The 72,089-nt window shown below is 43.5% G+C and overlaps 2 protein-coding genes across 2 annotated transcripts in view; both read right to left on the bottom strand.

Moving 5' to 3' along the window:
- Positions 1-14,386, bottom strand: part of ALDH9A1 (aldehyde dehydrogenase 9 family member A1) — a 22,967-nt gene extending 8,581 nt beyond the window's left edge. Inside the window, exons 1-8 of the mRNA XM_045081187.1 lie at positions 14,144-14,386; positions 12,052-12,197; positions 8,577-8,706; positions 7,672-7,806; positions 6,158-6,354; positions 5,272-5,412; positions 3,017-3,205; positions 2,540-2,627 (exon numbers count right to left, since the gene is read on the bottom strand). Coding sequence (XP_044937122.1) covers positions 2,540-2,627; positions 3,017-3,205; positions 5,272-5,412; positions 6,158-6,354; positions 7,672-7,806; positions 8,577-8,706; positions 12,052-12,197; positions 14,144-14,324 — 1,207 coding nt within the window. The 5' untranslated portion in view covers positions 14,325-14,386. The remainder of the gene's footprint in view (positions 1-2,539; positions 2,628-3,016; positions 3,206-5,271; positions 5,413-6,157; positions 6,355-7,671; positions 7,807-8,576; positions 8,707-12,051; positions 12,198-14,143) is intronic.
- Positions 14,387-28,328: 13,942 nt separating this feature from the next.
- TMCO1 (transmembrane and coiled-coil domains 1) lies at positions 28,329-71,630 on the bottom strand. The gene is made up of 7 exons (XM_004751442.3): positions 71,378-71,630; positions 70,905-70,982; positions 65,795-65,854; positions 55,303-55,349; positions 53,741-53,808; positions 46,696-46,840; positions 28,329-28,909 (listed from the first exon to the last, which is right to left on the bottom strand). Exons 1-7 carry the CDS (start codon positions 71,445-71,447, stop codon positions 28,811-28,813), a joined length of 567 nt encoding a protein of 188 aa, XP_004751499.1. The 5' UTR covers positions 71,448-71,630; the 3' UTR covers positions 28,329-28,810.
- Between the last annotated feature and the right edge of the window lie 459 nt (positions 71,631-72,089).

The raw sequence follows: 72,089 nt of genomic DNA, 5'->3' as shown, positions 1-72,089 counted from the left end.
CATCATTGCAAATGGCAAGATTTCATTTTTGATGGCTGCATAGTATTCCATTGTATGTATATACATCTTCTTTATCCATTCATTCGTCAATGGACATCTCAGCTCTTTCTGTAGTTTGGCTGTTGTGGACATTGCTGCTATGAACATCGGGGTACAGGGCCTTCAGATCACTACATTTGTATCTTTGGGGTAGATACCTACTAGTGCAGTTACTGGGTCATAGGGTAGCTCTATTTTCAACTTTTTGAGGAACCACCATACTGTTTTCCAGAGGTGCTGCACCAGCTTGCATTCCCACCAACAGCATAAGGGGGTTCCCCTTTCTCTGCATCCTCACCAACAGCTGTTGTTAATTTTAGCCATACTGGGGGCACCTGAGTGGCTCAGTCATTAAGTGTCTGCCTTCAGCTCAGGTCAGGATCCCAGGGTCCTGCAATCAAGCCCCAGATCAGGCCCCCTGCTCTGCAGGAAGCCTGCTTCTCCCTCTCCCACTTCCCTGCTTGTGTACTCACTCTCACTGCATCTCTCTGTCAAATAAATAAATAAAATCTTTTTAAAAAGTTTTTTTTAAATCCATTCTGACTGCTTTGAGGTGATCTCTCACTGTGGTTTTGATTTGTATTTCCCTGATTCCAAGTGATGTGAACATTTTTTCCACCTTGTCTGTTGGCCATTTGGATGCCTTCTTTGAAGAAATGCCTATTCTGCCCATTTCTTGATTATTTGTTCTTTGGGTGCTGAGTCTGGTAAGTTCTTTATAGATTTTGGATATTAGCCCTTTATCTAATATGTTGTTTGCAAATATCTTCTCCCATTCTGTCAGTTGTCTTTTGATTTGTTGACCATTTCCTTTGCTGTCCAAAAGCTTTTTATCTTGATGAAGTCCCAGTAGTTCATTTCGGCCTTTGTTTTCCTTGCCTTTGAAGATGTGTCTAGCAAGAAGTTGCTGCGGCTGAAGTCAGAGGTTGCTGCCTGTGTTCTCCCCTAGGATTCTGATGGATTCCTGTCTCACACTGAGGTCTTTCATCCATTTTGAGTCTATTTTTCATGTGGTGTAAGGAAATGGTCCAGTTTCATTCTTCTGCATGTGGCTGACCAATTTCCCCAACACCATTTATTGAAGAGACTGTCTTTTGTCCAATGGACATTCTTTTCTGTTTTGTCAAAGATTAGTTGACCATCGAGCTGAGGGTCTATTTCTGGGTTCTCATTCTACTTCACTGATCTATGTGTCTGTTTTTGTGCCAGTACCATACCGTCTTAACAATTACAACTTTGTAATAGAGCCTGAACTTTGAGATGGTGATGCCACCAGTTTTCCTTTTCTTTTTCAACATTCCTTTGGCTATTCGGGGTCTTTTCTGGTTCCATACAAATGTTAGGATTATTTGTTCCATTTCTGTGGGAAAAAGTTGATGGTATTTGATAGGGATTTCCCAGAATGTGTAGATTGCTCCAGGTATCATAGACATTTTAACAATGTTTTTTCTTCCAATCCATGAGCATGGAACATATTTTCATCTCTTTGTGTCTTCCTCAAATTCTTTCCTGAGTGTTGTATAGTTTTCTGAGTACAGACTCTTTGCCTCTTTGGGTAGGTTGATTCCTAGGTATCTTTTGGGTTTTGGTGCAACCATAAATGCAATCGACCCTGTAATTTCTCTTTCTTCTGTCTCATTGTTAGTGTATAGAAATGCAATTAATTTCTGTCCACTGGTTTTATATTCTGCCATTTTGCTGTATGAGTTCTAGCAATTCTGGGGTGGAATCTTTTGGGTTTCCACATAGAATACCACACCATCTGCCAAGAGTGAGAGTTTGACTCCTTCTTTGACGATATGGATGCCTGTCATTTGTGTTGTCTGATTGCTGAGGCTAGGACCTCTAGTACCACATTGAACAGCCATGAAACTACTTGATATTTTTATAGGGGCATTAAGATATATTGCATATAGGGATATAAGATATATTGTAACATAACAGAGGAAAGCACAACAACATGACCTAGAGCAGTGGGCACCTCTGAGGTAGGGGGAGAAGTAAAAGGGTTGAGGACAGCAGGACGACCACACACTTGTCTGTCCAAACCAGGAGATGTTTAAGATTGAAAGGACGTGCTAAAAATTATTAAATTACAAAATTTTTAAAATATTGCCAGACTGTCTGACAAACTGGTTTTATTATACTGATGACATATTGTTCAAAGAAAAACATATTCTTTAGCAACTTTCCTCAGAAACGAAATTCATTATTTTATCAAACATGACATTCCTTTTTTTTTTTTAGCTCCTTGCTTCCAGAACAACAGGTGTCGACCCAGTTAAGTCTCAGGTAAACTAATGCACGGTGCCGTCCAAGAGGAAGGAAACTAATCCACACTCCCATCCACATGGGAGGTAAGGAAGAACTTCTACTCCTTAAATCTGAGTAATGAGGTTGTGGTTTACCAACACTTGCTGTATACCGTATACATATTTTATAAATATCCTTTTCTGATACTTAATTCAAACATTTAAAAGCAAACAGGAAGGGGACGTACTCAGTACACAAGGTCTCATGTAATATCCGTCCTTCAGTTTGGGATCTTCGGGCACGTGTACGTCTCCACCACATAGCACTTTAGCACCCTGCCCGAAAAGAAAAGAAGAATGCTTATTTTCTCCTTAATGTACAACCCTGGAGCACCTGGGTGGCTCAGCTGGTTAAAACATCTGCCTTCAACTCAGGACATGATCTCCGGGTCCTGGGTTCAAGCCCCAAATTGGGCTCCCTGCTCAGCAGGAAGTCTGCTTCTCCCTATCCCTCTGCCCCTCCCCACCTGCAATGCTGTACAACCCTGAAATGCATCCCTGAAACGTTCAGTGTGTCCTGGGCAAGCGCTTCGTCACTCCACTGCAGGGACAAAACAGAACAGAGCCGAGGACACTGTGACATCGCAAGCCAAGCGGGTATTAGCACAGGGAAGTGGAAAGGCTCCCCTCTGCCTCGCCCCAGCCCATCTCCACCCGTTTCGCACCTGCTCCTTTGCCAGCTTAACAAACCCGAGGACTCGCTGCAGGTGCGGGCGGTTGATGAGGGGACCCATCCTCGTATCTTCCAGAAGGGGATCTCCGATTTTGATCTTCTCGGTCCGTTTCACCACTTCCCTTGTAAATTCATCAAGAATCTCCTTTTGCACAAATACTCTTGTGCCATTACAACAAACCTGAAGGACAGACACAAATTTGTACGTGTGCAGGGAAGGAAAGGAGAAAGAGGGAAGAATCCAACAGCTTTACTCTTAAAAGAGACAGTATGCCTTTTTGAAAGGTTAGTTCCAGCTCTAAAAATTATCCCCGTCCTGGGCAGAATTACCCATGGAATTGTGGACATACCACCCTCTCAGCAAAGAAACCGCCTGCTGTTCCTGAGGAAAGTTCTAGCTTTTTGTTTGTTTACATTTCCTCAAGGCCGTTCATAGACCCCCACGAGTTCTCCTACTGCCTCCTGTCAGAGGCTCGCTGGGGCTGTGTATTTTAAGAGGAGGAGGAGACAGGAGAGGAAGAACAGACCAAAAACGAAGGGCTTGAACCTAGTGAAAACCTGAGGCATTTCACAGCTAACTTCTCTGTCTCTAAAATCACAAATCATTTATGACCATTTAGATCCTCCCATAGAACATGAGCACAAATACTGTTCAAATGTTATCAGAACTGCAGATACAAAGTCCAAAAACAGAGCCAAGTACCCATGTTCACAAAACAAGGAAGACATATCAAAAGGTCACAGGAGATGCCATGAGTCGAATCTGCAGTTATCTGAGGGTCAAAATAAATGATGGCAGTAAATGGACTGTAATCCATAGAATGAAGGAAGAATCCATAGTCCGTAATAGTAAAAATAAATGAGTGGAAAAAATATGGGAGAAGGGAAAGTTCCTTCTCACAGAGGAGACTGAACTAATAAATGCAGAAAAACAGAACTAGGAAATTACCATTTGGGAACCCCCATAAAATAAAGTGTTTCCAGCAAAAATCATCCAAGGGAGTTATGACTAGTGGGGGGAGAGCCCAGGGAGGCACAGAATCCTCTCGCACGGTCTGCTCTGTGACCTGTCTTCCCACAGAGGGAGACACAGTGACTTCCCAGAGAAGATGCGCCTCAGCAGAGTCAGCCAAACCACTAAGAGGGACACAACATGACTTCTGAGGTGCTTTTTGTCTCAAACCCATAACCCAAATCTTAGCAAAAGGAAACACCAGACAAACCCCAAATGAGGGACATTCTACAAAATAAATAGCTTCTATTCTTCAAAAATGTCAAGGTCCAGGACGCCTGGGTGGCTCAGTTGGTCAAGCGGCTGCCTTCGGCTCAGGTCATGATCCCAGCATCCTGGGATCGAGTCCCACATCAGGCTCCTTGCTCTGTGGGCAGCCTGCTTCTCCCTCTGCCTCTGCTGCCACTCTGCCTGCCTGTGCGCTCTCACTCTCTTTCTCTCTCTCTGGCAAATAAATAAATAAAATCTTAAAAAAAAAAAAAAAAGTCAAGGTCCTAAAAATAAAAACAATTGAACAGCTGACTGTTCCAGGATAAAAGAGGCTGTGGGGACACAACTAAATGCAACATTCCTTCCCAGATTCGATCCTGGACTAGAAAAAAGAAACTGTGATTTTGTTTTGTTTGTTTCTCCTAAAAGGACTAGTATCAAGCAAATGGCATTATGTGAGGATGCCTGGGTGGCTCAGTTGGTTAAGCATCTGCCTTCAGTTCAGGTCATGATCTCAGGATCCTGGGATCGAGTCCTGCATTGGGCTCCCTGCTCAGCAGGAAGCCTGCTTCTCCCTCTACCCCTCCCCCTGCTCGTGTTCCCTAATACATACATAAAATCTTTTGTAAAAAATGACAATATGTAGATGGGGCTGCAGAGTGAGATACTCTACCTGAGGTCATTGATTGTACTAAGTGCACCTTGCTTCAGTAAGAGAATGCACTTGTTTCCAGAAAATACACACAGGAATGTAAAAGTTACAGATCTTAAGTCTGCAACTTTCAAACACTTCAGAATAAGAATAAATGCATACATAGGTATAGAAAGAGAAACAGAATGACAAAGAAAACGTGATAAAATGTTAACATCTGAGAAAGGCGGCTCAAGGGTACAGGGCGTTCTTCGCCCTCTCTGTGCAACACTTCTGTGAGTCTGAAATTATTTCCGAACAAAAAGCTTTAAAACATGCTGTTCGACAAAGGGGTGAGATTCCTCTGACCCCTCTGCCCGGGACAGGTGCATACCTCGCCCTGCGTGAGGAAGTTGGCCATCAGCGCCCCCTTCACAGCGTTCTCCATGTCACAATCCGAGAAGATGATCAGGGGCGATTTGCCTCCCAGTTCCAAGGTAACGGATTTGATTCCCTTAGCTGCCGTCTCCATGATCTGACAGAAGAACACGCACACTCAGGAGGGTCACGCGTACAACCAGTACACGGCGTCAGCCAGACCCTCAGCCTCCAGGCCCCTCGGACTGCGCACCACCTGCAGCCTTGCTCCTGTCAGGGTCTCGGCCCTTGGCCTACTCATCCTCTTCCAGAACGGAGGAGAGTCCGCAGGACTGCACCAGACATTCTGGAGAGGGAACGCATTTTCAAAATGCCATGTCACAGGCGGAAACTCTCACTACTATTACTGCGCTCGAGGCTGAGAGCTAAGGTCAAAACGGTACATCAGAAATAAACCGCTTTGGTGAGGGCTGTGACGTGTGGAAGCCTGATGATTCACAGACCCGTACCCCTGGGGCAAATAATACATTATATGTTAGTAAAAATTATTTTTAAAAAAGAAATAAGAAATAAGCTGAGCGAGTGCCCTTCCTTCTGCGGTGGTTGCTACAGAGGCCCTAAGACACCAGGGACTCAAGTGGCAGCCCAGACCCCGCGCTCTGAGGCACGGGCAGGAGCTGATGACTTCCATCCGCTCGGGGACCGGCCGCCAGCCTCCCGCTCTCCTCACCCCGCCGCAGCCCTGCCGGCGCCCCACGCGGACAGCCCTCTCTCCGCTCTCCGCCCCGATCCCCACGGGCTCCCTCCCAGGACCGGGTGAGATCGGAAGCGAGGCCTCCCACGCGGACTCCGGCAGGCCCGACGCCGCCGTCTGTGGGACCCGATGCCGGTGTGATCCTCACCTTCGAGCCGGTGGGCACACTCCCAGTGAAGGAGACCTTGGCCACGTCGGGATGCTGACACAGAAACTGGCCCGTGGCTGCCCCTCCCTGCACCACGTTGAAGAGCCCCGGGGGCACGCCGGCCTCCGTGTAGATCTCGGCCAGCAGCAGCACGGACACCGGCGTGAAGGGAGACGGCTTGAAGACCATGGCGTTACCTGCGCGAGCCCAAGATGCGAGAACATAAGGCTTCTTGAGGCCGGTGATCCTCTGAGCACAGGACAGGACAGGACAGGAGAACAAGCCAAAGACAACTCCAAGTGTTTCCTGCCCCCCCAGCCCCCATCAACTCCTAGACCCGCACCGGTACGAGTAAGTAAACCCAGCTTGTTCCTCCCACATTGGCTCCTTGCCATGGGCTGATCCCAGGCCAGCACTGGTCCAGGCTCAACCAGGAACACTTGACACTCGCATTTCCAGGCCTTTCCACATCTATTATCTCATTTAACGCAGGCCATAGCAGGAGGAAGTGCTGTGCTCACTCCCATTTTACAAAAGTTGAAATGGAAGACCCGAAAGGTGAATTCTGATGAGTCTCCAAAGCTAAGTGACTCAGCTCTATTCCTCCTGTCCCAGCTGCCTCAGCCTCGCACGGGAACTTGCAGAAAGCAGAAGGGCACAAAGCACGACACGAGGAAAGCTGCATTTCCACCTAGCGTCCCGGCTCCAGTGCTTTCCTTAACGTCAGGGTTTTTTTTCCTGAGATACAATAAATCATCTTTTCCCACTGATTCCTCTTTAAATAGTATGAGAAAACTTTTTCGGTCAGCCAGCTGAAGTTTCTCTAACGGAAGCCTTGTTTATCATTTGTCTTATGAAGGAGGAAGTTCACCTTCTGCTTCTTAAGTGAAGCCAAACCCCCGAATGTGACTCCCTCCACAGAAATTCATCCCACAATTCTTGTGCAGAAAGGAAGAGAACTTAAAAGGAGCATCAATCTACATCAATTTGACAGTAAAATATAAGACCTCCCAGACCAAAATTTATGGTCTTCTTTTCCGTAACAAAAATAAATTCGATAAAGAAAGTGGGAATAGGGTGCCTCGGCAGCTTAATCAGTGAAGCCTCTGCCTTCGGCTCAGGTCATGATCCCAAGGTCCTGGGATCGAGGCCCACATCCAGCTCCCTGCTCGGCCGGGAACCTGTTTCTTCCTCTCTCCCTGCTTGCACTCTCTCTCTCAAATAAATAAATAAAATCTTAAAAAGAAATAAAGTAAGAGCAGGAATAATATAGACGCAATCCGTGTGCATAAGCCACGCTGCCGGGTCCCAGAGCAACAGGGCAGGAAGAGACACACGTCCTCTGAGGCCTCAGGTGCCCCAAGGCAGGCAGCCCTTCTGACGTGCAGTGTGAGTGTGTGAAGGAGTGTGTGTACGCATGTGTATGTGCACACGGGCACGCGTGCACGAAGAGGTGCGAGGTAGAATAAAGGGCCAGAAGGATGGCTCCCACGTGAAGAATCCTTCCTTCTTACCACAGGCTAAGGCGGGCGCAGACTTCCAGCAGGCGATCTGGAAGGGGTAGTTCCAGGCACCGATTCCCACACAGACGCCAAGCGGTTCTCTTCTGGTATAACCGAAGGAGCCGCCTGGGAGCTGGATATGTTCGCCTAAGAGGGAAGCAGGAGTCACAGGGAACACAGGACTGCTTTTCCAGACACGCCGCCAACACTGGGTGCCACCCTCGGCAGCCTCCCGCTGTCCCCGGCCTCCCACTGTCCCCGGCCTCCTGCTGTCCGTGGCCTCCCGCTGTCCCCAGCCTCCCGCTGTCCCCGGCCTCCTGCTGTCCGCGGCACACCGGCGCTCCCCGACTCCACTCTAAGGCTCACTCTGGACTTGTGTGCGCACCTCCGCACATTCTCTCCAAGAAAGACTCCCACACGTCCCTCAAAGCCACGTTTACTCGACTTAATGTAAGTCTCTAAAACCTTAGAGGATCGAGCAGGTAAACCTGAAGGCAACGAGATGGGGACTGGCAGACCCGCACCCCAGACTCTGGCTCCCACAGCCCTGCGGGGTGCCGGCGACCATCCAACACCAGCTACAGCAAACCTCACAGAGTCAAAAACAAAACGAAACGAAACCTTTTCTGCTCATTAGGCAGAACTAGTAAACATGGTAATGTTTTTTTTAACCACTTGGCTCAGGAGCCGTGCAGAGTGCGTTACGTGTATTTTCTCACTGAACCCTCATGACCACCCATGAAGACAATTTCAACAAGGAAAGATAAAGTCATTCTCAGGGTCACCCACGTGGAGAGTGACAAGCCCAGGACTGTTATCCCAGGGCTGTCTTCATCCCCACGTCTGTCTCCCGGGCCACTGGGGTCTGCTTCTCCCACCCGCCCGCCCGTGGTCCCCGGGGCCAGGCGAGGGCTCACCGGCCATGGAGCCCGCCAAGCCGGCGTAGTACTCCAGGCACTGCCACGAAGTGTCGATGTCCCAGCGGGCCTCGAAGATGGACTTGCCATTGTTGATGGTTTCCACGGTGGCGATCTCATCCTTCCGTTCCTTTGGGTAAAACCGAAGATTAGATTTAAAACATATATAGGGACGCCCACGTGGCTCAGTGGGGGAAAAGACTCTGTCTTCCGCTCAGGTCATGATCCCGGGATTCTAGGATCGAGCCCCGCATCGGGCTCTCTGCTCAGCGGGGAGTCTGCCCCCCCCCCCCATCTCTCTGCCTGCCTCTCTGCCTACTTGTGATTTCTGTCTGTCAAATAAATAAATAAAATCTTTAAAAAAGAAAAAAAGAAAAGACATCTATATTACCGGACATCTCCCCATAGTCAACAGTCAGAATACACTGCACAATTTTTAAAAATGGGAACAGCTTGCATTTTAAATGAAAGGAGCAGCGCTGTTACATTTGGAAGAGAGAAAAAGCTCAAACACAAACTAAAACACAAACTAAAATAATAAATCATCTGCTTGAGTTACCACTTTCCGTCTATTAAGGCTGCGAACAGCAGCCCTATCCTCCCCTCAAGTTAATCATCGCAAATTTGAGACCCATAATGGAACGGTTTGATGGGGCGTCTGGGTAGCTCAGTTGGTGAAGCCTCTGCCTTCGGCTCTGGTTGTGATCCCGGGGTCCCGGCATGGAGCCCCGCGTCGGGCTCCCTGCTCAGCCGGGAGTCTGCTTCCCCCTCGCCCCCTGCCCCTCCCCCCTGCTCGTGTGCTCCTCACTCACTCTTTCTTTCAAATAAATAAAATCTTAAGGAAAAAAAAATGCTAAAGAAATTCCTTCAATCAGAAAAAATATGACACCAGATGGAAATCAAGGCCTACACAAAGGAATTGGGAGCACGAGAGGGAGAATCGGGACTCGATCCCAGGACCCCAGGATCATGCCCTGAGCCAAAGGCAGACGCTTCATCGACTGAGCCACCCAGAGGCCCAAAGGGCCAATTCTTAAGAGGACAAAATCCTAAATGCTTATGCACTAGGAAAACTAAAACACAAACTAAAATAATAAATTATCTGCTTGAGTTACCACTTTCGGTCTATTAAAAATAATTTTTTAACGACAGAAGAAATTTTTTAACGACACTTCGTTGAGAGGAAATTCTCCATGAACCCTGTCACATCTCCATGTGACCCAGGCTTTCTGAGCAGAGGACGCTGGAAAGCGGAGACACAAAGGCCTTGGAAGGTAGACACAGTGTCTTCCTAAGGACAGACGTGCCCAGAAGGAAGTGCAGAGGCAAAGCTCACTGCTTCCCATTTCTGGAGACACCTGCTTACTTCCCAGGGCAGTAAAGCTGGTAACACCTTCCCCCTGAACCCCGGAGGAGACGTGCTTAGTGAGTCACTGCTCTCACTCCAGGCGAGGGAAGGCACAGGTGTGAGAGCAGCTCCTGTCTAACCTGAGTCTCAGAACTTGAGGGTTCCCCTCCTGGGGTGCAACTCTGCAAGCAACAGGGTAACCTGTGGTTCTCACTGCTTCTCCCCTCGAGGCCTGGAGCTCAGAAAACTAGCGCTAATGTACCACTCTCACTGCTGCATTTTGCTGTGAGTGACAAACTGTATCCTTCTCAGGGCATGGGGGTGGCTCAGTCGGTGAGGCGTCTGCCTCCAGCTCAGGTCATGGTCTCAGGGTTCTGGGATCCAGCCCCATGTTGGACTCCTGGCTCAGTGAGGAGCCTCCTTCTCCCTTGGCCCCTCCCCTCTGCTTATGCACTCTCTCACTCTCAAATAAATTAATTAAATCCTAAAAAAAAAAAAATTATCTAATCCAGCAACTCATGTCTCCTGTCACTATATACATGTATATATTTATGTGTGTGTGTATATACACACACATATATATATATTTGCAATTATGGTAATTATCAGATATGTCAGAGTTTCTGACTTAACACACTTATGAGAACAAAAACTCACCAGAGTTCTACCACTCAGAGGTAGCCACGATTCATAGAGGTAGCCACAATTCATATTTTGCTGTACATGCTTCCGAGACTTCTAATTGTTTGTAATGAGCATCTCTAGTCCTTCTGCTTTTTAAGACTGTAAAAAGGTGGGGCACCTGGATGGTTCAGTGGTTAAGCTTCTGCCTTCAGTTCAGGTCATGGTCTCAGGGTCCTGGGATCGAGTCCCACATCTCTCCCTCCCCCTCTCCCTCCGCTGCTCCCCCTGCTTGTGCTCTGTCTCCTTATCTCACTCTCTGTCAAATCAATAAATTCTTTTTAAAAAAAAGACTAAAAAGTTTAGGGGCTCAATTGGTGGAGCATGCAATTCTTGATCTCAGGGTCATGAGTTCAAACCCCATGTTGGGTGTAGCGATTACTCAAAATAAATAAATAAAAATTTTGTAAAAAGACTGTAGGAAGTTTTAACTTTGTCTTTATTCATTTTTTAAAAAGATTTTATTTGTTAGAAAGATATCACAAGTAGGCAGAGAGGCAGGCAGAGAGAGAGGAGGAAGTAGGCTCCCCGCTGAGCAGAGAGCCTGATGCAGGGCTCGATCCCAGGACCCTGAGATCATGACATGAGCTGAAGGCAGAGGCTTTAACCCACTGAGCCACCCAGGCACCCCAACTCTGTCACTATTTTAGAGAGAGAGAGAGCATGTGAGCAGGAGGGAGGACAGAGGTGCGGCAGAGGGCAAGAGAGGCGCTCAAGCAGATCCCCCCTGAGCACGGAGCCTGACACAGAGCTCCATCCACAATCCCCAGAACACAACCTGAGCTGAAATCGAGAGTCAGCTGCTTAACTGACTAAGCCACCCAGGTTCACCCTAACTTTGTTTTTTAAGAAGGAAACATCTATAAATTTACAAAATCTTCCCAGGCAATTACAGTAGAATATGTACCTGAAAATAGAGTGGTAGAGTCATCAGAGGAAAAAGGAAACTGGAAACAAATACAGAGTTAAAAAGGAGACAAGCTGCAATGGACACGTTAGAACAAAGATAGAGAAAACAACCTGCCAAAGGAGAGGTCAGAGAGAGAGCCAAGATCCAGACAGCAATTACTTAAAGAAATCATGTCCCATATACCCAGGTGAGCACACAGAAATGTTCTGCAGTTCTGCAAAAAAGGCATCACCTAGGGGCGCCTGAGTGGCTCAGCGGGTTAAAGCCTCTGCCTTCAGCTCAGGTCATGATCCCAGGGTCCTGGGATGGAGCCCTGCATCAGGCTCTCTGCTCAGCGGGGAGCCTGCTTCCTCCTCTCTCTCTCCCTGCCTCTCTGCCTACTTGTGATCTCTGTCAAATAAATAAATAAAATCTTTAAAAAAAAAAAAAAAAGCATCACCTAACAGAGCATCAAAGTCTAATGGCAGATCAGCACAGAGAACCCTCAGAGCAACTCCAAGGGGACATTTCTGAAAGAGAAAGAAAGTGAAACATACCCTTATTATCCTGGCAGCCTCCAAAAGAATTCGACAGCGCTCCATGCCGGATTTCTGCCTCCATATTTTAAAGGCAGCTTTTGCATCTGCGACAGCCAAATTTACTTCCTTCTCTCCGGAGCAAGTGAAAGTGGCTATCACTCGGCCTGTAACAGGAAATACAGTGTTATCTCAAGTTTATCTCAAGTTTAAAGTTATCTCAAGTTATCTCAAGTTTAAAGGAAGTACTATGTATCCACATTGCCTTGTAGTGACCCCCTTCCTGTTTTTTAACTATGGCCTGACTTCATGACCACCCCGATGCCTGCGGTTCTTCACTCTGTTCTGAGGCAACGGAACCCTTTAAGAATCTAATAAAAGCTGCAGACTTCTCTCTAGAAAAACATATGTCAGCACATCAGAGAATTACAGAGAGCGTGTCCCTTGCCCCTAAGCACAGCATGAACTTCAGGTTAAGAACCCTATCCTACGTCCTCCCCTATCTCACAGCTGAGCTGGGTTTTGCAACCCTCCTTAACAATGTTTGAGAATCTCAGGGGTCTTGCGAAATTGAAGTTCAAAGTCCTCAGTCTCCTGGGCTCTGAACTCTGATTTTATTTTTTTTTAAGATTTTATTTATTTATTTGACAGAGAGAGATCACAAGTAGGCAGAGAGGGAGGCAGAGAGAGAGAGGGAAGCAGGATCCCCGCTGAGCAGAGAGCCCCGAGGCGGGGCTGGATGCCAGAACCCTGAGATCATGACCTGAGCTACCAGGCGCCCCTAAACTCTGATTTTATATTCCGCTCTGTATTCTACATAAATCATATCATAGTGCTGACACTTCATGAATATGGTTAATAAACAACATCAGGAAAGCTTATCCCTAAACACAAGAAAAAATTTTTCTCAAATGGAAAAAAATCCGGTTTCTCCTTTTCTTACTCCAACCTTACTCCCTATATCCCGGTGCAAAATATGAACCTCACATATCAAGGCTTGTGACTGACTCCACCAACAAGAATTCTTTAAGTACCCCAAATCGGCAGTTCCTTTTCCCTCCACCAAGAACTTCTGCGTTTTCCAGAAAGATTTCACAAGCCTGCAATTTCTGCTACAAATTTGAATTACCAGTCGGTAAGGGCAGTGGCTAAGGATGGTAATTAAAATAAAGAGCAATTTTTCTCTCTCCTATAGGCCTATGGGGATGGGGGTGGAGGGGCTGTTTCCTCCAGCAAAGTCCGGGCGGATCCCTGGGGCTCCTTCCTGCTCTAAGGTTACTAGTGCTGTGTGGTTCAGTGGGATTGATCAATCCTAAATTCTGCAGTTCTTTGCAACCCAGTTTTGTCCGTCTGGCTACAGGCCATTCTGGTTTGCACAAAACATTTACATTTTTCTCCCCACAAATATTCCATAAAGCTCAGCAAAACAAACACAATCCAAAACTAAAACCTCTTCCTCATTGGCTGTGTGATCTTCAGAATTCTCAGAGCAAACCCAGGGCCCAGCAGTGTTTGGCAACTTCCAGCACTGGATAAAAGCTGGCCTTTTTACCCCTTCCCCAATTCTGATTCATGCACAGAAATAGTTTAAGACTAGGAGATGGCAACACAGTCCTCATTCATGCTCATGAGAGTCATCTGCGCACGCCTCTCCATTCTCCACACTAATGTTTCCACCTGCGTCCTTCTGGAAATCCTAATTCTCTTCTGTGCGCAAAGGTGAATACACTTTAATAGCGAACAGGGGCACAACCCATGCACCCTGGCTTTGTAGACTCTTCTCAAGCCGCTGTAGCATTACCCACGACCCCTCCGCCCCCAGACGCAACTCACCAGCTGTCCCAGTTTCCTAGACTCCCCTCCCGTCCCCGTCCAGATGCATTCGTGTTTGCACGGAGTCCTCAGCTGCCTGCACACCTAACTCTGTTCTCCACTCACGTATGCCCAGCAAACGTTTGCCCAACGCACTAAATGAAGGTTCAGGGCAGAATACTTCCAAGAGTGGGGCGGGGAAGCGCCAACCCGCGCCCAGGCCCCGCCGCCGCCCCCCTGCACGGCCGCAGCCCCCGCCGCCCGCCGCGCAGGCCCCGCCGCCCGCTCTCCGTCCCGTTACCGGTTGCGGGCTCGAACGCCTTCTCGGTGCCCGAGGCGTCCGCCGGCTCCACGCGGGCCCCGCCGCGGTAATTGAGCGGCTGCGACACAACGAAAGTGCCGGTGCTCATGGCCGCAACAGGAACAGGCCGAAGGGTGCGGAGAAGCGGAGCGAGAGCCGCCGAGCGGGCTCGGAGTAACATGGGGGACGCGCGCGGCAGACGAGCAGAGGTTTGGGGCCGCGGGCAGGGGCGGGGCCTGCGGGAGAAGAGAGGCGGGCCGGGAGTGGCTGGGCTGGCAGCGAGGGGCGGGGCCGCGGAGAGACCCGGCGAGGGGCGGGGCCCTGGGGGCGGTGGGAAGGGGCGGGGCTCGGGAAGGGGCGGGGCCGCGGAGAGACTGGCGGGCAGGGGGCGTGGCCATCGGGGCGGGGCCGCGGGGAGGGGCCGCGGGGCGGCTAGGCAGGGAGAATGGATGCGGGTCACCCCGGGGCTACTCCAGCTTAAGGGCCTCCAGGTGATCAGGTAGGATTTGGGAGACTTGGTGGCAGTCTAGGCTCCTAGATGGTCCGGGTCAGTCCCTCGCTTAGACAGAAGGATGGGGCTACCCACCAGGGTCATGCACACACACACACACACACACACACAGAAAACGAGAACCACGTGAGGAGATGCACAGGTGAATAAGCTTGATGGTGGTGATTATTTCACAGTGTATACCTCTATCAAAACACCAGGTTGTACACCCTAAATACATACAGTTTTTTGTCAATTATACCTCAATAAAGATAAGAAGTGGGAAAAACGTTCTGAGAGAACCCAGACAATGTTAAGTCCTTGACTGTAGCACTGTTTGTATCTGCTCTCCTCATCGGAAGTGGGTGCTGGCGCTTCTGTTTCCAATGATGATGGAGTAACAGGGACCAGATTTATCTTCTTGTCTCAAACAACGAGAAAACTGGGCTAAACATAGGAAACAATAATTTACAGATACAGGACAACAGGTAACATCGGATAGCGGTCCTCAGTGAGCCCTTCAACTTGCCCAGCTGTCTGCCGAGAAAGAGCGTCCAGGTCACAGGGCAGGGAGAAGGAACCCAAGTAGAGCCCAGCTGTCTTCCCAAACAAGGAGACAGAATTTCCAGTCTGAGAATGTGAAGGGGGATAAAAAGAAGGAGCTATACAAAAAGCTTTGGAGATCAGCAGACTGCCCTAGGTTTGAGGGCTGAGTACTGATCTGTAGTACTGGGGAGGAGACAACTCAAGGCCAAGGGGAACACCCGCCAGAAAGGAATAAACAGGAATATCCCTTGAGCTCATATGGGACTGGGAACTGTGTTCCCACCAGCCAGAATAGAAAGACCTTACAATAGAGGGCATTGTGTAGGGTCCTCAGAAGGATATTTTCTCAACAGTGGGATTACATTAGCCCTAGGGTAGTGGCTGCTTTGGGTCTGCTGTAACAATGCTTATCCACCAGGCTCAGAAGGATCTAATCAATTCCAAGTAACTCATCTGTGCCCCAGAACAAAAGCCCCAAATATTTAAAGAATACGACAATGTCTAGCACCTAAAAAAAGTGTAATCCAGAATGTCCAGAGCCAACCAAAAATTATCATCCATGCAAACAACCAGGAGAGAAATCAATCAAAAGAAAGACTCACACAGATGACAGAGTTAACACACAAGGATGTCGAAAGTTATTATAAAAGCACTCTGGGTGTCTGTGTGGCTCAGTGGGTTGAGCCGCTGCCTTCGGCTCAGGTCATGATCTCAGGGTCCTGGGATCGAGTCCCGCATCGGGCTCTCTGCTCGGCGGGGAGCCTGCTTCCCTCTCTCTCTCTCTCTCTCTCTCTGCCTGCCACTCTGCCTGCTTGTGATCCCTGTATGTCAAATAAATAAATAAAATCTTTAAAAAAAAAAAAAGCACTCAATATGGTTACGAAGGTAGAGGGGAAAAAATAAACATCATGAAGAAGGAAAGATATATAGAAGACCCGCATCAAACTTCTGGAGAGGAAAAACATAATATCTGAAATTTAAAAGCATACCAAATGGGATTATGCAGAGGAAAAGAGTAATGGGTTTGAAGACATAGCAGTAGACATTCTCCAAAGTGAAACACAAGGAGAAAAAAAGACTGGAAAACACAATAAACAGAGCATTTCTGGGCTGTGGGGCACTATCTAGGGACCTAACATTCATGTAACTGGAATTTCAGAAGGGGGGGCCTGGGGAGGTGAAAAGAAAAATGTTCGAAGAAATAATGGTCAACATTTTTCCAATTTTCATGAAAACTATAAGGTTAGCAATCCAAGAAGTCTGATGTACTTCAAGCAGAAGAAACATTAGCTACAGCCAAGCACGTCCTGTTTGAAATACTAGAAACCTGTGGTGAATAGAAATCCTCAAACAGAGACAAAGGAGTGTGCCTTCTGGAGAACTATGTGACTTTCACAGCCTGATGTCTGCAAGTCTGGGAGCACAAGATTTGTTTTATTTTAACAAACACTTTTTTTTTTTTTTTTTCCAGCCAGGCTCCCTGTGGTTTCTTCGGGAACGCTTTCCAAAAACATACAAGGCATTTACTTTGTGTGCTTCTATCTAGTCTGTGTGTCGGGAGCCTTTTCCAGACAGAGTCTGTAAGCTGCTTCATGACTGGCTTCCTTGCCCCTAAGCTCCTCTTCCTCAGTTTATCAGCACCTGCCGTGGAACTGCCCGAAACAACTGGCCAAGACTGGGATGAGATCTTTGTTGGTCTGAGATGTCTTCGTGAGAGGCCCCGGAGACAAGGCAGACAAGCCTTGTCTCTTGCTATTTATGCTCTTGAAGCAGTTGGCTCTTCAGTATCTCCAGGGTCCCCAATTCTGGACTCTTCGTTCCCTTCTTCTGCTTCAAAACCAGCAGCCTGACCTGAGCTCCTTTCCTGCTAGTAATACCTAGCTAAAAACAGCAGAAGGCAGCCACCTCATACCTTCTGGCTCATTCCAAACACCTACTCTAGATGTACCACCCACAGTAGGAACTGGATTTGCCTATCAAGTCCCCACAAAAACGGTTCTACCAACGTTTTACCTAAGCAACCGCGGATACTCCAGCTTTTCAGCTGGTGATATCACTTCCTAACCTTCTGCTAGGCATCTACTAAACCAATGCCTGTGTTTTCCGTGTGTATCTTATTTTTTAAAGATTTATTTATTTTAGGGGAACCTGGGTGGCTCAGTAGATTAAGCGTCTGCCTTCAGCTCAGGTCGTGATCCCAGAGTCCTGGGATCGAGTCCCACATTGGGATCCTTGCTCAGCAGAGAGTCTGCTTCTCCGTCTGCCTGCCGCTCCCTCTGCTTATACTCCTCTCTCTGATAAATAAATAAGTAAATCTTTTAAAGTTAATTTCTTATTTTAGAGAGAGAGAGAGAGCATGAGATCCTGGGCAGATGGAAAGGAAAAAGGGAGAGGGAGAATCCTTGAGCAGACTCCCCGCTGAGCACCCCAAAGCAGGGCTTGATCCCAGTGATGTGGGAAACAAAGACAGATGAAAAATTACTAAATTTCCTTACTACCTATAGCCCATTGACAAGTCCTTGAAACAGGCAATGTGACATTCCTCTAGGGACTCAAATGCCTTGATGTTGACACTTTGCTAAGGGCGAAAGGCCGTCTTAGCTTTGATCACCCCTCACCCCAGGATCCCGGTAATCTACTTTAACACACAAAAATTCCTTTGGAAATTTCCTTTATCGCTACCCCCCCAAGACAAGTGTTGGCAATCATCCCCCAAGCATGTAGTCCACCGATATGCATCTGAAGGGTCTCGTGATGAAGGTTTTATTAGACGGTAATAAATGACCTTTTCCCAACAACAGCTAGCCTCCTCGAGGCCTTGGAAACCTTGCTTCCAAAATTCTTTAGAGACTTACCTTATCCCTACCCCCTTCCCAACTTGAAAGTATATAATGAGCCACTTCTCATGACCCCACTGCTGCTCTTTCTGCCCACGGGTCCTGTCCCCATGCTTTATTAAAGTCACCTCTTTGTACCAAAGATGTCTCAAGAGTTCTTTCTTGCCGTCCACTTCAAACCTTGACATTCTTTCCTACATCACCAGGACCCTGAAATCATGACCTGCGCTGAAACCAAGAGCTGACTGCTTAAACAACTGAGCCATCCAGGCACACTTTAGATTTTTTTTTTTTTTAAGATTTTATTTATTTATTTGAGAGAGAGAGAGAGCTGAGAGAGAGAGATCACAAGCAGGAGGTAGGGGTAGAGGAAGAAGCAGACTTCCCACCAAGCAGAGAGCCCAGTGTGATGCGAGGCTCGATCCCAGGACCCTGGGATCACGACCTGAGCTGAAGGCAGATGCTCAATTGACTGAGCCCCCCAGGCACCCTAGGTGTTTTTTATAAATAGCATTCCACTTCAAGGTACCAATTTCTGTATTAGGGTATGTTAAACTAGTTTATTAAACAAATCCAAAATGCAATAACTTGCAAACAGTAGAAATTTATTTACAACCTGCCTAACAGTCCAGGGACATCTAGGTTAGAATGTTCAAGATCTGTGTGGCCAGGATGGGGAGGAGGGAGCTCTGCTGCCCAGAATTACTGAAGGACCCAGGATGCCATCACCAACACATGGCTTCCAAGGATGTTCCCTGTGTCACCCTGGCAGTCATCTGGAAAAGAAAAAGAGCAAGAAGCTGGAGTGGGTCGGGCATCAGAGTGTCTCATATCACTTCTCTTCCCATCCAAGTGGGGAGAAGTTAGTTGCATGGCCATACCCAAGTGCAACTCATAGTTCGTTAACTAGTTAGTTAGCAGAGTATGCATTTGGGGAGACAGCTGGCCGTCTCCACCACAGAGGTTCTGTTAGGTGGGGTTTCCCGGAGAAACAGAACCAATAGGATACATTATAGAGACAGAGTGAGAGGGAGAGATGGAGAGAGAGGTTAAGGAATTGGCTTACATGGTTCCGGGGACTGGCAAGTCTCAAGTCCGTAAGTAAGTAAGAATTGACGTGCAGTCCTGCGTCCAAATTCTGCAGGGCAGCAAGCTGGAAACTCAGACAGAGTTTCGACGTTGTGCTCTTGAGGAAAATTCCTCCTGATTTGGGAAACTTCAGTCCACTTTTAAAGCCTTCACCTGCTTGGATGAGGTTCCATTCCCATATTAGGGAAGATCTTTGGCTTTACTCAAAGTCTACTGATCATAAACGTTTATCACATCTAAAAAGTACCTGCACGGCAACTTCTAGAATGGTGTTTGGCCCAACACCTGGGCATTGCAGCCTAGCCAAGGTGACACATGATTTACCCCATCGCAGGGCACCTGGGTGACTCAGTCATTTAAGCATCTGCCTTCGGCTCAGGTCGTGATCCCAGAGTCCTGGGATGGAGTCCGGCGTCGGGCTCCCTGCTTGGTCAGGAGTCTGCTTCTCCCTCCACCCCTCCCCACTTCTTGCAATCTTTCTCTCCCTCTCTCTCTGAAATAAATAAATAAATAAATAAATAAAATCTTAAAAAAAATACACCATCACAGATACCCACGTGTGAGCAGTGGTTATTTTGGAACATGTATTATCAGACATATTTATGTAATTATATTATGCAATTGTGTAATTTATATTTCTGTCATGAAGAAGTCAGGCATTTAGTTAAAGTGGCATTCTGTGGTAAAACTGAGGATGTAGCAAGGTCTCAAGGAAGAACAGGGGTGGCCGAGGACCCGGCAGAGAGAATTGCGCAGGAGAGGGAAGGTGACAGGGAGGAGGAAGGGCGGGGCTGGACGGAGACATGCAACAAGGGGAAAGATGCCGAGGCGACCAGCAAGGTGAGGGGGACCCTCCTGGGTCCACTGCTCTCTTTTTCTCCTATTTTTCTTTAAAGATTTCTTTATTTGAGAGAAAGAGAAAGAGCGAGGGCGTGCATGCAGGCACAAGTGGGGGAGGGGGAGAGAGAGCGGGAGAAGGGGAGAGAGCATCTCAAGCAGACTCCCCACTGAGTGCAGAGCCCGATTTTGGGGGGTGGGGGGCTCTACCCTGGGCTGGACATTGAGATCAGGACCTGAGCCTAAATCAAAAGTTGGATGTTTAACTGACTGAGCCACCCAGGTGCCCCTTTCTCTCCTATTTTTAAGGTTGGTTGCCATGTTGAGGGAGGAACAAACCTTTTTTTATTCTTTTCATTGTGTTTTGTTTTGTTTTGTTTTGTTTTTCGTGGAAATGTCTTAGAAGCAGGAGTGACAGGAGGAGGGTCTAGGAATGGAAAATGTTAACACACCTGCCATGCATCTATGAGGTCTGTATCTTAGGACCAACCATAGGGACCCTCCCATTGGCCCCATCACACGCCTGCTAGAATCCTCTCGGGGTGTGTGGTCCATTCTCCCCGCCGGCCTTGCCAAGCACAGGGGACAGGTGGCTCCGGGAACAAAGCCCGTCGCGCGCCACCGAGCAGGCAGAGCCAGTTACGGTCACTAGGTGGCGCACGCACACAAGCGGCAGGTCGAGCGGCCCCGCGGGAAAGTTAGAAAACTCTTAGCAAACCCACACGACAAAGAAGGAATTCAAGAATGTGGATCACAGAGTCAAGCAGCTATGGCATCTTTGAAATGTGACCACCAATGTGCTTTATCCCGTACCCCCAAAACTTGAGGCTGGGTGGATATTGGGCGTGATAGAAATCTCCCTGCAGCAGGTGGCAGCGGAGAGCAAGAATCAGAATAAGGGAGGCGGCCGGGGGGCAGGGACCGACCTGGAGGGGCCTCTCTGAACCGTCGTGCCGCCTAGTATTAGTAACCTGGCCAAAGCCGGTTCTCCCTTTTCCCAGGCTAGCAGAGCTCTGACTTTATTGCAGTGTCTAACTCCCTTCCTAAAACTTGGACAAATCATGAGTAGACTGAGCCCACCAGGGTTCTTACTGCCCTTGGCCTTGATGGGTTTGCGGATGGACCCAGCCAGTGAGCACTGGAGAGGCCGGGCATCTCCCAGGGCAGAAACAGAGGGACAGGGACAAGCACACTCCACGCTGAGCGCAGAGCCCGATGTGGGGCTTGATCCCATCACCCTCAGACCATACAATAATAATAATAATAATAATAATAATAATAATAATGTCTGTTCTTTAAGCCACTCAGTTTGTGATACTTTGTTACAGCAGCTGAAGCAAACTAATCCAGGGAGCCAATGGGGAGTTTTGAGCGGAAGAGTTAACACACTCTGGCTTACTTTTTACAGGAATCACATATTGGGGCGCCTGGGTGGCTCAGTGGGTTAAGCCTCTGCCTTCCGCTCAGGTCATGATCTCAGGGTCCTGGGATCGAGCCCCGTATGGGGCTCTCTGCTCAGCAGGGAGCCTGCTTACCCCCCTCTCTGCCTGCCTCTCTGCCTACTTATGATTTCTCTTCCTGTCAAATAAATAAAATCTTTAAAAATAAATAAATCAAGGAATCACACATTGTTGTTACCTCACAAAAAGAGTGGAAGCAAAGGGGCCAGTCAGGTCGCTAATGCAATAAGCCAGCTGGCAGGGGACTGTAGACCACCTTGGGGGGAATGAGAAAGGCAGGATACCTGATGGGTGGGGTGTGGGGAGTGTGTGTGGGAAGAACCAAGGCTGCCCACAGCTTAACCTTATTCGTTGTCAGCTGGAGGAGCCTCCCTTTCTCCTGGGTATTCTTGTTATTTTGTGTTGACATCTCTGCTTTCCCTTTAAATGATAATGCCCCCAGGATTCGGTCTTCTTCCTCCGCGATCTCTATATTCTCTCACAGAATCGCAGCCAAACCCGTGACTTCAACGTCCACTGGTGTGAACATAACTAATACGTAACTCCGTCTCTGATGTCCCTTCTGAGTGCTAGACGCTGGAAACACGTATGCGGACTCCGTGAGGCATTCCCGCCTCCTTACCCTACAAGCTTCTTTCATTCATTTTTGTCTAAATGGACTCATAATGGGGCGCCGTCACTGAAGCGTCTGCCTTCAGCTCTGGTCATCACCCCGGGGTCCGGGGATCGATCCCTGTGTCCGGCTCCCTGTTCAGCCGGGAGTCTGCTTCTCCCTCTTCCTCTGCCCCTTCTCCCTTCCCCGTTCATGCTCTCTTTCTCTTTCAAATAATTTTTTTAAATCTTTAAAATAAAACAATAAATGGACTCATCATGTACCCCAGAGCGTGTCCCTCCTCCTCTATTCCCTTCAGTGTACCCGACAAGTTCAAATGTGGCTTCAGCTTTCGGCAGTTAGATCTAGAGGCTCAAATAATGTTGTCAATGTCCCCTCCGCCCCGACCACACACACACCTCTGCTCTAGTACTTCATGTTTATGGGATTCCTTCTCTGGTTCTCTACCTTCATCAGAAAGAAAGCTGAATGGTTCAAACCTATGTACTTACAGCTTGTGATCCAAAGGATGAGAGGACTTCTCTTTCCTTTGAGCCACACATTTATTATTATGATGATGATGATGATGATGATGATGTTAGGATTTTATTTATGTGTCGCAGAGAGAGAGCACAAGTAGGGGAGGCAGCAGCCAAAGGGAGAAGCAGGGTCCCCAATGAGCAGGAAGCCTGACACAGGATTCGAACCCAGGACCCTAGGATCATGACCTGAGCTAAAGGCAGACGTTTAACCGTCTGAGCCCCCCACCCCAGCGTCCTCTCTTCGACCCGCCTATCAAACATTAGAGTAGTTCTCAATTCCTTTCGTTTGGCCCGTACGTCCAGTCTGGAGCCGGGTCACTGGGGCCAGGAGGGTAGAGTGCTCTAACTGGTTAGCCTTGGTTCTGTGCCCATCTTCAAGGGACAGTAAGGACAGTGTGACTGACACGGCATACCACATGGAGTAGGGAGGCACGGCTCCCTAGAGGAAACCATGATCAGAAGAAGGAACACCAGACAGTCCCTCATATACTCCAGTCACACTGTTATACTCAAGTGATTTGCGGGGATTTTTAAAATACTTAATTTTTGTGACTGTATGTCCACTTGTCTGACAATTTGACATCCACTTCCCTCACCAGACTGGAACTCGTTGTAACTCTATTTTTGGTGACCACAGGATCCCGGGCACACAGTAGTGCTTAGTAAGTATGTGACGAATGGTTGGCTTCCTAGCCGGCCCGAAGCTTGCCTTCTCTCATCTGTGTCCACCCTGCCATCAGAGTAACCTTAAAATGTGCATCTGATTATGCCGGTTCTCTGCTTGTGAAGACGGGCTTCTTGGACGTTTCAAATTTGTATCCCTTACCTGATTATGGAGAGGCCACATGGCTTGTCATTTCTCCCTAATGATCCAGTCATCCTCAACGACCTCCTGTTTCCTGCCTGCTTCCTTTTTTGAACATTATTCCATGTTATTCTTGCTGTCTCCAATGCTTTTCTTGCAGCTTTTTCTCTGCCAACTTCAGAATTCCATGCTTGGACCCCCAGGAAGCCATTCTTGGATCCGTTAGACATCCTCCTCTCTGCTCCTAGAGCACAGGGTTCCGCTCTACTCAAACTCTGTTCATTTCCTCAAATGCTGCCCCATCTATACTCTATGCTCCTTGAAGGCAAGGGTTTTTGCTAATTTTTGCTGACCAGTACCCAAAATCCTCGACAGAGACAATCAATGGTTCCTTTCTCTCTGTGCAGCTACTTCCATCGCGATATGCATTACAATCATGAGTGCTGCTCATCCTTCTAGAGGATTCTCTGCGTTGTGAATCCCTGCATGTGACCGGGTGCTGCTGAGCTGCTCTGACCTAAAAGGTCAATTACAGAGTAGAATCACATGCACAAAAATCTTTCATATACTTTAGACACGTAACTTAAAACATACAAATATATACCCTATCACTTTTGATGTAGGGCCAAGGCCTTCTCCTTGAGTATGGGCCTATTGTTTGGAGTCCCACTAGTTTAGTTTGGGTTTTTTTTGTGGGGTTTTGGTTTTGTTTTGATAATGCATGACTGGCTCATTTACTCCAAAGAATTATCTTTATTTTGAAAAAAAAAAAATTATCTTTATTTTGTTTTCCATGCATACTTTTTAGCAGTAATACAAAAGAACCAAACATTGGCAACTCAGGGTTTTTAAAAATCTTGAGAATTCAAACAAAACTTGAAATGACAAAAATCCAACGTTTTATGGTGGATGCTTTCCAAAGATAAAATGTTTTTAAACCAAACGTAGTGCCTCTGATGTCCAGTTTTGGTTTCCTTAATGTGGGATATGAACTGAAACCCTAAGAAATGATAGAAGGGCGGAATCTTCCTAAATTGTTATTACTTTTTCAGTCTCTGTTATTTCACCCACAAATAAGTCAGAGCAATTATGTTTAGCAACTTGCTTTTATTGAGTCATTCCAAACCATTTTCATAGATGCAATTCTTTTTGCATTCCTGTTTTATGAACTTGCAGATCTCATCAATTTGTGTGACTAAAATTAACAAAACAAATAACATTCCACAGTTCCCAGGTGGGGGCTCAAGTGCATAAGCATGGCTAAGAGCATCTGATGTGCTGTGTGCACCAGCCAGCATTCGCAGAACAGAGAGGATGCGGGGAAGACTTGCATTAAGAGGAGGTTGGATAAGGGAGCTTGACTAGAGTATAGTAGCCCCATTTTCCAGATGAGGCAGTTGAGGCTTAGAAAGTTAAGACACTTGCCCATTTTTAATAAGTGATTCATATATGAAAAACACAGAGATACAGAGAGGGGAAAGAACCGGCCATCTAACAGTCAAAGCAAACTTATGAGAGGATGCTTGAGCAGAGTCTAGAAGGGACTAGGAGAACATTCTAGGCAGAGAAAACAAGGGTAATGATGTCCAAAAAGACTGTGAAAATATATTCTCAAGATAAATTCTGCTTGACTGGAGCCTAGGTTTATCGGGGTGAGAGCAGGAACCAGAGATCCAGACTGGAATGGACTAGAGATCCGGACCGGGATGGACTAGAGATCCGGACCGGTGCCAAACAGCTTACTCAGACGCTCCTGGGAGCCACTGGATCACTTTCCTTGGCGAAGCAACAGAGCTGGACGGACAGCTGAGAAAGAATTTTCATGACAGGACGGGCGACGGGCCAGAGTAAGGGAGACAGCCTGGGAGGCTGCTGCAGGGGAACTCAGGGGACAGTGACAAGGACCGGAGGCCCAGTGACGTCCACACACGGCGTTCTCTCTCCATCGACGAGTGCAGGCAAGAATAAACAGGATACGATCGGCAAAACCCAAACTGACGGAAACTCTACAGGGTAAACAGCTCAATAAATAAATTGCAAGGGGGAAAAGGAGAGTCAGTGGGGAGCTAAAATGTGAGCGGGCTCCGAACCGACAGCGTTAGCATCACCTTGCACTCCTCAGAAGTGACAGTGGGGAGCTAAAATGTGAGCGGCTCCGTACCCAACAGCATTAGCATCACCTTGCACTCCTCGGAAGTGCAAATTACTAAGCTTTACTAAGCTCTACCCCAGACTTAGAATCAGAAACTCTGTAGCGGATTCTGACACGCTCTAGTTTGAAAACTGGTACAGAGGACTGAAGACATTTATGATGCTTATCGGCCTATTGTAATATAGTTATCTTATTTGGGTCTTCACTCAAAAAAGATTGCAACGAATTTTGACATCTTTAGACAATTATCCATTTTTTAGGTATATAAGTAAGGTTAGATTACACACACATATTTAAAACCACTGTAATATTTATGCATAAAAGATGCGATGCCTAGGATTTGCTTCAAAATATTATAGGAAGCAGGCAGGGGCAGACATGAGATTGGTCATGAGTTAATAATTGTTGATTAATGGGTATCTCATTGTTCTTTGTACTTTTTAAGACTTTTTGAGATTTTTTTCCATTCTAAAAAGTTTAAAACCTCAAGGGCAAAAGTAAATTAGGAGACTGTAACTTAAGCAGAATTAATGCAAAAAAAGAAAGTATACTGGGAAAAAAACCTACTACATAATAGTATGTGGCAAAATGATTTTGATTTGGATGTAGAGGAATTCTGTATGCTCGCCAACCTGCTGGTGTCGCTTAAGTTCCGGACCCCCCGAGGATGACTTAACGTGGGAGACGAGGGACCCCAGTCTGCTCAGGCGTATGGGTACTTGCAGCCATTTGCTTTCCAATTTCCAAACTGACTTGGATTTTGGAATGCGGTCTGTGCATAAATCCATGCTTACCCGCATTTTTTGGGAAAGTTTTCTGCTTTAGCGTATTACGAATGCAACCTGAATAGGCTAATACATGGCATTGAAAATGCTTGATTTTGTTTTCCTTAAACTAGGAAAGGGACAATTATCCTCTGCATTGGCCCAGTAGCCATTTCATACCTTCTGAGAGACGTTCAGAGGCTCTTCTGGCCTGAAAGGTCACCTCCAATGATTCCGTGATGGTCTGGATCTAGTCATCCAAATGACTAGTCTTGAAAAGTTTTCAGGGCAAGTAATTAAAAAAACTAATTATGAGGTTTCATAGCCCTTAACATATCCTTTGATTTACATTCTTATGATCTGGTAGCTTTATTCCTTTGTAATACATCTATTTGTGTTCTTTTAGAAATAGGGTGAAGAGAGGTTACTCTCCTTCCTTTTTACTCTCCGTCTATGGAAATACGCTTTATGAAAACCTGGTCCATAAGAAATTCAATTAGAAAGCCCTCTAATCAAAACCTAAGGAGGTAAGTGGTAGGATGGACCAGACAGTCTCACTTTACAAAGGCAATGGCAGAATTTTCAGTGTGGTTCCTTCCCTTTTTATGCTTTACAGAGATTCCATCATTTTTGTCATCATTGTTACCATGACCATCATTCTGCCTGGCACAGTCAGTGATGTGGGGAAAACACCATTAGAAACCGCCATCCGTTATCACACATCCTTTCTGACCAAACTGACCTAGAAATGAAGATTTCTGTTCCATTTCATCTGCTTTTGTCGAGCCTTTGCTGTGTTCCCACTGATGTGACGGCTTTAAGGGTACAAGAACAACTAACCCCCGCCCCCCACCTTCAGGGCTCCTGTACTCTCTAGCCGAAGAGAGAAGAGCCGAGGAAAGGGAAATCACCGTCTGCCTATGGAGAGGCACTGGAGCGCCCAGGACAAGTAACTTTAGATGGCTTTGCTCCAAATCCTGACTCTGCCCCTCACTAGCTAAGTGATGGTGAACAAGTTACTTAACCTCTCTTACCTCAGTTTCTTCATCTGTCAGATGGGAGTAAGAACCTTATGGGGTTTTCTTGAAATAACTCTTAGCTAGATAATCCATAAAACACTTAAATTTACCCATATATTTTATTAATTTCTATGTTGGCCATGTTTCTTACGTCCCACACCTTCCTCCTGGTAGTCTTTTCTGTCCTCCTGGAAGAAATACATACACACATATGTATTTCTTTTTTCAGTATGAGCTCTATGCCCAACATGGGGCTTGAACTCATGACCTCAAGATCAAGAGCTGCATGCTCTACTGACTGAGCAAGCCAGGTGCCCCAGAAATACATCCTTTAATAATTCAATTATCTTTGATTTTGTAGCTCTGAAAATACGGCCTCCCAGTTTTGCCCCCAATGTTATGGCTTAGCCATACATAAAATTCTAGGCTGATAATTATCTTCGTCAGCTTTGAAGGTATTATCCCACGGTCTTCTGGATTTTATGCCATCGACTGGTTTGCTAGCAGCTTACCAGTTGATACTTCACAAATAACATGTCTTCTCTCATGGTGGAATACGTGCATCTAAGCAGACTATGATCAATGAATGTGTTTGTTCTAGAGTTATCGCTCCACACGAGATTTCCAATTTCAGGGATTAGGCAGGGGAAGATCATGATAGAAGCATCCTCTCATCCTTTACAAAGGACCATGGCAGGAGCATGGCCACTGGGACCAAAAGGAAGCCCTGCAAGATGGTCTACCTCCGGCCACACCCTCGCCTCCAGGGGGACGAAGAATGCCTTGCCCAGAAACCCGCAGGCCACACGAGGGTATAAACGGACGCCGAGGACCCTCATTTTTATACTCCCATGAGTTACTTTTCTTTCCTCTAGTGCTTCCCACTTCCTATAATAGGACAACTCTATATTTTGAGCTTATAAGACAAGTATGATAAAATAGTACATTTAAAACTTTTAGTTTAGCCCTTCCTGGCCAACGTTTATGTTCAGATTACTAAAAACACGTATCTAGGAATGTGGTACAGAACAGATCTCACCTTGCAGATGAAATAGCTAAAATTTTGGCCTCTTTATTGATCTTGAGTACTGTATTTGGAAACTTGGAAACGATGTACAACAAATAGTTCCAATTAAGATACCACAAACTAAGTTTTTCTTCCAGATCTCTAAATGCTCATGGAGGGCCAACTTCCATGGTACATAGCACACAGCACAGACTTGAGAGTCGGTCCCACAGAAAATATTCATGTAAGCCAAACAGAGAAAGATGCTATTTGTTTCTCATTACATAAACATTGCCTGAACTTATCTAACCAACAAACTTATTTTTCTAAAAGTTAATCTGTGACAGAAAGTACTATCATGCTTGCTGGGTGCCATTCTCATTTGAATCATATCCAAAAAGTCTAGAAATAACTCAGAACTAGAAAGTGGCCCAAGTGCTAAGGCTGTCTACGGCTCTTGCTACAAAATAGTTGCCAGTCTAATCTGAATGTTTAAAAAGAATGACAGGAATTACAGGGTTCTTGATTTCAAGAGAACTTCCCAGAAGGAGGGGGTGGACCAAGAAATCCACCTGCCTGCTTGGTGGCAGCTCGTGAAGGGGCAAGGCCAAGAATCTTCTGGATGTTCTGTGAAGAAAACAGAATTAAAACTGGGTTTTAATATGAGACAGAGAGAAGACTGTTTCACATAGATCCCATATGAACAGAAGGCATATAAATTAAAAGCACCACTATGACCTAAAAAAGGACAATTACTACTACCATGGTATTTTTTAACAGTTTTTTAAAAAAGACTTCTTTATTTGTTGGATGGAGAGAGAAGGTGCACAACCACAGGGAGCAGCAGGCAGAGGGCGATGCGGGCTCCCTGCTGAGCAGAGAGCCCGATGCGGAACTCGATCCCAAGACCCTGGGATCATGACCTGAGCGGAAGGCAAACGCTTAACCAAATGAGCCACCCAAGCTTCCCACTATGGTGTCACTTTTTTTTTTTTTTAAGATTTTATTTATTTATTTGACAGAGAGAGAACACAAGTAGGCAGAGAGGCAGGCAGAGAGAGAGAGAGAGAGAGAGAGAGGAGGAAGCAGGCTCCCTGCTGAGCAGAGAGCCTGATGCGGGACTCGATCCCAGGACCCTGAGATCATGACCTGAGCCGAAGGCAGCGGCTTAACCCACTGAGCCACCCAGGCGCCCCTATGGTGTCACTTTTTAAAAAGACCTACAACATGATGGAGATCACAGGGCAGTAGGAGCCCTCTCACCTAATGGGACCTTGGTCCACAACCAAAGACACTGATTTTTTCAAGTGGAGAATCATTAAAAGAGGTAATCTTTTATTTCAACATGAACCATATAAAGTATATTCATTAGCTGTTTCTTACAGCAAGTCCTTTTCTTTCAGTACGGGTCATCAGCTGGATTTGGTCATTACGGCACCACCTAAAGCTGAAACTGAAATGCTCACTTTCAGTTTTTTCTGAGTGCTAAGGGCTTAGGTTCCTACACAGCAATCTGAGTCCAGAATCCTCCTAGATTTCTAGCACCTCCCCTCATCTTTTCACTTGTCTCATTATATCCAATTCAGCAGGTTTTTTTAAAATTCACTTCATTAAAGTAGTTCTCATAAAAATCACTTTATATTTTTATTTTATTATTTTTATTTTATTACTTACTGTAACATTAAATCAAATGACATAAATACAACAACATATAAAACCAGCATAAACAGTTTTAGGATAAACGAGGCTCTTGAAAAGCAATGACTCATTCACCTGGTAGGAACAGACAGGTGTGGGCGTACTGGAGAGCAAACCACGAGTGGAGACTGTGATGCGGGCACTAAATGCTATGCCTTTTTAAAGCAGGAAGTGAGAGGGTCTGTGAATGTGGAGAGCTTCAGTTAAAGGTCAGGTGTTAAGATTTTTTGTTTTTTAAAAGATTTTATTTATTTATTTGTTTGACAGAGAGAGGGGGTGTGAAAGAGATCACACGTTGGCAGAGAAGCAGACAGACAGAGAGAGGAGAAGCAGGCTCCCTGCCGAGCAGAGAGCCCAACATGGGGCTCGATCCCAGGACCCTGGGATCATGACCCAAGCCAAAGCAGAGGCCTAATCCACTGAGCCACCCAGGTGCCCCAAGTGTTAAGATTTTGTACAGCATTCATTAGTGGGAAAAACCTTAAAGATCATCTACTTCCTCTTGCTTGATTCTTTCATTTTGTTTTGAGGAATTCCAAGGAGAACTTGGAAGAGTGTGATGGTTTGTCCAAAATTACAAAGTTTAAATGAAGAGCAAAGTTAGAATTAAAACCCATGTGTCTGGCTTCAGGATTGGATGGATTCTCTCACACAGCAGGAGCTGAAGCTCTGGTCTTCAGAACACACTGCATCCCCACGGGGGGCAGGTGGGCGCGCGCAGATGCACGCCATAGTCACCGAGTACCAAGCACCCGCGGCACGTAATGCGCCATGACAATACCCACATCCAGCCCTTTCGGAAGTGCATACAATCCCCCAATCCTTCATCCTCAGAAATGAGGAGTGCTACAGACTTGAGTGTTCCCATTTCTGACACAGCACACCGTCAGAATACGACAGAATATGGAAATACGCAGACACAACTTTAAGAACTCATTCAAATTATATTTATCAAAAAATACTTCATTCATTCGTTTACGCATCAGTCCACACACTCAAAATACTGAAGCTTGTGCTTTGCTTTTTTTATAATTAACATATAATGTATTATTTGTTTCAGGGGCACAAGTCTGTGATTCAACAGTCTGCTATAACACCCAGTGCTCATTGTAACACATACTCCACAATGTCCATCACCCAGCTACCCCATCCCCCAAACCCCTTGTGGTTTACTTTAAAAAGAAATCTGGGAAGAAGCTAAGGAAAAAAAAAATCATTAGATCAGGCTGCTTCTCCTTAGCAAAGCTGGAGAATGTACTACTTTTGTAATAAAAATAACTCCTTCATCCCTACTTCTAAAAAGGTGCACAAAACAATAAGAACAAATGATATAATGTCACTAATTTCCAATTTCTTTTATTTAATCAGTAAGTGTTTACTGACCACCTACAATATATGCAGCATTAAGCAAGGCATTACAGGAAATTACTTTAAAGATAAAATTGGAAAAAATAAGACATTACAGAATCAGCTGCTGATAAACACATCTGTCTAGTTAACAAACAATAATACAGTCTAGACAAAACATACTAGACATCCTTGATCAGTTATTCCGTAGAGACAGGGGCCAATTAAGTGAGTCCTTACCATTTTAGAGATAAAAACTAGGATGAAACCTCTGGTGCCCTTTAAATTACATGTTTACTATAATTTAAAGACCACAGCTCAAAGGAAAATAGGAAATACATTGGAGGGTAGTCTGCTGACAGTCTCATTTATGAAATAAAAACATCTAAATGACTACCGGACCCAAGTCCACTGCTGCAGATGGGAAGAGCTCGAACAACAAAAATGTTAAACGGACGCACTTCCGTGGCCAGGCTGTGGCTCCTGGCGATCCAGGCAGCTCCGTATTTCGTTCTCCTTCGGCTCTTAGTACAGGCTTCCCTTGGGAACACTAAGTCTGTCAATGTTCATTACTCAAGCATCTCTCTCTCTATATATATATATATTTAAAGATTTTATTTATTTGTCAGAGAGAGAGAGAGGGAGAGAGAGCGAGCACAGGCAGACAGAATAGCAGGCAGAGGCAGAGGGAGAAGCAAGCTCCCCGCTGAGCAAGGAGCCCGATGCGGGACTCGATCCCAGGACGCTGGGATCATGACCTGAGCCGAAAGCAACCGCCCAACCAACTGAGCCACCCAGGCGTCCCATCAAGCATCTATATTTTAATGTAAATGCTTTCTATTCACCGCATGCAATCTTATCCTTGTGAAATTCTAAACAATGTTTAAATTCCTATAGTTTCACATATGAACCCAGGTCTTTTGATGGTTTTTCTTAGATAAAATTTGCTCTGCTTCCCTGTCTGTGAAGTCTTCTTGGTGTAGGAGAGAACTGATGCTCTCAAGATGCAAAAAAGATGGGTAAAAGAAAAAAGAGATCACTATTCTCTCCACAATACTAATACCATCCAACATTCCATGCCCCTTAAAGTTTCCAAATAGTTCTAAGGACTGGATGCCAGGCCTCAGTTATCCTCACTTTGGAGATGAGAAAGTTGAGACAGACAGGTTAACAGTCAGGATGTGAACGGACATACAACTCAAAGTATAATTTTCCTCTGTTAAACCACTCTTTAAGAGATGGTTATCTTAGTAATAAAAAATAATCTTGTAGCATGCCTGGCCTATAAAAACACTGTTGTAAAGACTATATATAAGCACAAGAATATGTTATATTGTTAAGTAATTAACGCAGGGGCGCCTGAGTGGCTCAGTCGGTGAAGCATCTGCCTTTAGCTCAGGTCATGATCCCAGGGTCCTGGGACTGAGCCCCCAGGTTGGGCTCCCTGGTCAGTGGAAGCCTGCTCCTCCCTCTGCCCCGCACCCCGCCGTGCTCTCTGTCTCTCAAATACATAAACAAAGTCTTTAAAAAAGTAAATGCATATAAATCAAACCCACAGAATGTCCAGCACCCAGAGTGAACCCTAATGTAAATTGGGGACTCTGGTTGACAATGAAGCATTGCAGTAAGCTTGAGGTCTAGAACACATGCAGCACCCCGGCGCTGGGGGACATCGTGGGTGAGGGGGAGACTACACACATGCCGGGGCAGTGACAAGATGGGACAGGTCCGTACCTTCCGCTCCATTTTGCGGGGAACCTAAAACTGCTCTAAAAAATAGTCTACACAAAATGCATATAAAAACTGTAAAGATATATAAAAAATAGCAGTTCATATAGCCTTTTCTCATTCCTTGCCTCCAACTTTGAGAGAGCAAGCGAGCAAGCACGAGCAGGGCGGGTAGCAGGAGAAGACGGAGACTCCCCATTCAGCGCGGAGTCCAACTTGGAGCTCCCACGACTGTGGAATCATAACCTGAGCAGATGCTTAACCAACTGAGTCACCCAGACGCCCCTAAACAGGATAATTTAAAATGAAGGCAAGGGTGCCTGGGTGGCTCAGTGGGTTAAGCCGCTGCCTTCGGCTCAGGTCATGATCTCGGGGTCCTGGGATCGAGTCCCACATCGGGCTCTCTGCTCAGCAGGGAGCCTGCTTCTCTTCCTCTCTCTCTGCCTGCCTCTCTGCCTACTTGTGATCTCTCTCTGTCAAATAAATAAATAAAGTCTTTAAAAGTAAAATAAAATAAAATAAAATGAAGGCGAGGGAATGGAATGGCTCATTCCATTAAGCGTCTGCCTTCAGCTCAGGTCACAATCCCAGGGTCCTGGGATTGAGGCCCACATCAGGATCCCTGTGAGCAGGGAGCCTGCTTCTCCCTCTCCTCCTGCTTGTGTGTGTGCACTCTCTCTCAAATAAATAATAAAATTTTTAAAAAATAAAATAAAGGTGAATATTTCTATGGGTGCTTTCTCAAAGTGCTAGACATTGTTCTAAGTACTTCACATGCATGTTCTCATTTAATCCTCATAACAACTGAGGCAGGCTTGTTATCCTTACATGCAGATGAGGAAAAGAGTAAACTGTCAGACAGCAATTCAATAAATTCTAACTGAGCATGACACTGTAGCAGATACTGTTGTAGATATTATCTGTTATGTCTTTCAACAACATTATCTATTAAACTTGACCTGACTGCATTCCCATAATCTCTTAATTCTCCTCCAATTTTTCAGGGCTTCTTAGTAAGACTTAGCTTAGAAATACGTATTTTACTAAAAGACAGAAAAGTTTAATATATTATAAAGATGATATGGAAGAATACTTAACATACATGCAAAATAGAGTTAGATTTGGTAAGGCTACAGAAAAATATAAAACAATAATTTTGAATTTCTGCCCAGTCCTGTGTAATAAATAGGGTAACAACTGAGGAGTTTTATGTCAGAAGGGAAAAACAAAGGAAAAACATTTTCCCATAATCATGACTTCTATTGGCAGGAAACCCAGAAAAATACCACTACAGGATTTGCGTTCCTTCCTCTTTGCAAAGGATGAGAACCGGTGATCAAGAAAAGGAAGTTGTTGGTTGCTCACGGGATATTTTGGGAAGACCCAGGTCACTAGCCATAAACACATTCTGCTAAATGTTATTCCTTAGTCATTTAGCTAAAATAACAGCCATGGCAATCCTCAGTTTATTCTTTGTTAGTTTTTCTGGCACAAGCAACCAGCCTTCACTTCCAATTGATTACAATTTCTCATCAAGTTCCCATAACATCATCTTTACTACATCCACAAAGCTGTTCAGAAATCCGATCACCTCAGATGGCCCCACCCAACAACCCCAGGGTTTTCACATTCTATCTAAACTAGCTGTTTTGGAGAATGATGTAGAGATGAAATATTTACTGGAACCAATGACAGTACCCAGGGGTACCTGAAACACTGCTGGGCTGGCAATCAGAAGACTTAGTCCCAGCACTGGCAAACCAGGCAAAAAAGCAATAAGGCAGTCTTCTCCCCTTAGTGTATCTCCATTGCCCAACCCCCTGGGAAGAAGGGGGATGACTAGATCAATCACTTTCAACCCTTTAGGCCACAGAATCCTTTCTTTAAACAAAAATCTCATGAAAAAAACCCACTACAGAAAACAGATAAAATACCATTAGGGACCTGAAGTCTCTTGCTGGGCCCTTCAAGCTTCCCATCAAGCACTTTCAAGGAGCCAAAGTCCCTGTGGCTCTAGCATTCTAGAACGTGACTATCTTGTAACAAATTATACTGCAGATTTCAACATCTATCTTGCAAAGTGGAAATCAAAATTCTGAAAGGAACAGGAGAACATCAAATTTGCACTAGAGTAATACCACTTCCTTTGTAATGCTGATGAACATTTTCCGTCCTAGGGTGTCTAAAGGCCTTGCTTATAATAAAGGTCTTTTTTTTGAGGGGGTTGGGGGATGTCAGGTGATCAAGAAACAGTCCAAATCCCCGTCTCTTACCTAACTGTCTTTCCAATGAAAATCCCCTGAGAGCCTGGTTAGCCCTTTATCTGAGGATCAGTCAAGGAGACGGTTCTGAGTTTTAGTTCAGTGCAAGAAGACAAGATGTATGTTTGTATGTTACACATGTATGTACGTACATATATATGTATGTATTTTTAATCCTATAATGAACAGTAGGAGGTGGCTGGTACAGAATGGGGTATCTAAGACTCAGAACAAAACTTAAGTCTCCCTGGTTTGAAGAACCAAAGAGCGGGATTTGGGTGACTACAGCAGCTTAAAACTGAGTGAGAAAATCCTAGACAAACAGTTAACAGAGGAGAAGTTCAAAACTACATTTAAACTCTGCCCAAATCTCTTAAACTATGCAAGCGTGAGCCAGCCTTCAAGCACCCCAACAGAGACTAAAATAACTGAGGTTCGGGTACTGCCTACCACAAAGGAGACAGAGTCTGAAGTTTTGAGTGCCAAGGTAACTGTCCGCTTAACTAAAAAACTGAACATTCTTCCAAAGTATAACAGAATCCAGAGTATCTACCACCTGTCGAAACAAAGTCCAAGATACAATCCACAAGAATTAGATACACCAACAAGAAACCTGACCCATACTTAAGAAAGCTGGCAACAGAGTCCAATCTTCAGATTATCCAAATGTTGGAATCAGTAGATAAGATCTGTATTTTAAAGCAGCTAAACAGAGGCATCTGGGTGGCTCAAACATCTGGTTAGGCATCTGACTCTTGGTTTCTTTCAGGTCATGATCTCAGGGTCATGTGATGAAGCCCCACATCAGGCTCTGCACTCAGTGCAGAATCTGCTTGAGATTCTCTCTCTCCCTCTCCTTCTGCCCCTCCCCACCCCTGCTTGAGTGCTGCCTCTCTCTAATAAATAAATAAAATCTTTTTTTAAAAAAAAGCAGCTAAATATGCTTTATGCTTAAGGGCTTAAAGTATGTTCACAATAAATTAAGAAATAGGAAATATCAGCAAGGCAAAAAGATAGCAAAAAAAGAGTCAAACAGAAATTCTGAAACTAAAAAATAATATATCACAATTTAAAAATCGTTGTGTACGCTTAAGGTTAACTCAGATGAGGGATGACAGAGAAGTCAGTAAACTAAACACAGATTAACCAGAAATTATCCTATCTAAAGAGCAGAGAGAAAAAGATTTTTAATAATTGAACAGAGCTGCAGGGTCCTCTTAGACAATACTGAAAAGACAAACATGTAAGAAACTGGAATCAGAAAGGCAGAAAGAAGGAATGGTCGGGCAGGAAAAAAAACCCTCTAGCAGCATTAAGAAAAAAAAAAAAAATTAATACGCTAGGCACATCCAGGCAAACTGCTGAAAACCAAACTTAAAGAAAAAAAATCTAAAAGCTGCCAGAGAAAAGTGACACATCATCTACAGGGATATAGAGATACAAAGGACTTCTCATCAGAAACAGTGGAGGCCAGAACGAAGTGGAAAGGCATTTTAAAATGCTGAAAGGATTAAAACAGACAAATGAGAAAAACCCAGTTAACCCAGAATTCCATGACCAGTGAAAATATCCTTTAGGAATAAAGATAAAAATATGTTAGATAAATGAAGATCAAGAGTACTTGGCACCAGCAGACTTACACTATGAGAGAGAGAGAAAGAGAGAGACAAAGAGACAAAGGCATCACCCGACGCTGCCCAGGGAGGGGCTGACACTAAGCAGCGGCGCACTCAGCTCCTGTTACCCTCCGCCAAGCATTCTACACTCCGGAGTCTACTATCCACTACACACTCTCAGGCCTCCCTGCTTTTACTCACACCATTGCCAATGCCAAGAATGCTCCGATAAAGAGCGCCTGGGGGGCTCAGTCGGTCTGTCTTCAGCTCAGGTCAGGATCTCAGGGTCCTGGGATTGAGCCCTACATCGGGCTCCCCGCTCGGCGGGGAGCCTGCTTCTCCTCTCCCTCTGCCTGTCCCTCTGTCTGCCACTCTGCCTACTTGTGCTCTATCAAATAAATACATAAAATCTTGAAAAAAAAAAAGATGCTCTGATAAGATTGGAAAAGCCCTCCTCATCCTGTTAACTCAAATGGCCCCTTTGCAGAGAACCTTAGCTTCATCCCTTAGCCATTTTGCTTCCAAAGCATGCTTTTTTTCCCCCTCTAATGCCATTTTGAACACACACACACACTCCCCAAAAGGCATCAATCATACTCTCCTATTACATATGGGTCTGTCTTTCCACACAGATTGTGAGTTTTACAAAGGTAGAAACCATTGCTTTTTACCCTCTATCTTCAGCATCAAAGAAGAACTTGTGGCACTCTATAAAGACTGAATCAATCTTCAGCAATGACAGGCAATATATTAAATAAAGCCTTGAACTCATGCTCTCAAACAGTTCACAAAGAGATCAGGTTAAGGTAATACCCAATCATCTGTTCTTCTCACTTACTAGGTGAGCTCTCATTTTTCTGAACCGCCCACACTCTCTGACTGACTTGAGACTAAGTACTGAAAATGAAAACACTCTGCTTGTGGATGAGCTGTACTGACATTAATGAACTGAGCTCTGAGTCTTGAATAAAGTGGCATATGTTAATGATGAGGAACAGGAGCCGGCAGGCACTTGGGTCTTCTCATTTTGATGGCTTTAAGATATACTGACGTGACATAATGAGACCTGCTTTTATACACACACAGGGCGTATCAAAATTCTTTGCCCTAAGAAACCCAAGAGTGAAAAAAATAAAATCTACTTATTTTTATCACTCTCCTGAGCGCATATACCTGTTGAAAGAGACAATGACGAATTCTCACTAATACTTTTGCAGATATAGTCATAACATACATAAAGTTGCATGTTAAGATACGGGTGACAAAAGAAAGAAAATAAAACTCTTTCTTCCATTTTTCTTCAGAACCACTAATCCTGCTCTCAAAGACAGAGAATTCCATTCATAAGTTTTACAGTCGTATAAATTCATTAGACAAGGCCAGTTTCCCCTTAGCTGTTTACCAGGTAAGTTTGCTTGGGTTTTTCCTGAGATTAGAGTACTTTTTATAGAGGAGATCGCCATTTACACAATCTATTGCTAGCTCATAAGAAGAAGAAAATTTAAAAAGCAGGTACTTTAATTTGGGGAATTAAGGAAATTTCCTTCTATTCTTGAATTCCGTCACTAGCGGGGACTGACTTAGCTCCCCAGCTGGAAGCTGGCAGACCTACCATTTCCGCTGCTGCAAATTCACACAAAAGAAACAGTTGCGGTGTGAAGGTCAAGGCAGCTAATCATTTAATCACTAAGCATTAAGAAATTTTAAAAAAGGAAAAAGATAAAATGAGAAAAGGCAATTAGATTTATTTTCAGTTAGTGACATATCACTCTGATTCAAGCTATAAAAAGCAACTTTGGGGCTCCTGGGTGACTCAGTGGGTTAAAGCCTCTGCCTTCTGCTCAGGTCATGATCTCAGCGTCCAATCGAGCCCTGCATCGGGCTCTCTGCTCAGTAGGGAGCCTTCTTCCACCTCTCTCTCTCTCTGCCTGCCTCTCTGCCTACTTGTGAGCTCTGTCTGTCAAATAAATAAATAAAATCTTAAAAAAAAAAAAAAAAGCAACTTTATCCTATCTTGGGCTGGGGAATAAATATTAAATTTTTAAAATACCCCAAAGGAGGGGGCACTAATTGATCCATCAAAAAAATGTGACCCTAAGAACTGCTAACATTCTGTATCATTGTCTTCTGATTATCGTAACATGGTAAGGTTACCACCAACCTCATTTTACCTTTGTGAAAACAGACTCACAGAGACTCCAAGAGGTTGACATTCCCAAGGACACTCAGCCAATAAAGTGGCAACAAGATTCAAACACTGATGTTTTACCTCCAAACACTGTATCTCCTCAACCTTCCAATGCATTCCTCCTCTCTCCCCATCACTTTGAAGTTTCTGAAGTGTCTTAAAATCTATTTCATCAACAGCATAGCATTACTTTTGCTTTCCCTTGAAACCTCTTAAGGCAATAATGAATTATTTAATAAAATCCTAGCATGGGAAAAAATATGTACTAGATGAAAACCAGATTCATATATACCTATGTGAACTAGTAACATGTCATAAAAATCGTTAGTTTAGATCCAAAGTTCAATCTTTGTTTCCTCTGCTTCTACTCTGAATGATTAAAAGTAATTTTAATTGGATTTGTATACCCTCATATTTGATACAATTTTGTAGGTGAAGCTATAGGCAGAAAAATTAACCTTTTAATTTCAAAAGAAACAAAAGTTTCACGAGGGCAAGGCCCATAATTATGTCAATTTTGTTTAAAACTGTATACTAAGCACCCGCACAGAGCCTGATACGATATATCTGTGCTCAATTTTGTTGAGTGAATAAATGAACAAAAATCTATCAAGGAATTATTACTAATGTGATAATGATCTCTTAAGGATAGGGTAAGATGACTGAAGCAGAGAGATGCCCTTAAATCAACCTAATATTATGCCCCCATCATAATAAAGGGAGCACTATTGTCACGAAGGAAATAGAGCTGGTTGGTTTAATTATAGCATCACTCACATTTAGTAAAGGAAGTGGATTCTCGTTAACCCTGTAGAGATGTTATTAACTGACATATGTAAATATAGTCATAATCTTTCACAAATAAAAAACTTTAAAAACATAAATTCAGGAAACCCAGTGGTCAAAGTAATTACTTCAGCAATTAAACTGTTAACACTTTCAAGGCACTAATAACAAATGTTTCTCACTCTCCTGGACTTATACTCTCAAATTTACTACTATCAGAAGAGTTCCTTGTTAAAACAGGCAAGGCCATCCCCAAAGCTGGAGGTAGCTTGCATAAAATACTCATGGTTTTTACATGTTTAGCATAAAAATTAACCCTGAGCCAATGAAATTATGGTTTTACTCACTGAGCGAATGAAATTATGGTTTTACTGACTGAAAGGAAAACATGAAAAATTACTATTTATTTATTTATTTATTTATAAAAGATTTCACCTATTAACTTGACAGAAAGAAATCACAAGTAGACAGAGAGGCAGCCAGAGAGAGAGAGAGAGGGAAGCAGGCTCCCTGCCGAGCAGAGAGCCCGATGCGGAACTCGATCTCAGGACCCTGAGATCATGACCCGAGCCAAAGGCAGTGGCTTACCCCACTGAGCCACCCAGGTGCCCCTGAAAAATTACCCTTTAATACATGGTCTCAAGCTGGTGGAGAATTGAAGGCTTAGGATGACAGTGCTGGGTAAACGATGCAGTAGCTGTGAACATCAGCTGGCAAATCCTCAAAAAATTCAACATAAAATCGCAGCATGACCCAGCAATTCCACTTCTGGGTCCGTATCCGGAAGCGTAAGCAGGAACTCAGACAGACACTGGTACACCGTGTTCACAGCAGCCCCGCTCACGACGGGCGAAAGGTGGAAGCGACCCAGCGTCCACCGACAGATACGTGGACACACAAGATGGGATATATACGCAATGAGATCTTATTTGGCCTCAGAAAAGGGAGGAAATTCTGACACATGCTACAACGTGGATGAACCCTGAAAACGTGCTAGTCACAGAAGGACACATAGTATATGATTCTACTTCTGTGAAATCAAATCCACAAGTACGAGGGGTCAAGTGCGCAGAGACAGAAAGCGGAACGGTGGCTGCCAGGAACTGAGGGGTAGGGTCATGGAGAGTCGCTATAGGATTTTCAGTGTAGGAAGAGGAGAACCTTTAAAGGCGGGCGGCGGGGATGGCTGCACAGCAATGTAAATCTACCTCGGGTCATAGAACTGGCCTACTGAAAATGGTTAAATAGTGAATTTTATGTCTATTTTAACACAACAAATGAGAAAGATTAACAGCTCTGCAATGACCGAAAACAGGAAACGTGAAAGTAGTGTCTGGACGTCAGAGAGGACTAGGTGGGGAATTCTGCAGAATCCGGCCGCCACAGGCAGTCAGGCTGGCAAGCCTAACCCCTGGACACCCGCAGGCATGACACCTAGATGTCTGGCTACTCCTCCACGTTCTTTCGCTCTAAGGGTTCAGGTCACACTGCTCAGCCCACCCTATGACAGCAGCACATTTCGAATGATCTCTTACCTACAGAAGCTATGAATTAAGGAGGAGTGCCTCCCTCAAACACTTGTCACCGGGACTGAACAGCCCTTCCCGTTTCAAAGGTGAATTGAGAAAGGCACTCCAGACACAGACTGCCCGGCTGCGGGCAGGGACGTGCCGCAGTCACAAGCACACCAGATTCAAGACCAGCCATTCACCTCACTGCATTCTTTAGACCCTCTGGCTTCTTCATCTTCGAAAAAAAGAAGCAAGCAAACTGTGATCTCAAATGAATCCCTGTTTTTATGTTTTCCTTCCTAAAAATCACATAAAGTTGACAAAGTAGAAGAGACCACAGAAGGAATACGGTATACCAGTACGAACTCCAAACGGATTGGCTCATTATTTAAAGGCAAAGAATGAAACAGAAAAAGTACTAATAGAAAACATGGATGAATTTCCTTGTAACTTTGAAGTACAGAAGAACTTTCTAACCATAATTTAAATTCCAGGGGCACTTGGGTGGCTCAGCTGTTAAGTGTCTCCCTTCGGCTCAGGTCATGATCCCAGAGTCCTGGGATGGAGCCCCACACTGGGCTCCCTGCTCGGCAGGAAGCCTGCTTCTCCCTTTCCTGCTTGCCCTTGTGTTCCCTCTCTTGCTCAGTTTCTCTCTGTCAAATAAATAAATTAAAATCTTAAATAAATAAATTCCAAAAGCCATAAAAGACAAATCTGACTGAAAAAAAAAATCCAGCAAATAAAATTTTGTGTGGCAAAAACCACCGTTAAGTACAAATGAAACACAAATGACAAACTGGAAAATTATATGCAACTTACAGCCCCCGGAGAAAGCTAATCTCCCACCTAGAGCTTGAAATTCAAAAAAGACCAAAAACCCAATAGAGAAATAGGCAAAAGGCATACACAGTCTCTTGCCACCAAAGAAAGAAAAGAGTTTATGAACAGCTCTGAGACAGAGATACTCAATCCAAAATGCAAATTAAAGCCACAATGAGATAGCGATTCTTATCTATCAGCTGGGTAAAAACTCAAAAGAAATTTCTGTGGTAAGGTTGGAAGAAACATGCATTTTCATATCTTGCTCTTGGGAATAAAAAACGGTATAACCCCAGTTTGCCAAGTTTATAAATTTATATTTTGGTGTAGCAAAGGTACTTTAAGGTATACGTAGACAATTAAGAAATCATTACCTTGAAAGAGCTGGAGAGGAAAGGAGAAAATACAGATAAAAATAACAAGTAGACAAAACCAGATAAAACCTCCAATAACATGATGAGGAATATGACCTATCATTATGGAAACCTGAGTCATTCTCTATTGGTTTCCCCATCACTCACTCTTCTTTACATCCCCAAACAAGCAAACAAAAACCTCCAATTCATTATGTTCCTTTAAAACTACTTTATGCCAAGTATATATGTGAAACCAAGTGGCCTACTTTTTTGCCTAAGAATGGCTTCACTGGGGAAATCAAAGTACGTCTATAATTTTAATTTCTGCAAGCCTCCTATTTTTTGGCTGCTCATTTTACAGGCACCTTCACAATTACCACGTAAACTAAGACCTTAAAAAGTAAACAAAACAAAACAAAAAAGCCCATGGAAATAGCCAATTAACAAGCATTTTAATTCAAAGAGAGAAGCATAATTTTCATAGTAACATTTCAAATGCTAAGGTATGTCAGACTGGATAGAAGTTCACAATCCTCTAATACGCATGCTAACAATTAGTGACGGACAGGTACAGAAAGAATATGCAACTGGTAAAATAAAAATGATAAAAGTAGGTGACTTTGGTGATTTTTCTAAGACTTTTAATATGTTAAAATACCTTGTTTAAAATTGGGGTAACAGGGGCACCTGGGTGGCTCAGTGGATTAAAGCCTCTGCCTTTGGCTCAGGTCATGATCCCAGGGTCCTGGGATCGAGCCCCACATCAGACTCTGCTCAGCAGGGAGCCTGCTTCCCTCCCTCTCTCTGCCTGCCTCTCTGCCTACTTGTGATCTCTGTCAAATACATAAAATCTTAAAAAATAAAATAAAATTGGGGTAACAAAATTAACCGCCCAAGATGAGTACTGACACTCTGGATGCGGCAACCAGTTAGGCTCACCACTGATCTTGGGGAAGAGAACTGCACACCAAGAGAAATCTTTCAAATACAATACTTTTATATTAGCTACACACTCCTATAGCTCTTCCATATTTTTCTCTTATTAGTATCAGTGCATGGAATGGGATAAGGAGAAGTAAAAATTCTGAGTATGCATCCTTCCTGACTCAAAACACATTGACTGTGTGTGTGTCGGGGGTGGGGGGGTTGGTGTTCCTTTCCTCCCTTCTCTATACTCAATAAGCAATTATTTTATTAAGCTGTGCCAATCTAGGATCTACTGTTCCTATTTTAACTTTATAGCAAAAATTGTACACTGTGGTTCTCAGGGGTTAGCATATCATGCTAGTCCACTGCCTGTTTTTATAAATAAAGGTTTATTGGAATACAGTCATTCTCATTTACACATTGTCTATGGCTGCTTTCATAGTATAATGACAGAGCTGAGTAGTTACACCAGTCTTTGCCTGAACCTTCAGGGATTAGCAAACTATGGCTGGCCCCTGGCCTAGTTTTGTAAATAAAGTTTTGCTGGAACACAGCCACACTCGTTCATTTACATGCTGTCTAGGACTGTTCTCATATTACAATGGCAGAGTTGAATAGTTACAACAGAGTGTATGACCTGAAAAGGAAATACACAAATATTTACTATCCAGACCTTAACAAAAAATTTGCTAACCACAATGGTAAATGAGCATAGCATTTTAACTACTAAACAACCACTTCAACAAACTCTCTGAAATAAGAGAAAGGAATTTAAAGACCAGCTTGAGCTGAACTTCCTCAATGATCATTCTTTCTTTCTTTCTTTTTTTTTTTTAAAGATTTTGTTTATTCATTTGACAGAGATCACAAGTAGACAGACAGAGGCAAGGCGGGGGGGGGGGAGCAGGTGCCCCGCCGAGCAGGGAGCCTGATGAGGGGCTCAATCCCAGGACCCTGGGATCATGACCTGAGCCGAAGGCAGAGGCTTTAACCTACTGAGCCACCCAGGCGCCCCTTCAATGATCATTCTTAACATTTATTTCATTTTAAAAACTCTACAGTTTCAGACAGGGATTTCTAGCTAGCAATGCAAATGCAAATGGTGCATCTAAATGACTACTGTGAGCCACCACATGGAGTATTCATACCTAAATATGACTTAAAGTAGAACTGTTCTTAGTTGCTGAGAGTAGAATGTATACATCATTTTGTTTTAATAGCATTAGGACATAAGCTGCAACTGAAAGTTTCAGATTTAAATAATCAAATTTAAGAACAATATTCTGGAAACAGACTTCTGCTAAATCAACAAAAGAGATTTATGTTGTCATTGTCTTGGTTTTCACGTTGACTTAGACTAAATGAAATGCTTCACTACAGATGCATCTGGAACGGTGTAGTATACACCTCAGCTACACAAGAATACGACTTCTGGTGGACAGACCCACTTAGCTGCTCCACGAACGTCGCTGACAGCTCTGCGAACCCATCTATTCTCCATTCCCCTATTCCCCGACTCCTACTGAGACCAGCCTCCATCTGGTCACCAAAGCCACACCTGGGACTCTTGTTAGTTCCTCCATTCTCCCTAAGTTCTGGGGCTTTACCTCCATGTATGTCTCAACTTCACCCCCCTCTTTCATCACTGCAATAGTTCAGAACATAATGGGTTTTTTTGCTTGACAATTCAGAGAGTCTTCTGGTATTTCCCCACCTTGTCAGGCTCCTCTCACATCTATCCTTCAGAAAGCAGTTAATTGTCAGAAAATGATGCCAGAAAGTCTTGAGACCTGGCGGTATTTAATCTACAAAAGGAGGAGGTGGGAGGCAGGCAGACAGAAGGAAGAGCATTCGCAGAAAGTCAGCCTGGGTGAGTGAGGCTAGTAAGCATGGCTGAAGTGCCGGATGAGGGATGAGGTGGGGAAAACATTAAGCAGGAAGATCATGAAGATCTTCGCAAGTTTCACATATAATTCCATTTCCTACTTATTCTCACGTGCCAGGCCAACCGAAAAATCTGCTGCCATTGACAGTACTCAGAAGAAGAAGAAACAGAAGTCTCATATGCCAACTTCCCGATGGCAATGCCTGCTGAATGGCAATGTGTTCAAAAACTGAAATATAGAAAGTTCTTAAGCCAGAGACTTTAATTAACCCCTCTCATTTTTTAAAGCCTATTTCAAAAACTACTTCATTCTCTGAACCTTTCTGCCTGAATCTTCCCCCACTAATCAAATGTAAGGGGTCTCTCTGGGCTCTTCCAACCATCTATACTTCTGTCTTGGCTCTCACTGTTTTTCGTTACGAATGTCTGATAATCATGGTGGCCAAATGCAAATTCTGTGACATAACCTTGAGTATCTCAACTGTGAATAACCTAAAACCATCAAATTATTACATTTATTTGTGTTCCTGAAGTGACAAAAGGTACTGGAGTCTAATGCAGAAGAAATGACACTGGGGCGCCTGGGGTGGCTCAGTTGGCCAAGCGTCTGCCTTTGGCTCAGGTCATGATCTCAGGATCCTGGGATCCGGCCCACGTCAGACTCTGCTCAGCACAGAGACTGGTTCTCTAACTCTCCTCTGTGTGCTCCCTCCCTCCTTCTCTTTCAAATAAAATCTTAACAAAAAAAAAAAAAAAAGATAAAGAAAAGAAAAGGAAAAAAAGAAATGATACTGAAAAGCCTAAACCCACTCTTCATTTTGTATCTTTAGATGATTGTGACGAAGAAGGAACCTAAGAGCTCTAAAGATGGGATATGAAAACCATGTTTAGTTTTATGGCTACTCCCCATCCCAAAGGATCAGTCATCTAGACCTACGCACATCTGAGGCAGTTTTAGAGGGGCACCTGGGTAGCTCAGTTGGTTAAGCGTCTGCCTTCGGCTGAGATTTGTGATCCCAGGGTCCTGGGATTGGACACGCATCGGGCACTCTGCTCAGCGGCGAGAGTGCTTCTCCCTCTCACTCAGCCTGCTGTTCTGCCTACTTGGGCTCTCTCTCTGTCAAATAAATGAATATAATCTTTAAAATAAGTAAATAAAATAATAAAATAAAACAGCTTTAGAGGATCCATTGGGATTCTAAATCATTTCTAGTATTAAAGAAATAAAGGCTAATAAAGATGTGAGAGCAAGGAAGAATGTATGTATTTAGGACTGGATATGATCACTCACCTGTCGAATTGACATGGTACAGAGAATATACAGAAAGATGAAGGAACAGTCTGTGGTGTCATCCCCCAGGAGGTTTCGATGAGACAGTCCTTGGATATAGGAAAGGGGGGTGAAAGGGAGCTTTGCCACCACTCTACCATCAAATCTAAAAAGGAAAAAACAAAGAATTGTTATTTTTGGAAGACTGACAAGCTTCTTAGTTCCAGGGAAGAATCTGAGACAGAAATAGAACTCTAAGTCCCTTGATCTCTAAAAAACAAAGAATGATATTTTAAAAAGAGACCTAAAGAACAAAAATCTAAGAAAGGGCCTAGATTTTTCCATCAATCTTTTTCTAAACTAATGAGTCTCAATTTTTTCAGTATCAGAAGCCCTAAACACAATGAAAAATTGAGATCCCTACATTGTTTAAAGGTTATAGCTATCACTATTTACTGCTTTAGAAATTAAAACTGAGGAATGTTAAAAAATAGTTACTAAATCATTTAAAAGGTAGCAATAAATTCATTATATATTAACACAAATATTTTTATGAAAAATAACTATCTTTTCTAAAACAAAGTAAAAAGAAAGGCTTTTTTTTTTCTTTTGGCAAATATCTTTAATGTTTTGTTTAATAGAATACTGCTGGGTTCTCATAGCTGCTTTAGTATTCAGGCTGTTGCAATGATACACATCATGAAGCCCTGAACCCTCTGGAAAATTCCACTGTACACTAAAAAGAGAGTAAGAATAGAGAAAGAAAATAACATCTTAGAATTATTCTGGCAGTAATGTTCATCTCAAGGACTTCCCAAGAATCTCAAAGAGCTCTAGGAATCCCCAGACCATACTTTGAGAATCACTGTTTTGAACCATGACACCAGTAAGATTTTATTTAATTTTTTTTAAAACGATTTTATTTACTTATTTGTCAGACAGAGATCACAAGTAGGCAGAGAGGCAGGCAGAGAGAGAGGAGGAAGCAGGCTCCCTGCTGAGCAGAGAGCCCGACCCCGGGCTCAATCCCAGGACCTTGGGATCATGACCTGAGCCGAAGGCAGAGGCTTCAACCCACTGAGCCACCCAGGCGCCCCACCCAGTAAGATTTAAAAAACCCTCTTTTCCAAGACTCCCAATACACACTTTAAACAGGCTAAACACTTCTGAATAGAAAATCATGGAGTATATAGTGGAGAATGAAAAAAGTCGATTCTTAAAATTCATACACAATAATCTCAGATAACTTTTAACATACTATTAGTGTTTGAAAGTATTCTTTTTTACTTTTTCTAAAATAGAAAAGAGAACTGTTTCTAAAAGAGAAAAGCTTGGGGCGCCTGGGTGGCTCAGTGGGTTAAAGCCTCTGCCTTCAGCTCAGGTCATGATCCCAGTGTCCTGGGATGGAGCCCTGCATCAGGCTCTCTGCTAAGCAGGAAGCCTGCTTCCTCCTCTCTCTCTTTGCCTACCTCTGCCTACTTGTGATCTCTGTCAAATAAATAAACTCTTTTAAAAATTTTTTTTAAAAAGCAGAGATATAGCCTGTAACTTTTAGGTGCTCACAGTCTTTTGATGTGCACACAACAATAATAATTCTATAACAATGAAAACTTTTAGTGTGCACACAATAATAATATATATTTTTAAATGCACAGGGCACAAAGACCAGAACAAAAACATGAATTACAGCCGAGCAGTTGTGCTCCTTGGTATCTATCCAAAGGAGTGAAAAACTTACGTGCACAAAAGAACCTACACCCGGGTGTTTACAGCAGCTTCACTGATAATTGCCAAAACTTGGAAGTAAATCAGGTATCAATGGACAAACTGGTGCATCCAGACAATGAAATATTATTCAGTGCTACAACAAAATGGGCTATTGGCCACGAAGACATGGAGGGACTTTAAATGGATATTACTAAGTGAAAGAGGCCAATCTGAAAAGGCTATATACGCTTGCGTGAGTCAAACTATATGACTGTCTGAAAAAGGCAAAACTCTGGAGCCAGTAAAAAGATCAGTGGCTGCGGAGTTGGGGTGGGAGAGAAAGGGACGAATGGGCAGAGCTGAAGAGTTTTAAGGCCGTTCACCTACTCTGTATGATACCAAAATGGTGGCTACCTGCCATTATACATTTGTCCAAACTCACTGAATGTACACTAAGAGGGACCCCTAATGTAAGCGGTGGACTCCGGGTGGTTGGGCGCCAGCCCAGGCTCGCCAGCTCGAACAAGTGCACCACTCCCTTGGGGGAAGTTGCTAGTGGGGAAGGTCATGCATGGGGCGGAGGGTAGATGGGAAATGTCTGTACTTTTCTCTCAATTTTTCTGTAAACCTAAAACTGCTCTAAAACGATACCAAGTCTTATTAAAAAATCAAACAGCACTTGAATAAATAGTAAAACACATGAACCTCCACACCAGTATTGCAAAACAAAACAATTAAAAATCTACTGTTGCCAGTATTCTGAATAAGAAAGTTGATGAAAAGAAAACAATCTACTGAAAAACAAAGAGCAAAGAACAGTCTTCCTTCTTGCCAATAGAAGCCTTCTACAAGAAGCTTGAATATAATGAAGTTTTTCGTAACATTTTCCTCCTGAAGATACTGTATTTAACTTCTTTGAACTCCATGGCTTTGAGAAAAGGCATCTGATATTTTATCTTGTACTGATGAACTCCATAAATAGTCAGGCATTTCAATATTAGTCTAAGGCCTAAAAGTGTAATCAACAGTTGCTGAATAATCATTATACAGTATATGTTCAGATTTGGGCCTTGACTCAAGAGCTTTAAGCATGGAAAAATAAAATGGAAATACATAGGACATTGTGGACCAAATGAGACTGCTGTTCAGTGTTAGATGGTCCACGTGACGATGCTATGAAAATCCTCCAGAGAAAGCCTGTGGGGCCTCTGCTGATGATGGAAGTGCTTTGGCCCCCACATGTTCTTATATATGGCTTTGAAAACTCAGTCCTCTAGAAATTTCACAAGTATCAAAGCAGCAATACAACTATTATATTCATTTGGTCCTCATTTTTATTAGACTATCTTTACTATTTCATTATTAAGTATTTTACTCTCTTCTGGTGGGTTGGTTTTTTTTTTTTAATTTTATTTATTTATTTGACAGAGAGAATGAGACCACAAGCTGGGAGACAGACAGGGAGAAGCAGGCTCAGTGGGGAGCCAGGTGTGGGGCTGGATCCTAGGATCTTGGGATCATCACCCGAGCTGAATGCAGCTGCTCAACTGACTGAGCCACTCAGGTGCCCCTGTTCTGGTTGTTCTAAATCAACTTAGAACTAGAGAGGAGGGCCGCCTGGGTGGCTCAGTCAGTTAAGCGGCTGCCATCGGCTCAGGTCATGATCTCGGGGTCCAGGGATCGAGTCCCATATTGGGCTCTCTGCTCAGCGGAGAGTCTGCTTCTCCCTCTCCCTCTGTCTGCTGCTCTGCCTACTTGCGCTATCTCTCTGTCAAATAAATAAATAAAATTAAAAATTAAAAAAAAAAGAACTAGAGAAGAGAAGAAGGTGGCAGGGAAGACAGGATGGAGGGGAAATTTTGGAAAGAATGAGACCAAGTTATTTGTCTGATCATGTGATTATCTATCTAGAAAATTAGAGAACCAAACTAAAACATACCAGACCCTATTAGAGTTCAGCAAGATGGTCAGTTACAGAATAAAGTAACAAAAATTGGTAACCTACTTTTATACCAGTAGTAATTAGTTATATTATATTATATTAGTTATATTATATTATATTATATTATATTAGTTATTAGAGATATAAAATGCATGCAAGACTTACTTGGAAAGAAACTACAAAAGCACATAAAACGGACTTAGCAGAAACACGATGTTTCTAGATAGGAATATTTAAAATTATAAAGGTGTCTAATACTTCAAAACTAACATAAAATAAATAACATCTGAGTCAAAACTCAAATGGGATTATCTTAAAGGGAAGCTGATACACGAGTGATTCTAAAATTCACATGAAAGAATGTGTATCTCAGGAACAGTGAACAGTGTAATCAGAACACAATAGTTTGTAAACAGTAAAAAGAAATAAAGTTGGAACAGGCTGGGGTCAAAGCATGGTGACGCCAGGTTGAAGTCCAGACTCAAGTCAGGAGTCTGAGTGGCACGATGCTATGAAAGGACTTTAGAGTCAGAGAAACGAGTTATACTCTGGCTCAACGTTTACTAGCTTCACGATCTTAGGCAAGTTAAATAACTTGGAGTCTCATATTCTCATCAGTAAAACAAAGACTGTAATACTCATCTCGGAAGGCTGTTAAGATGACAAGGGCAACACACATAAAGGCCAACAGTGGCCAACACACAGCTACTATTCCATCAGGAGCAGATGCGGTTAGTAGACAATGAGTACGTGTTTGGGGATGGTCAGGTTAAAGCCGCAGTGACAGGAGGCCGCTGAAGATGGAGAGCAGCTAGGAAGCTACTGCATGCCCGAGGTCAAGGGGTAACAGCAGAGAGGAAAGGCGATGGGCTGAAGCTATGCTAAGAGCTGGTGTAGCGTGGATGAAGAGGAGAGGGAGGAGGCAAGGACAGAGGGATGGAAGGGCGGACAGATGGAGGACTCGAAGGACACAGAGAGGCGGGATACACAGAACTGTTAACTGGCGGAACCGGGGACTGACAATGTTAGAGAGAACTCGGTGCCCGGCACTGACTCTGGGACAGGGCGGAAACACAAGAAAGATGGGCTGAGAGGAAGAGACGGAGGGAAGCGACGAAGCTTTCAGTCCCAGCTGACCAGAAATGGGAGCCACGGAAAGACACACAAGTATCAGGAAGAGCGATGCTTTGGCAGAGAACATGACAGGTTCCAAGTGAGTCTCAAAAATAACGTAGAGAGAAACAAGCCTCTTTGAGGCCCAGGGACAGGCTGGTCTGAAGCCCAAGGGAGCGGCAAATACAACCGAGGTGGGGAGTTCTTGTTATAAAACTTCTCCCTCTCTCTAAAATTTCTCTCTATAATGGATCTTCAACAAGTTACAATGACCCCCACATAAAAAAGAACACTAACTTTTTAACTAGTAAATCAATATTTCTTATAGAGATATCTATTCTACTTGAAGGGAACAAGCAGCGTGAGGGCTCAGACTCTGCAAATTTTCTTTTATCTCCCAGTGTGAGGCACAAAAAAAATGGCATGCAGCTTTTCAACCCGAATAAATATTAAAAATAGTTGAAACCTATAAATATTCATGTAGTACACTCACAGAAAATTGAAAACTGGAGAGAGAAAAATCAAAGGCAGGCAAGTGAAAATGATTACTGACTCAAAGAAAGAAACATAAGAAATACATTATAATACTTTGTAGTTATGTGATTCTATGATTATAATCAAATATATTAGCTTCATTTAGTAACTGAACCAACTATGAATTCAAATCAAAACTGTATACCAAGTTCTAGTTTTAAACACAGAAAAGAATGAAAGAACTGGAAAATTCTTCTAAAAAGGTAATCTAACAAATTCCTCCTACTGTAAATAATGAACATAAGCCAAAATGATTTATTTCCATGTTTCACAACTTAGTTTACAAGTCAAGACTTCTCCCGACTTAAGCCTTATGCCAACACTCTCATCATTAAAGAAATACAGTCTTTGAAAATTAGATTTACAGTACTACCCTGTCAACAAGATGCACACAATTGTGAATTATTTTGAGAATTATTTTGTTGATAGGTTAATACTGAGATAAACCGTCTGAGTATTTATTGCTATTAGACTGTCTTATTACAAGACTCTGAGCTCTCCCAGGCTAAAATAAACTATGACCTAAGAGTCAGCAGAAGACGTTTTCATCTGGGCTGAAGCCTTTATTTATTGGATGAAGACCCTTGATTTTGGTAACTGGATTGAAGTTATCTTGATTTTGGTAACTGGATTGAAGTTATCTAAGAAAATGTCCACGTTCTCGGGAAATATACACTTTAGTAGTTATGGGGGCTCCTGACTGGCTGTCGGTTAAGCATTTGCCTTCAGTTCACATCATGATTCCAGAGCCCTGGGATTGAGCCCTGCATTGGGCTCCCTGCTTAGCACAGAGTCTGTTTCCCCTCTCCTTCTGCCACTTTCCCTCTCCCTCTGCCAATCTCTCTGCTTATGCTCTCTGTCAAATTAATGAATAAAATCTTTTTTAAAAAATTTAGTAGGGGGGGCGCCTGCGTGGCTCAGTGGGTTAAGCCTCCGCCTTTGGCTCATGTCATGATCTCAGGGTCCTGGGATCAAGCCCCACATCGGGCTCTCTGCTCAGCAGGGAGCCTGCTTCCCGCTCTCTCTCTGCCTGCCTCTCTGCCTACTTGTGATTTCTGCCAAATAAATAAATTAAAAAAAAAAATGTAGTAGGGGCGCCTGGATGGCTCAGTGGGTTAAGCCTCTGCCTTCGGCTCAGGTCATGATCTCAGGGTCCTGGGATCAAGCCCCACATCAGGCCCTCTGCTCAGCAGGGAGCCTGCTTCCCTTCCCCTCTCTCTGCCTGCCTCTCCGCCTACTTGCCTATTTGTAATCTCTGTCTGTGAAATAACTAACTAACCAAATAAATAAATAAATAAGTAGTTATGGATAAAGGGGCATGAACCCCATAACATAATCTTGAATAATACATACATAATGTATGTGTGAATAACTACATAGATGATAAGAGAAACAGAAAAAGAAAGAAAATGGAGCAAAATATTAACAATTGTGAGTATGGGTAATGAATATATTATTTTTGTAACCTTTCTATAAATTTGAAGTATCAAAATAAATTATTACCAAAAAAGCTCGAGCGGCTGGGTGGTTCAGTCACTTAAGCATCTGTCTTTGACTTAGGTCAAGATCCCAGGGTCCTGGGATCAAGTCTCCCTGCTGAGCAGGGAGCCTGTTTCTCCCTCTCCTTCTGTCCCCTGCTTGTGCTTGCTCTCTCTCGCTAGTGCCCCCCCAAATAAAGAAAATCTTTAAAAAAAAAACGTTAATTGCTCATAAATACACACATATATAGAACAACAGTTAGGTAAAACCATATTATTAAAGGATACTCACATGGAATTGAACATTCCCATTAGGGCAGTAAAACAAAAGCCAATTGCAAACATGGATTTCATTCGGACCTGTAAAGAGACCAGCACATTGTCATTTCACACTAAAGAAAACCATTACTAAGGCACACTCCAAAATTCTGGTTTCACGTCACACTGCACTCCATAGCAATAAGCTGCTTATTGGCTAACCCACCCTCCACCTCCAAGCCCTTCTCCTTGTCCCCTTCTGATGAATAGTATTGGGGTGGCCATGGGACCCAGTTCTGGTACCAGTACCGAACAGGACAAAGTTGACCAGTATCCCTTTAGGCCTTTGGCCCATTCTTCCTGCCTGGAATGAAGAACATAATGTCTGAAGATAAAGGATAAAGTACCATCAAATAACCAAACAACCATAATCTAAGAATGGCCAACCTAAGTCTTTAATAACATTACTGAGCTGCTACACCAGCCCAGGACTACCAAACCCTGGCCTTCTTGAACAAATAAAAAAAAAATCTTTATCTGTTTAAGTCATTGTTATAGTTAGGTATTCTGTTACTTGCAGCTAACTTCTTACTTAATTACAAATGTGGTAAAAGTATAAATAAATAAAAGATCATAACGACGTAAGAGTAACAATATTATCTCTGGGTGACAGGTTTTTTTTTAAAGATTTTTTTTATTATTAATTTTTTATACAATTTTATTTTTAAGTAATTTCTACACCCTATGTCCGGCTCGAACTCATGACCCTAAGATCAAGAGTCTCATGCTTTTCTGACTGAGCTAACTTGAGCTCCTGGATGACAGGTTTATCAGCAATTTTTCCTCTCTTCTTTCTATAGTTTCCAAATTTGGTCCTTAAACACTTAATAAGTAGGTCAACAGAAAAGCTATTTTCAAAAAGATGCACTTCTAAATTACAGACTTACTCAATAAGAATTGCAAGAAACAGAAGCTAATATAGCAAAGGTCTCTTAGAAAGCAAAGACAACTGTTGCACAGTTCAGATGTCCTGTGATAATCATAAAGAAATTAAATAGAAAAATTAGTCAAGCCATATAATTAGACTACATATGCCTTAGAAAAACTCTTGAACAAACTCTACTCTTTATAAATGATGACTAATGGGTAATAAAATCATTTCTCTTTACACTTTACGGTATGCCTGACGCGCAGAACAAAAGGCCTCGTGAAGAACAAAGGCAACAAGAAAGGCCGTCTGTGAGGCTCCGGCTCAGAGGCTGCGGGACACAGGTCACCCGAAAACCGAAGATTCGGCAATGACACGAGAGTAAAAGAAAACAGACTACTCCATTCGAAACATGAGGGCTAAGCTAAGCAAAAACTGTGTGAAAGGGACAAATTATGACCCCCGAGACAGCCCGAAAGGTATTCTCTCATTACTGAAATGAAGTTTAAGCCCAGGAGCATATTTTCACTTCCACCTGGCCCAGGAACACCCATGACATTAGTGGGTGAATTTCTGAAAAGGTAAGTACAGTGTATTTAATGCAAATCAGAGTCTTATTCTATAAAACTTGTTGTGGTTTACCACAATATTACACTTCAGACTCTTACCATGGACAGGTCTCTGTTGTTATTTTTCAGTTTCTCTTCCTGCCTCTCTGAAAAGAATTAACAAACTGATTAATATACACAATGCTGAGCGCAAGGCAGATGTCAAAATGTCACTGACTGGTGACTATAAAAGCACTTCTGTCTCAGGATCACTTAGTAATAACATCAGCTAAACAGCTGTGGTACTGTATACTTTATATTTGCAGAAAATGCAAATGCAGCAGAGCACCAAAATATTTTTATTTAAATAAATAAAAATCTTTAAAGATAATTAAAAATTACCTCTGGTATTAAGTGTCTTAACTATACATTAAGATACACTTTTATACTATACTGATGGAAAGTGTAAACATAATTATTGTAATTAGGCTTCAAATATGAGTTATTTATCTCTCGGGTTTTTCCCCCTCTTTCAGTTAATTCAAGAGAGCAGAGTCTAAAAGTAAAAGCCAATCAAGACAAATTTAAATTTCAGGTTCTTTCATATTACAGACTAATTACTCTAAAAATAAGCATAGGTTTTTAGTAAAGGGAATTAGAAAGCTAGAAAATTTCACATATATTTTAAGAAAGTTGTTATATACACACAATCCAAAATACTTAACAAAGTCTCAACTGTACATCAATGCCATTATTTGCTGAATCCCATCAATGCAGGGATTTCATTGTTTCCAGAAAGAAACTGAGGTTCCGCGAAGGGGAAGTGACTTGGTAGAGAACCTGTGAGCATTCCGTGGCAAAGCCAGGACAAGACTCCACGTTTCCCAACTCCCAAGCCAGTAATCTCTATGTACCCTCTACTACTGCTTTCTTTGGTCATGATTACCATCACCAGGATTAATTACTTCAACAAACACTGATTATCTACCACATTCCAGGCACTCTTCTGAGCACTGGGGATACACAAATGAACAAAAAAACACAAAAATCCCCACCTCACAGGAAGATTACAAAATAAAAATACAATATCCTCTAAAACAAAAATATATACCATGAGAATAAACTGGTTTGAGGGCAAGTAAATTTGGGCAGGTACAGGAAAGGAGGAACAAAGAGGCCTACAAGAGGGCTGGCCTGCAGAGTGGACTGCGGCTTCCCAACAGCACAGAGCGGGATGAAGACATGATCCCTTGCCCTGAACGGCTCCTGTCCAGTTTGTTCTCCAGGGAAGGGAAGAATAGGGGCAGGAGAGAGTGGGATGCTGGAGATGTATGGAACAAAATGAAGAAAAATGAATGGAGCTAAGGTCTATCCTGGTCGGGGGGAGCGCCTTTGCTATCTGGGCAGTCCTCTTACAATGTAACCAGATGTTTTCAAATTGGGGGTTGAGGGCTGGGGTATAAGATGATGAGAAGGTAAATGGGCATAAAACAACTACTGAGGGAAGGGACTACCACTACAAAATAAAAAGGTAGAGGGGATCACTGATGCTAGAGGCCTTGGCATAACCCTGACTCCCTCCTGTCTCACCCAAACACCACATCCTATTAATTATGCCTCGTAAGTATTTTTTGAAGATGTATTTATTTGAGAAAGAGAGAGAGAGAGAGGAGTGTGCATGCTCTGGGGAGTGGGGGGTGGTGGGGGGAAGGGAGAGGCAATTTCAAGCGGACTCCCTGCTGAGCAAGGAGCCTGATACGGGGCCTGATCCTAGATCAAAGATCATGACCTGAGCCAAAACCAAGAGTTGAACACTTAACTAACTGAGCCCCCCCAGGCACCCCACATACCTCATAAATACTTATGAAACCTCCCCCCCCATTACCATGTCCTTAGGATTTCTAACCACTTTACCTATATTGCTTCAAGTCTCCAAGCATCTCACTGCCTCCAAACTTGCTCCCTCAAATTCATCTTCCACAAGGCTGCCCGTCAGATCTACCTAAGACGTAAAACTGACCAAAATTATGATACTCCCCAGCTTAGAATTCTGGCATGGCCTTTCCCCCTACAAGCTCATGTTCCAGTGTCACTGACAAGTCTGATGTCTATCCCTGCAGCCTCATTTCCAATCCCTCACATGAACTGTACTGCAGAGGTTCCTGCAACACCAAAAAAACGTAAGCTGCTCTTGATGTGAAACTTTTCTCTAGATCCAGTGCCTTTGTCTATGAAGTCCTTTCTACTTGGGCGACCAACTGTCCCAGTTTTTCCAGGATTGTTCCAGTTTTAGCTCTAAAAACCACATATCCCAAGAAACTCCTCAGTCTCGACCAACTGGGATTTCTACCTAGAATATTTTATTCTGTCCCTAGCCATGCCCTTCCTGGTTAGCTAGTTCTCAACTTTTAAGTCTCAGCTCTCTGTCACCTCCTTTTTAAAATCTTGACTCCTTAGTCAATAATGTTCTACAGAATTTCCTTTTCCTTTTTTAGATTTTATTTATTTGAGAGAGAGAGAGCACAAGTAGGGGGAGCAGCAGAGGGAGAGGGAGAAGCAGGCTCCCCAGTGAGCAAGAATCTTGATGTGGGGCTCAATTCCAGGACCCTGGGATCACGACAAGAGCCAAAGGCAGACGTTTAACTGACTGAGCCACCCAGGCACCCCTATAGAGTTTTCTATAATTATGAAGATATTCTCTATCTGGGCTGGCAATAAAGTAGTCACTAATTACATGTGGCTCCCGAGCAAATAAAATATGGCCATTGTGACTGAGGAACTAAAATTTTTACTTCATTTAACTTTAATTAATTTAAAAAGCCAAATATAGCTAATGACTGCTTTACTGAACACTAGATTAGCAGTCCCTTCTTTATGCTTCCAGAATATTTTATGCATATCTTTACCATTATACTGAGTTTATACATTCTCTTGTAAAGATCTATTTAACCATCAACCCAACCAGATGGCAGGTTCCTGGAGAACAAGGAATCCTATGCCTTCTTCATCTCTGTAACCTCAGTAACTGGCATGTACTTAGTTGCTCAATATTGTGGTATGTGCTCAATATTATTTCATGAATGATTCAGCAACATAATAAAACCTGATATGAAGATACAGCATACCAAAAATCCTTTTCTAGGGAAAGAAGTCCTTTTGGGGGGGTCAGGGCGAAGGGGTAGCCCTTTATGATGAAGCTGATAGCCCGAACAGATAGAAAAAGCACAAAGAGCCTAAAAGCTGAGAGCAAACTGAGGTGACATAGTTTTTCTGAAGCTAAGTCCACAGAGAAACAATAACCGTAAGGTTATTGTTACCAGGGTAAACAATGTGTATACGGCTTAATAATAGAGCCATACAGGATTACGCTACACACCAACACTATTAAGGTTCCTGAAGAGTCTTCAATTCAAATTGTTACTAAATACCTACCATATACAAAGCAGTTTTAGTCGGTTTCAAATAATTAAAAAATAGGTTTATATTCCCTTGGTTTTGGAGGAGGTGACAGATACAAGTATCTTTGATGCTTGCTTTCACACCTACCCATCTCTGATAAATCCGGGGCACGGCACTATCAGCTGCACAGGACTGAGTCCGATGGGACAGCAGAAGCCGCTAAGACTAGTTCTCAGCACAGGGATTTCACTCATGGACAATTAACAGCTGATTATGTCTGAGGCTACCTGGAAGGTCTATGTTATATACTCTAGTGACTCCACTTTTCACTAGGGACCATTTCCGACAGAAGAGAACAAAAAGATAGTATATAAAAAGGTAAAGTTGATTTTTAAAAAGATGCTTCTGTAGAGAAAAGGGACAAAAAGAAGAAACAGAATAAAGAAACAACAAACTAAGGGACGCCTGGGTGGCTCAGTGGGTTGGGCCGCTGCCTTCGGCTCAGGTCATGATCTCAGGGTCCTGGGATCGAGTCCCGCATCGGGCTCTCTGCTCAGCAGGGAGCCTGCTTCCCTCTCTCTCTCTGCCTGCCTCTCCATCTACTTGTGATTTCTCTCTGTCAAATAAATAAATAAATAAAATCTTTAAAAAAAAAAAAAAAAGAAACAACAAACTAAACAAATATACACATATATATATATATATATATTTTTTAAGATTTTTATTTATTTATTTTGAGAGAGAGAGAGACAGAGTGAGAGAGAGCATGAGAGGGGAGGTCAGAGGGAGAAGAAGACTCCCCATGGAGCTGGGAGCCCAATGTGGGACTTGATCCCACGATTCTGGGACCATGACCTGAGCCGAAGGCAGTTGCTTAACCAACTGAGCTACGCAGGTGCCCCCTAAACAAATATATTTAACAGGGAAACATCATACATGCAAAATTTCATCTGAAATGAACCTGATCTGTCTGTGGGTAGAAAATGCGAAGATGCCTCAAGAAGCATAAACATAAAAACAAAGAAGTTAAATTCAAATGTCCAGGACAAAAACAAAACAAAAACAATTATTCCTAAGAATAAAATTCTTATGTTCCATTTTGGGTTAGATAAATTTATGAAGACTAGCCTGTCAACACAGTCATGTAATACATGAAGGGCACCTGGGTGGCTCAATTGTTAAGCTTCTCCCTTTGGCTCAGGTCATGATCCCAGGGCCTTAGTATCGAGCCCCATATTGGGCTCTCTGCTCAGCGGGAAGCCTGCTTCTCCCTCTCCAACTCCCCCTGCTCATGTTCCTTCTCTTGTATTCTCTCTCTCTGTGTCAAATAAATAAATAAAATCTTTGAAAAAAAAGGAGGCTGTATTGTTTGTAGTTATGGGAATCAACTAGTAGCAATGATAGCATCTATTCTGACCACAGAATGAACAGACAGTAGCCAATCCACTATACATTTTAATTTGACAATATTAGGCTGTGTGCAACAAGATAACATAATTTATTTAAGAAAGGAACACTTCCTCATTTACCTTAGTCAATAATAAGTGTCTTTTCTGTCAAAGAATGGAAATCAATATAGGAGGCAACCGGTTGGTCAAATCCAACCAACAGTTTGGGACATGGTGAACATTTTTAAATAACAGAGAGAAGGTCAAAATAGCAGGTGCCATTCTATAGATTAAAAGAATTAGATATACCATGGGAGTTCTACATTCTGAGTTGTCTTGAATGAAAACCAATTAATAATATAACCTTGAAATTTCACATAGATTTGGTAATGGAGAGGAAGCAAAATTTAAACTAAATGCCTGAGGAAGTCTTCTTTTATGGAAAATCCAAACAGGATAAAGGCCTAGAGTGAATATATAAATTCAGGGACCAAAATAAATTAAATTTCAAAAATTTCCTCCCATATCTCTAGGTCACGAAGAAAAAAGATATCCATCCCAGCTCTGTCAAGCTTCTGAATGCCTGCCCTCCCTTCCCCAGCCGTCTGAGGGTATTGGCTTCCCACCAGAGTCCTTGCTGAGGGTCAGCCTTTCAAAGATTCCCATCACCCCCACCCTGCACTACCAACCTAGCAGGCAGCCAATCCCTGTGCCTTCTCATGACCCACGGTGTAAAGAGACGAGCTGAGCCAACCAGATTCCTTCGCTCAGAAATTTAAACCAGAAAACCAGGAATAGTAAATCAATTAACTGTGGGAGCAGAAACAGAAAAATTATAATATAGCACTGGCTCTCAAACTTCAGTTTGTCTAAGAATCTGGGAAGCCTGTTAAAAACAGCAGACTCCTCGGTCCCAGAGATCCTGACTCAGTAGTCTGGGAGGAAGATGCAGAGCTCTTTACTCATACAGTACTGACGCAGGGGGTCTACAGAGCACATCGTGAGTAAGACTGATTTAGGCAGAACCCTAGGACACAAGCCAAAGTTAGGTGTAGGCACAGCCTAAATGCCAGAAAAACACTACAGAGCAAGTGGGAGAAGCTGAACAGAAAGAGAGAGAAGGACATATCAATAATGCAGCCTTGGGGGCACCTGGGGGGCTCAGCTGGTCAAGCAAAGCTCAGGTTATGATCTCAGGGTCGTGAGACTGAACCCCATATCAGGCTCCATGCTAGGCATGGAGACTGCTTAAGAGTCTCTCCCTCTCCCTCTGCCCCTCCAGCACCTCTCCCCCTCTCTAAAAAATAACAATAGTGCAGCCTTAAAAACACTGGAGCCCACTGTCTCACTTCATCTCAGGGCTTGCTAAGCCTTCCAGACGGGCTTTAATACAGTTCCTGCCTTCCTGTAACCGACTACTTCAGTGTTTTCTGAGTTTGGGATCCCATACGTTCGGCAAATAAATCCCCCAATACTTGAGGTATTAGGGGATTTATTATCTATGTAGCCAAAAGAACTAAATAAAATTCATATATCAAAAGTAAATTTGTTTCCCTTCTGTGGGAAATGTAGGGGAAGAGGGAAATGTAAAACAGCCAAAACATCTACCCCTGAAATTAAGAATGGGGAACCTAGGGGGCCCTGCGTGGCTCAGTCAGTTATACGCTGCATCGGGCACCCTGCTCAGTGGGGATCCTGCTTCTCCCTCTCCCTCTGCCCCTCCCTCCCCATGCTGTCTCTCATATTCTGTCTTTCAGATAAAAATAGATAAAATCTTAAAAAAAAAATAAAAGAATGGGAACATAAGGGGGGCCCTGGTGGCTCAGTCAGTTAAGCGTCTGACTTGATGTCAGCTCGGAACATGATCTCAGGGTCCTGAGATCGAGCCTCACAATGACAAGGTCTGTGCTCAGCAGGGAACCTGCCCGAGATTCTCTCTCTCCCTCTCCCTCTGCCCCTCCCCTGAGGTGCACACCCTCTCTCTCTCAAATAATAAATGTAACTTTTAAAAAAACTGGTGAACCTAAGGTCTTTAGTTCAAATGTAAGACATTTCAGCCTTTTCTTTTTTTTTTTTTTTTAAAGATTTTATTTATTTATTTGAGAGAGAGAGAGATCACAAGTAGGCAGACAGGCAGGCAGAGCAAGAGGGGAAAGAGGCCCCCCGCTGAGCAGAGAGCCCGATGCGGGGCTCCATCCCAGGAACCTCTGAATTAATGGTTCTACCCAAGACTATGATCCAAGAGCTTCACCTAGTAAAATCAGTGGCATTTTGCTTCTCTGAAACCTTATCATTGTGCTGCGCACCCTCCTCATACTGAAAACTTGCTTTTTTCAGTGCAGCACAGTCACCATCCACAGCACCCCCCAACTACTGTCTGTATTCTTGTAAAGCTCAAGTAGGGACCTGAGGAAAGGGAAAGTAAGGGTTGCATAGTAACAAAACTGTGATAGAGTCAATTCACAGAAATATACTGAATCGGTCGTGTAAAGTTGCCAGAGGTGAACAGCAAATGTGACTCTCTGCTTATCAGCAGCTAGTCCAAAGGGTTCAAGCTAAGTCCACAAAATCAAAGTAAATGAATAATTTATGAGAATCACTGCTTTTCTCCCCCTTCCTTCCTTCCTTTCATTAAGATTTTACTCTTTTTAAGTCATCTCTATACCCAACATGGGGCTCAAACTTTCAACCCCAAGATCAAAGGGTTGCACACTCTGCCAACTGAGGCAACCAGTCGCCCCTAACATTGTTTTTCTTGACACTGAAAACTATTAGGAAGTTTCCATAACTGCTCATCAAGAGACACTGTGATGTTGTAATGTTCTCAAAAGTATTCCACAGTAGTAGTACAATAAACTGTATCTGGCTGGGTTTTCCACAACGTGCCCAACAGTACAAATGTTAAGGTGAAATGGCGTAGAAGCAATCTTTAGGGAGTCCAAAATAACGCAGTTTAGGTTTATAGATTTCTGATGGTTTGGCTTAATCTCAGAGTAAAATTTACAAATCTAGAGCATGGATAGATTGTCTTTTAAACAACTTCGCATGAACATTACACCTTTTAACTCCTAATAAGACAATGATAACCAACACTTCACAGGTGTTATTTCTCTTAACTTCTGATACTTTTTGGTGAGCAAAAAGTTCAAGGTTGCATTCCATGCTAAAGTTAATTTACATTTTAGACAGTTTGTGTTGTCAACTTAAGGGCAGAGAGCAATCTGCCTTCCATTTTTGTATCTTTCCTATCCTTTGGAGCAAAGCTACTCGATAGAATGATTCTGTGTTCAATGTCTTCACTTCCTCACTGTGCATTCATTTTCTCCTCACCTAGACAACTGGCTTCTGTCCCCCATCACGCCCCTGAAATCATTCTTGCTACATCACTAACAATAACTTTCATTTCCATTTGCCTCTTAGACATTTAACACCTTAGATCCTCTCTATCCTCTGAAGCTCATCCCTCAGCTACGATGGCAAACGCTTTCCGACTTCTCTGGTAATACTTCTGCAGGGTTCCACTTCTGCTCCCTCTGTTTCCTCAGCCCTTTCCTTTTCTTACTTTATATGGTCTCCTCTGTGTGGGAACTCAATTACTACTTGAAAGTATACGATTCTAAAATCTGTTTATAGCCTTTAATCCCTCTGCTAGCTCAGAAACCACATATCCAACTGTGTACCAAGTATTTTCACCTACTGTCACACAGGCATTTCAAATCCAGTACGTTCAAACCTGAAATTATCCTCTCTTTTCTTCCCCATCCCAATTTGCTACTCCTCCAATTTTTCCAAATCAGAAATATGGACTTCTTTGTAGACTCATACCTCTCTCCACATGCCACATCGAAACAGTCATCAAGTCCTATTACTCCTACTTCTGTTCCATTACCACCGCCTCTACTTAAGTTCAGATTCTTGCCATTTTTGCATCTGAGATTTTTAAAAAGTCTCATGACCTCCTGCCTCCAGAATGATCCCTTCTCCCATTTATCTCCAAACTACTGCCAGAGTTGTCTTCCTTAAAATCTGATGTCAATCTCTGCTTAAATCCTTTAATGGATATGGAAAGATGCAAAGTCTTCTGGATACAAGTTAAACTCATTACCTTAGTTTGATTTATAAAGATCTTCAGGAACAGACTCTACTTATTTCTCTAGCCTCATCTGTCTACACTTTATACATCCCTTCTTTCATCAGTTACACTAAACTATTTATAGCTTCAGGAACATACCTTGCTATTTGATTCCTCTAGAGTTTGGAGATGGCTATCCTTCTGCCTAGGATGAACAGGGCTTAAAATTGGAGGTTAAAGTTACAAATGACCAGGGCCAAACCCCTTCTCTACCACTAACTTCATCGCATCTACCACTGAATGACTGACCGAGGGAAAATGACTTAACTCAAGCTTCATGCTTCTCATCTATAAAATGAAGTAACACTCTTCACTACTACATACAACTGACTGTTAAGAGAATCTTAAAACATATAAAGTGTTTACCTCAGTATGTTGCATATGGTAAGTGCTCAATAAATTCTGACTGCTACTTTATTTGTATTTTTAAGTTATTCACATTGCAGCTTCAAGATTCAATGAAAACATTATCTCTCTTTTTTTAAAAAAGATTTTATTTATTTATTTGACGGAGAGAGATCACAAGTAGGCAGAGAGGCAGGCAGAGACAGAGAGGAAAAAGCAGGTTCCCTGCTGAGCAGAGAGCCCGATGTGGGGCTCAATCCTAGGACCCTGAGATCATGACCTGAGCCGAAGGCAGAGGCTTAACCCACTGAGCCACCCAGGTGCCCTGAAAACGTTATCTCTTCAAGAAAACCTAATCCCCTAGTTTTGTTTAGATATCCTTTCTCTTTACTTTTTGAAAACTCAGAATATCTCTCTACAAACAACCTTACCATACTGCACTGGTTTGTCTTCCCCTCTCTAGACAGACTTTCTAAGAGAATTGTTTCTACCTTGTTTCCTTACGACCCATCAGAGCAACTGACACAGAGAACACATACAGTAGCATGCTGCCGCAGAACTAAACGAGCAGGCCACTTAGAAAACATGGGAAACACTAAATTCAAAAGTTTTGTTCAGAACAGGATAGTGGCATAGTCCAGGCTGGTAGAATTCTTTCCTAGGATATAATGGCAGTGACCTATGCAGAGACATAGTTTCTGAACAAAACACACAGTTTCATATTTTTTTCCTAATTTCAGAATCAGGAAGCATCACAAAGTACAAATATAAATCATATCTAATCATTTATAAATTGTCTTTTTGGAACAGAATTACATTCTGTAATTAAGCTCTAAATTACACTGAAAAACCAAAAACATATCATTACTTTTCAGACCAGATAAAAATTACTCAGCAGTAAATTTCCTACCCCCTGGAGGATTTCCATCACCAGTCAAATCTCAGTAAGGAAGCCATGGCAACAACACAAGTAACTCAGACTTAACTGGAAATAATCAACACAGATATAAAAAAAAAAAAAAAACTTTTACAAATTATGCCAAGAACCCTCGGCCAAATTCAAAGCCACAAATGTCAGCATTGTTCTACTAAAACTAAAATTTCAAAAGCTAAGAGGAAACAGTAGCAACTGCTTGATTTTACCCTCAAAATGGACAAGAGAAAATCAGGTTCGATAATGTATGCAAGTGCTCTCTGTAAACCACAAAATTATACAAACACATGAGTCACCACTGTTATTAACTTTATTATATTTTCATCACCTAAGAATTTTTTTCCAATTTAAAATTTTCCAAATTTCCTAAACTTATTTTTTCTACATTTTGTGTATACCAATAATTCATCTTACCTATTTTCTTTTTTTGTTGTCGACCAGCTGACTCTGTTATTGTTTCCTTCTTCTTTTCCACTGTAAACAGAGCAACACAGTAAAAATTAATTATGTATTATACTAAAGAAATGAAGGCTGCTTTATCACAGTTGAGCCAATGAAAGAAGCTCACAAGAAAGTTACACGCTGCCTTTGATTATGGTTATGAGCAAGTTAACTGATCTGCTCCCACACCTGCTGACAGGAGAAGGCAGACACAACAATCTAAGACCAAGACAACAATACTGGAAGCATCATCAACCAAACACTCATAAAGGATTGCATAAGGACACAATAATAATAACTAATGGAACATAATAAAAACTAAAATGGCTTTCAGACCATCAGCTGAGGGTGACTGCCGTAGGTTGAGTCTAAGTACGATTTTCAAATTCTGTTCTCTCAGATAACTATGGTTAATTATAGTACCAATCTCATACTCAGTATAAAAGGTAGGAATTCATTTATTCAGTTATGGTTCCTAAGTAATGAGCGCTGTTCTAGGCAGATGAAAAGATAAACGTGATTCTTGCCCTCTAAAGAGTATCTAGTAAGGGGGAATAACTGAGTAACAATTACAATACTGAAAACTGGCAAGACAGACATATGCATTAGGAAAGGGAGATCAACAGAGTCAAAAAGCTAAAACTGGGGCATCTGAATGGCTCAGTCAGCAGAGCATGTGACTCTCGATCTCGGAATTGTGAGTCTGAGCCCCACAGAGGGCACAGAGATTACTTAAACAGACAGAAAAAGCTAAGACCAACTTCTTTGTATGCATTTCAATTAATATGATGATAGAGTAAAAATAACCTTTTAAAGAGAAATAATTAATATATTTGTATTTTACATTTACTATCTTTGATCTATATACCTATCATAGTCCACCTATGAAAGGACCAAGAATAGGAATGTCAAAAATTACCTTTACTTATTTACTTTCTTTGTTCCATATAGTATCTTAGCATACTTCACCAGCAAACAGTACAGTACATGTGTTACTTCTAAAAGTTGCATTAAAGAGAATTGGCAGGTAAGACTTTTTCTCTTGGAATGTTAATTACGCTACCTGAATTCTAAAATTGGTATTACTACTTTAATAAAGAGATGTAAAACTCGATTTGACTCCAATAGTACAAGTGAAACAGTAAGATGCTGACTAAAATAAGTGTGTGTGTGTTTGTTTGTGGTTTCAATATATGCACTCGTGTCTAAGTACATGTATTCTTTTATGTAAATGAAAAGATAAAGCATGACATATATCTATGGGGAAGAAAGAGATTTAGAGTGAAACTACTAGTATGAGATCATAAAAGGAAATTAAGTCAAATTCTACAAGGTGTTACCAAAATAACAATTTTTTTTAAGATTTTATTTATTTGACAGAGAGAGAGATCACACGTAGACAGAGAGACAGGCAGAGAGAGAAAGAGAAGCAGGCTCCCCGCTGAACAGAGAGCATGATGCGGAGCTCAATCCCAGGACCCCAAGACCATGACCCGAGCCGAAGGCAGAGGCTTAACCCACTGAGCCACCCAGGCACCCCCAAAATAACATTTTAAAAAACGAAAGGACAGAGATGCTTGGGTGGCTCAGCCAGTTAAGCGTCTGCCTTTGGCTCAAGTCATGATCCCAGGGTCCTGGGATCAAGTCACCGCACAGGGCCTTGTTGCTCAGTAGTGAGCCTGCTTCTCCCTCTGTTTGCCACTCTCCCTGCTTGTACTGTCTCCCTCTCTGACAAATAAATAAATAAAATAAAATAAATAAAAATAAAAAACAAAATGGACAGAAAACATTGAATGTTTTACTCTTTATCATCACTATTAGCCAAAGAAACAAAAAATATTTCTTTCCCTCCCCAGAAGGACCACAACATAACTTAGCACTTCCCCATAAGTGCATAAAAAACAAGAAGGCTAGAGAACAGAAACTAAGATGGTACTGTGAACATTAACCTGGTCTTCTAGGGGACTGGGCTGAGACTAGATCACCATGCTCTAAGGAGACATCTATGGATAAAGCAGGGCCCAGAGTAGAAGATCTGACCCTTCTGAAAGACTAAATAAGCTTTTGAGAGCTAAAGAATGAGCAGGAGTTTGCTAGACCAAAAGAGAAAGGAAAGTTATTCTAGTTAGAAGGAAGAGCAGATAATGTCTAGACGCACGGCAGAAATAAGGAAGACTAGCCCAGAGGATGGGAAAAGGGCCCGAGCTGCTAGAGAATAGAAAGCCAGGGATACAGGATGTAGTTGCAGGGGAAGAGAAGATGCATCCAACCACACTGGACTTTACAAGCCCCGCCTTTCTCCTAAAAGCAATGGGGAAAAACACAGTATTTTGAGAAGGGCATGTAACATGATAAGATCTGTGTCTTGAAAAAATTACTTGGGCTGCCCTGTAGAGAAGAAATCCGAGTGGCTGCAGGGAGACCAATGAGGAGGCTATCGCAGTAGATCACAGGAAACATGACAGTTTAGACTAGGTGGTGGCGGCAGAACTGGAGGGATGTGGAGAGATCGCAAACTTCCCCAGAGGAGAACAGTAACAGGGCTTGAGGGTGGACTGCACACACAGGGTGAAAGAAGAAAGTATTCAAGTCACCAAGTATTTATTAAACTTTTACTGCGTGCCAGTCACTGTTCTAGGTACAAAGACTATATCAGAACAACAACAAAAACGCTCTCCTAGCGGGGGGAGATAAACAATAAACAGTAACACAATACACAAATAGATCCTGTAATATATTAGAAAGTGACAAAAGTCATGGGGTGGGGAGGGGGGATGAGAGCGAGGTCTAGGAGACCAGGAGCAGCAGCGGTGGAGATGGGCAGGCTGCAGTTTGAAAAAGGGTGGCCAAGTTAAGGCTCACAGAAGTAAACTTTGAACAAAGATTTGAAGAAGGTCTGAGGGTTAACTAAGCAGACATCATAGAGAATATTCCAGGCAGAGGAACAAGCAGTAGAAGACTCTGAGCACTGGAGTGTGGCTGAGGCACAGCAAGGAACTGCAGGGTCAGTGTGGTTGAAGCCGAGTGTGTGAGAGGGGAAGAGCATCAGAACTATAACGGGGGAGGCTCCGCAGGCCACTGAAAGAACTTTGGCTGTTCTTGAGTAAAACTGGGACACCATCACAGGGTTATGAGCAGGAAGGGGACATGATCTAACAGGCTCTAAAAAGGATTATTCTGGGTGCCTGGGTGGTTCAGTTATTGGAGTATCTGACTCTGGATATCAGCTCAGGTCTTGATCTCAGGGTCCTGAGTTCAAGTCCTGCACTGGGTTCCACACTGGATGTGGAACCTACTTTTTTTTTTTTTTAAGATTTTATTTATTTATTTGTCAAAGAGAGAGAGGGAGAGAGCTAGTGAGCACAGGCAGACAGAGTGGTAGGCAGAGGCAGAGGGAGAAGCAGGCCCCCTGCCAAGCAAGGAGCCTGATGTGGGACTCCATCCCATGCCGCTGGGATCATGACCTGAGCTGAAGGCAGCCGCTTAACGAACTGAGCCACCCAGGAGTCCCTGGAACCTACTTTAAAAAAAAAAAAAAAAGAATTATTCTGGCTGTTATCTTGGGAGCGGACTATAGGGAAACAGGAACACTTATTGAAGGTTGCTACAATAATTCATGCAAAGGATGGAGGTAATTATCAAAGGAAATGATGGAAAATCAGACTCTGGATATGTCTGAAGGCAGCCCAAAAGTATTAGACGCAGAGTGTGACAGAAGACTTAAAGATAACGGCACAAGGATTATGACCTGAGCAAGTAGAGAGATAGACTTGCCATTGACCAAGATCCTGAAAAGTACAAATGAAGCAGTCTTTTTTTTTTTTTTTAAAGATTTTATTTATTTATTTGACAGAATGAGAGATCACAAGTAGGAAGAGAGAGAGGAGGAAGCAGGCTCCCTGCTGAGCAAAGAGCCCGACGTGGGGCTCAAGCCCAGGAACCTGAGACCAGGACCTAAGCCGAAGGCAGAGACTTAACCCACTGAGTCACCCAGGCGCCCCCAAATGAAGCAGTCTTAAGTGAGGATAAAGTATTCAATTTGAACATACTGGGTTTGAAATGTATACTCAACATTACAGTATAACTGACAAATTGATACATGAATCTTTATTTGAGCATAGCTGACACACAATGTTAATTTCAGGAGTACAACATAGTGATTCAACTCCTTACACATTATGCTCACCACAAGTGTAGCTACCATCGCTCACGATACAATGTTATTTCCAGGATATATGGATCTTGCATTAAGGAGAGAGTGCTAGGGATATAAATTTGGGGGCCACTGCCAAATAGAGTACATGATTGAATTCACTAAGAGAGTGAGCGTAGGGTGATAAAAACAAATTTGGGGTGCCCAACAAGAGGCTGAGAAGAGGAACCAGCAAGGAAACAGCAAAAGAATGATGGGCAAGGGGCGTCGGGGTTGCTCCGTCAGTTAAGAGTCTGACTCTTGATTTCGGCTCAGGTCAGAGTGGAGGGATCAAGACCCATCTCAGGCCTTATGCTGGGCATGGAGCCTGCTTAAGATTCTTTCTCGTGCTCCCTCTGCCTTTCCCCAAACCCCCCCACTTACTCTTAAAAAAAAAAAAAAAAAGACCTGCAAGGTAAGAGTAAAACCAAGAGAGTGTGGCGTCCTGAAAGCCAAGTGAGAAAGTGTATCAGGGTTTCCGGCTTGCACTATGAGAAGCATGGAGGTACTATTTGTCAGGTAGAGAAATACCAGAGGAGGATCGGGTTTGTGAAGGTGAAGATAAGGAGCTTGGATTTTAATATGTTGAGGTGACTTATCCACACACGGGGCTTCCCTGGCCCCTCACAACTGAATGGGATCTCTTCTTTAGAACCACCACAGCACCTAACTCGCACTTCTCGTGTCCCTGGCTCCACTGCCACGTGTATTATGCATTGTGCATAAAAATATCCAACGCTGCATATACCTCTACATAACCAATTCAAATCGGATTCATCTCCGTGTTCCCATAAAGTTTTTGCATCAGCTGGTGCGAAAACACTTACTGTAAACATGCATTCCATACACCTGATGTGTTGAACTCTATCTGAAGGATGCTGCCATACTCACGTTTTTTACTCTGTTTTTCCACCTCCGCTTTCAGTCTCTTGTACTTGTCCGTCCTGTAAACCAGGACCCAGGTTATACCTGAAACATCAAAAGCAGCATGCTCACAGAAAAATGTCTGCGAGGGTCACGGCAAACTCACTGGTGGTGATGGCTGGGTAAGGAGGGATTTCGACTTTTTGCTTTATATTCACCAGCAGTGAACTCTTTTCCAAACGTTAAGACAACGGACTCTTCAACCAAAGTAACGGAGACCCGAGATGAAGGGGTCTCCACAAATACGCAAGCGAAATCGACCCCCAACCGAATTCCACGGTGCCTCACCCGCTCCTGCGCCCCAGCGCTCCCCCGCCCCCGGCTCAACCCCAAGCAAGCAAGGCTCGCGACCACTCCCTCCGTGGCGCGAGGGTCCCCAGGCCCAGGATCCTTCCCGTGGGGGCTGGCTGATGAAACGTCAGAGAAGCAGCCGCTCTCACCCTCGGCGAGAAGGGCCGTGCACACGGAAATGAAGACGATGAGCAGCGTGTCCGCGAACATGGTGCTCATCTCGCACTCTCCTCTCTGCACTCCCACCCGCCAGGGGGGAAGCGCTCGAGAGTCTGCAAAAATTCAACGACAACGACTTCCCTGGATTTCTGGGCCACCGAGTAAACCTCTCTGACAGACTAGAGTCACACTTCCGCTTCCGGGGCACAGCGCCGGAAGGGCTACTTCCGGAGAGACGCGTGGCCCGGCGAATCCGGCGAGAACCCAGCGGGCTTGGGGGCTGGGGCTCAGGCCGAATCTCGCGAGAGCTGGGACTGGCGCTTCCGCGGCGGAACTACGATGACGGGACTTCGCCTGGCGGTGCTTACCCGAGGGGCTGGGTCGTGGCCGCTCTTCGTCTCGACCGAAATGCCCTTGGGTGCACTCGGCTGCGCTTCTGCTTCAGCCCTACCTCTGAAGCCGTTTAGGTAGTTTACTGAACGCCACGGATTTGGACCTGGGGCGCGGGCTCGAAGGAACTCCCGCCCTAGCGAAGGAGAGACACTTGTACTTATGGTGTGGTTAGGGTTTTACTGGCGGTATGGCCAGAGCGCTGCGGTGACCCAGGTGACGCGGTGGCCGGAGACCGCTGTTGAAGTCGAAGCAGAGTAGTGGGAGTGCTTGGCGGGGGCGGTGCGCAGAGGCACGTGGGTGCTGGAGAAC

The sequence above is a fragment of the Mustela putorius genome, unplaced genomic scaffold (assembly GCF_011764305.1).
Source record: "Mustela putorius furo isolate JIRA1106 unplaced genomic scaffold, ASM1176430v1.1 tig00000508_pilon_pilon_pilon, whole genome shotgun sequence".
Lineage (NCBI taxonomy): Eukaryota > Metazoa > Chordata > Mammalia > Carnivora > Mustelidae > Mustela > Mustela putorius.
Note: the sequence above shows the minus strand (reverse complement) of the source record. Positions and strands in the feature narration are given on the sequence as shown.

Bases quoted from the DNA above. Each gene is read 5' to 3' on its own strand.
- TMCO1 (XM_004751442.3), bottom strand. From the start codon at position 71,447: ATGAGCACCATGTTCGCGGACACGCTGCTCATCGTCTTCATTTCCGTG. The intron at 65,855-70,904 runs GTGAGTATGGCA...CTCTGTTTACAG, and splicing joins GGAAAAACAGAGTAAAAAAC to TGGAAAAGAAGAAGGAAACA. The intron at 46,841-53,740 runs GTGAGTATCCTT...TTTCCTTTTTAG, and splicing joins ATGGGAATGTTCAATTCCAT to ATTTGATGGTAGAGTGGTGG.